The 61,482-nt window shown below is 37.5% G+C and overlaps 1 pseudogene across 1 annotated transcript; it reads left to right on the top strand.

Annotated features, from left to right (window-relative positions):
- Positions 1–22,830: 22,830 nt before the first annotated feature.
- On the top strand, positions 22,831–34,472 carry LOC147380188 (eukaryotic translation initiation factor 3 subunit E pseudogene; annotated as a pseudogene). Its single transcript, XR_015169869.1, has 3 exons — positions 22,831–22,874; positions 32,763–33,165; positions 33,560–34,472. The product of XR_015169869.1 is annotated as a eukaryotic translation initiation factor 3 subunit E pseudogene (transcript).
- Positions 34,473–61,482: the final 27,010 nt, after the last annotated feature.

Raw genomic sequence — 61,482 nt, forward strand, 5'->3', positions numbered from 1 at the left:
GCCAAGATCCTGTGACACACTTCTCAGTGTTAATATCTTTGAAGCACCTTACTCAGTAGGAATTCATGAAAAGATGATGATGGTAATAACTTGAGGTCCCATTTGGAATGGTACATTTAGGATGGAAAAACAGTTGAAAAACACTCATGGAGATAAATCCATCATATACTATTGTCAAGATGTCAGAGTAAAAATATGTTGAAAGGTAAAAATCCTCTGGGCTTAAGTTTCACCATTTATCATGACCCAGTAGATTTCAAGTTTGCCTTTTCATTAAGAGCAGAGCTGTTTTCCAGAAGAAAGGGTGGAATGCAATGCAGTTCTCAGCACAAGAATGAGAAAGTAGCTTAACACTTTGAAAATTAAAACAAAGGCCATTACTGGAAATGTAGGCAGAAAGAAAATTGGAACCCAAAGATGAACGAGCTTGGGGGAAGAAAAGATGTGATTGGCCTCAAATATACCGATAGTCCAGAACAACTTCTGTACTAAAGAAGCTATAACAGAAGGGGCTAAGTATGGTCGGACTTTCTCCGTGGGGTCCTTACAGGATGAGTTTGCAATGTTGTTGTCTGTTCAATATCATGGAAGTGCTTCAAGTGTCAGTCAGCCCTATGATTACTAAAATTTTTAAAAAGTAATTATTAATGTGAGTCATATCAATATATTGATTCACTGATCTATTAGCCCATCATTTATCCCTGGAAGGAAAGGAGACAGGAAACGGCAGATAATCAAATTTGCATTGTTTTAGCGCCTTTTGTCTTGACTCTGTTTTGAGGGCTTTGTGTATATTGACTGTCTTAATTATTACAATAGCTTTAAGAGGTGTTTGCTGTTATTATCCTGGTTGTTCAGAGGGAAAAAGAGAGGCACAGAGAGGTTAAACAATAGGTTCAAGCTCACACATGGCTGGTGAGTGGAAGAAATGGAATTCAAAAAAATTCAAACGGGAAGATCCATAACCATTGCACTGCTGCTGCTGCTGCTGCTAAGTTGCTTCAGTCGTGTTAGACTCTGTTCAACCCCAGAGACGGCAGCCCGACAGGCTCCCCTGTTCCTGGGATTCTCCAGGCAAGAGTACTGGAGTGGGTTGCCATTGCCTCCTCCGTAACCATTGCAAATGGTTACGTAAACCACCTCAAATGTCATTGGATATTTCAAGTAGTTTTGTGACAAGAATTGGGCAAGAATGGAACAGATTATAAGTTTATAGTTGCTAATCCGAATAGACAATTGGAATTTGAGAGAAGTTAATGAAGGCAGGCAACTAGTACATTTATTATTCAATGGTTGCTTTCCTGTCCTGAATGAGGTACCTCTGCAAGAATATCGGAGAAGGCAATGGCACCCCACTCCAGTACTCTTGCTTGGAAAATCCCATGGACGGAGGAGCCTGGTGGGCTGCAGTCCATGGGGTCACTAAGAGTCAGACATAACTGAGCAACTTCACTTTCACTTTTCACTTTCATGCATTGGAGAAGGAAATGGCAATGCACTCCAGTGTTCTTGCCTGGAGAATCCCAAGGATGGGGGAGCCTGGTGGGCTGCCGTCTATGGGGTGGCACAGAGTCGGACACACTGAAGTGACTTAGCAGTAGCAGCTGCAAGAATATATTTTAATGCATTGTTAGAGTTCTTGCTTGGTAATATGTCAGGTCCCTGGCCATCAGCAGGCTGGGTGCTGGTAGGGATGCTAGTCCAAGAACAGTCCAGGAAGCCATGGCTTCCTCCATATCTCTGGCTTTAGCACAGTTGTGATTCTGATGCTGATAGAAGGTCCTATTCTGTTGTGGCTTCCCTCTGCAAATCAGAATTACTATACATTGTCAGTAAAGATCTCCTGGAGGAGGGCATGGCAACCCACTCCAGTATTCTTTTGGGGAGAATCCCCATGGACAGGAAAGCCTGACGGGCTACAGTCTATGGCGTCACAAAGAGTTGGACATGACTGAAGGAACTGAGCATGCATGTCAGTAAAGATGCCCTGCCCTGGAGTTTACTGCAGTTAGTGCTGCTTGATGTAATAGAGCACTGAGTGCAGGTCGAGTCACACCCCCAGTCTAACAAATTTCATTCCTACATTGCTTGTAGAAACACCACACTTATGCTTATCAGATGGTGAAAATGACCACTATATTCATGCATTGCATCCTGGTATTTAACACAGAATCTGACCCATTATATAACTCAAGCCAATATACTTGATTAAAATTTGTATCCTTAAATGTTTTTTCAACATTTGAAAAGATTAAAAGCAGAAATAGTGATCATTGAATTTCCCACATTATCTCATGTTCTAAATTTATCCTCTCATTCAGGAGTTACGTTAAGAGTCTCTATTGTTTAATGTATGGTCAGACCACTCAAGATGATTGCTCTCTTATTCTCTGGATATCCACTCTGGCACCAGTGCCTGCCTCACCTTTATCCTACTCACAAGACTGCCCTTCCTGTATATTTGCCCTGGGTCCCAGCTAGTGATTGTACTTAGGAAAGGGGCAGTGAAGGGCACGTCCTTTTGGTTTCCTGCTAACTAATGAATCCACATGATGTTGGGCATGTGTGCTAAGTCACTTCAGTCGGGTTCAACTTTTGCAACCCTAGGGACTGTAGCCTGCTTGTCTTCTCTGATTGTGGTATTCTCTAGGCAAGAATACTGCAGTGGGTTGCCATGCCCTCCTCCAGGGGAACTTCCTAGCCCAGGGATGGAATCCAAGCCTCCTGTGTCTTCTGACCCAAGGATCAAACCCTTGTCTCCGGCATCTCTTGCATTGGCAGGTGAATTCTTTACCAGTAATACCGTCTCGGAAACCTCCACATAACGTCAACTCTCCTTTAACTAGAAACCTCTCCTTTCTCACTGGAGAAAAGATTGCTCCCACAACCTACCTGCCATGCACCACACATGCTGGACTGTTGCTCCCAGACTTGGCTCCAGAAGTGTAAGCTCCCCGATCCATTAAACCATTGATGTCTCTGTTGCTGACTCCGGGCTCTTTCTTTGGTCTTGAAGCTAGGCAAACACAGGCCTTGCAGCCCAACACTTAATGTGTTACTTTGTATTTATTTCTCAATCCACCATCCTTGTATAGGAGGTCAGTTTAACTTTCACCTGAAGTATAATTATTTTCTTGCAAATATTTCAGATTTCACTACATTGACTACTAGGATGCCTCTCTCACAGCTTTCTGTTGCTGCTGCATTTTGTTGACCATTCCTGCCACTCATCTGTCTTTCCATTTGCCACTGTTTTTTTCCTAGAGATGAAATGCTTTTCTTTAGGTTTTCTTATCATTTCCACATCCATCACAGAAGATCTTATACTATTTGTAAAGCAATGTTAAACTAAAATCCAGGCTTATAGAATTTCCAGTTCAAGTTATAACAGAAAACACATATATTTGTTTCACTTGCTTCCTGAAAATTCAATGAACTAACAATGCTGCTGCTGCTGCTGCTAAGTCACTTCAGTCGTGTCCGACTCTGTGTGACCCCATAGACGGCAGCCCACCAGGCTCCCCTGTCCCTGGGATTCTCCAGGCAAGAAGACTGCAGTGGGTTGCTATTTCCTTCTCCAATGCATGAAAGGGAAAAGTGAAAGTGAAGTCGCTCAGTCGTGTCCGACTCCTAGCAACCCCATGGACCGCAGCCTACCAGGCACCTCCATCCATAGGATTTTCCAGGCAAGAGTACTGGAGTGGGGTGCCATCGCCTTCTCTACAAATGACAAAAAAAAAGGAGCTGAGTAAAGTGAAGCTATCGTCAGAACAAATATTTAGTTAATTCCTAAATAATGAAATTCAGATGGAATTATTTGAAAGATAAACCATATGGAGGGCACCCAAGTTTAAAGCTGAGAAAGAAAAAAAATTCATAACAAAATAAAAATAAACTGCTATATATATTAAAAAAAATCACCAACACAAAATGTTAAAAATAGACTTGAAGGGAAAAAAATCCATGAAATTACTGGAATATACGCAAAAAAAGAAAGGAATGAAAAAGTAACAGATCAGTATGAGAGATATAGACAGTCATTCTGGGAAGGACAACATTTATGAAATAGGAATTCCAAAAATGCAGAATGAAGAAAATGGAGGGTGTGGTAGATAAAATAGTGGTTCCAAAAATGTCTATGTCTTAATTCCCAGAACTGTGAATATGTTTCCTTATAAAGCTAAAGGGAATTTGCAAACATGATTAAATTGAAGATCTTAAAATGGGAAGAGTCACCTGAATTATTCAGGTGGGCCCAATGTAGTCACAAGGGTCTTAATAAGAGGACAATGGAGACGTCAGAGTCGGAGAAAGTGATGATAGAAGCAGAAGTTTGATTTGAGGAAGGAGCCCTGAGCCAAGGAAGGCATGCAGCCTCTGGAAGCTGGGCGGGGGGGCGGGGGGAAGGAAATGGGTTCGGTTTTAGAGCATCCAGAACAAACACAGCTCTGTTGACACCCTGATTTTAGAACTTCTGATCTCCAGAACCACAGATAATACGTGTGCATTGTTTAAAGTCACTAAGTTTGTGGTAATTTGTTACAAAATTAGTGAGAAATTAAGAGAGAATTAAATGATCAAAGGGAAAGTAGAGTGAAATTTCCTAAAGGAAAAAAAAAAGAGAACAGTGCATTCAAAATTGAATGAATCTCTAGTACAAAATAACATTCAATGAAAATAAAAAACACAGCTAGATATATCACAAAATTTAGAACAAAAGAAGCTCTTAAAAGTTATTGTCAGAAGGATTTAAAAGTTAAAGCTGTGCTAAACAGCCACATGTTTTTGCTGCATAGTTGCTAAGTTGTGTCCAACTCTTTTGAGACCCCCTGGACTGTGGGCTGCCAGGCTCCTCTGTCCATGGGATTTCACAGGCAAAAATACTGAAAGGGTTGCCATTTTCTTCTCTAGGGGATCTTCCCAACCCAGGATCAAACCAACATCTCCTGCATTGGCAGGCAGATTCTTTACTGCTGAAGCACCAGAGAAGCCCAAGCAGTGACATACAAAAGATTGATTTAAAGATGGACATCATATTTCTTGCAAGCATCACTGGATAGAAGATGATGGAACATCCCTTTGAATGGATGTTTAAGGCAAATGGTTTTAAAAATTAGTATCTATCCACAGGAAAACCATTAATCAGGTAGAAACAAAGGTTTTTTTTGAAAATGTAAAACTCAGTTTTCTAGCTGTAAATTAAAGTGTTAATAACTCAGTCATCTCCAACTCTTTGCAATCCCATGGACTGTAGCCTACCAGGCTCCCCTTTCCATGGAATTCTCCAGACAAGAATACTGAAGTGGGTAGCTATTCCCTTCTCCAGGGGATCTTCCCAACCCAGGGATAGAACCTGGCTCTCCTGCATAGCAGGCAGATTCTTTACCATCTGAGCCACAGGGGAAGCCCTTACTAGCTGTAAATCCTTCCTTAAAGAAATACATAGAAGTATGCTCTGGCAAAGTAAAGCCTGAATCTGAGAGAAAGGAAAATAAGGAATTTAAGAACACATGTACTAGATTTAGGAAAATAAATGATAGAAATTTCTGGATGCATGATACAGGATGCTTGGGGCTGGTGCACTGGGATGACCCAGAGGGATGGTACGGGGAGGGAAGTGGCAGGGGGTTCAGGATGGGGAACATGTGTATACCCGTGGCAGATTCATGTTGATGTATGGCAGAACCAATACAATATTGTAAAGTAATTAGCCTCCAATTAAAATAAATAAATTTGTTAAAAAAAAAAAAGAAATTTCTGGATAACAGGTAAATAACAGTATAGAAACCAAGAAAATAAATGGGAAGTCAATGAGTTCTGAGAAACACTTGTTCAAGGAGAAAATGAATATCCTGGGACAAAGGTTGTGTTGAGGAAGCTGGATGGTCTTGGAGGCAACATAAATGCATATTAAAATATAAAATCCTGTAAAAAGTACACTGCTGCTGCTTCTGCTAAGTCACATATCCTCACAATTATACCAGTTTTCAATATTTCTTTGTTAATTGAAGCTAAATTCTATATTTGAAGAATTCATAAAAGTATGTGGTCACATCAGGAAGTATAGATTACTTAATAAATCTTTTTAAGGCAGAGATGGCTTTCAACAAAGGCTCTGATTTTTAGTGAATATTGAATCTGCTGCTCTCCTTACTGAAAATTTTTTGCCACATCAAAGCTGGATAATACATTTCAATTCATACATACATTAAAAATTACTTTAAATACAATACTATGTAAAAGGCTCTGTCATAATGTAGGCATTTATCATACATTTTTTGCCTTCTTATTCTACCCTTGGAAGCATAAATTTGAACTCTCTTACTATTCACTATCCTGCATAAGATCTTAGATTCTCCAGGTTCGATGCACGATACTGGATGCTTGGGGCTAGTGCACTGGGACGACCCAGAGGGATGGTATGGGGAGGGAGGAGGGAGGAGGGTTCAGGATAGGGAACACATGTATACCTGTGGTGGATTCATTTTGATATTTGGCAAAACGAATACAATTATGTAAAGTTTAAAAATAAAATAAAAAATAAATAAATAAATAAAAAAGAAAAAAAATAAAAAGAAAGAAAGAAAGTGAAGTCGCTCAGTCATGTCTGACTCTTTGCAACCCCATGGACTGTAGCCTACCAGGTTCCACCATCCATGGGATTTTCTAGGCAAGAATACTGGAGTGGGTTGCCATTTCCTTCTCCAGGAGATCTTCCCAACCCAGGGATTGAACCTGGTCTCCTGCACTGTAGGCAGATGCTTTACCATCTGAGCCACCAGGGAAGATTCTCACAATTTATAAGAACATCCTCACTTTAACTTAGTGCTGAGATTCTTTTTAGAATCTCTTTAGAAGTAATTCCTTTTCTAGTTGTCTACTTATAGCCAAAGTCTAAATATCAAAAGCAAGCACTGATGCGAAGATTCTTCACATTTTCAAGTAAGAATATTTCTTTTCATTATTGTAGTTCAATAAATGCTTGTTTAGGGAGTAGGGAGGAGAATCTTAAATTGTTTAACAAGCATGTTCCTTTTTATACCTACTTTTACTACTCATTGCCCAGAGAGTTTGAAAGAACATCCTGGGATGCCTGATAGTGTAGTTTCAAAATCTGTAGTGGTTGAAACGGTCCAACCATTTTTATAAACATTTTGTTTTCAGTTGAGACTTTTAATTTTTGACATTATTTGCAAATCCAGAAATTATTTTTAAGGACAAAAAGAAAGAACCTGAATTCCCACTAAACAATAATTCTTCAGTTTATTCTGGTTTTGCTATTTGTAGCCTCCCATCATCTGACTCCCTAAAAAATATACACATTCTTTTGGCATTTTCTCCATATTCAGTTCAGTTCAGTTCAGTTCAGTAGCTCAGTCATGTCTGACTCTTTGCGACCCCATGGACTGCAGCACGCCAGGCCTCCTTGTCCATCACCAACTTCTGGACTTTACCCAAACTCATTTTCATTGAGTCAGTGATACTATCCAACTGTCTCATCCTCTGTTGTCCCCTTCTCCTCTTGCCTTCAATCTTTCCTAGCATCAGGGTCTTTTCAAATGAGTCAGCTTTTTGCATCAGCTGGCCAAAGTATTAGAGATTCAGCTTCAACATCAGTCCTTCCAATGACATTGGAAGCCAATGACAGTGACTAGTTGGATCTCCTTGCAGTACAAGGGACTCTCAAGAGTCTTCTCCAACACCACAGTTCAAAAGCACCAATTCATTGGCGCTCAGCTTTCTTTATAGTCCAACTCCCACATCCAAACACAACCACTGAAAAAACCATAGCCTTGACTAGATGGACCTTTGCTGACAAAGTGATGTCTCTGCTTTTTAATATGCTGTCTAGGTTGGTCATAACTTTCTTTTCAAGGAGTAAGTGTCTTTTAATTTCATGGCTGCAGTCACCATCTGCAGTGTTTTTGGAGGCCAAAAAAATAAAGTCTGACACTGTTTCCCCATCTATTTACCATGAAGTGTTGGGACCAGATGCCATGATCTTAGTTTTCTGAATGTTGAGCTTTAAGCCAACTTTTTCACTCTCCTCTTTTACTTTCATCAAGAGGCTCTTTAGTTCCTCTTCACTTTCTGCCATAAGGGTGGTGTCATCTACATATCTGAGGTTATTGATATTTCTCCTGACAATCTTGATTCCAGCTTGTGCTTCATGCAGTCCAGTGTTTCTCATATGTACTCTGCACATAAGTTAGATAAGCAGGGTGAAAATATACAGCCTTGACATACTCCTTTTCCTATTTGGAACCAGTCTGTTGTTCCATGTCCAGTTCTAACTGTTGCTTCCTGACCTGCATACAGGTTTCTCAAGAGGCAGGTCAGGTGGTCTGGTATTCCCATCTCTTTCAGAATGTTCCACAGTTTATTGTGATCCACACAGTCAAAGGCTTTGGCATAGTCAGTAAAGCAGAAATAGATGTTTTTCTGGAACTCCCTAGCTTTTTCAATGATCCAGCAGATGTTGGCAATTTGATCTCTGGTTTCTCCATATTAAATGCCCTATATAGATTTTTGCAGTGTATTTAAACCATAGATAGTATGTTTAAAGTGGTTTGAGTCATAACCATAACAAAGAGATTTTTTTTGTGATCATATTTTATCAGCTGTTATTAGTCTAAATATTTAAAATGGACATTTCTTTCTAAACAAATCCTGGGATATCTTTTTCTCTACCCTCAGCACTTTAATTTGGTGTTAAGTCTGTGGAAGCTTCTGAGTGGCCAATGAGGACAGCATGGACTCTACTGCATGTCTCTAGGGCTCTTGCCTTGGGGTTTCTTTCTGCTTATGTTCATCGATGACCAGAGATCTGCAGCAAGGGGAGGGATTCCAAATCCTAGCAAGAGGGATCCCTTGCTATAATACATTCAAATTACCTTCTCATTTTGAAGAGCCCAAATAATGCTTTTCAGTTCTGATGCTTTTTGTTCTCCCATCCACAAACATGCATGCACAAAAATAATGACTCTTTTCCCTTTGAGGCCTGCTAGCACACTGCAAAGGTCATGAGTGGACTTCTGGTTTCCAGTTCTGCATGGCAGAAGATTGGAAGTCAATACACAGTCTTAGGGCTTTCCACGGGTGCTAGGGGTAAATCATCTGCCTGTCAATGCAGGAGGTGCAGGAGGCTTGGTTTCTGGAGGAGGGCATGGCAATCCATTCCAGTATTCTTGCCTTCAAAATCCCATGCAGGAGGAGTTTGGTGGGCTACAGTCCATAGGGTCGCAAAGAGTTGGACATGACTGAGTGACCAAGTGCCACGGGCATTCAGTCTCAAGACTAACATCAAGTAGAAAAAGTGAACTGACTGAAAAATCAACAGCTGGAGAGGAAAGTCCACAGGGCAGACTGCTGTCTCCCAAACTGGAGAGGGAGTAAGGTAGATATAGGGAGTCTTGGTTTATACGAGCAGAAACATACAAGCAGAAATCTCTGCAGGAACTACGGCTGGGGTAGAAAAGCCTAAACTGTAGTTGGTACATTTCTGGAGGCTTTGTGTGGACAATGCTAAGAATTAAAAATTCTAGGGGCCTCAGTCATGGGGTGTCCTTACAATGTTGTGAGATTTACTTCTAGAAACTTGACTAGATTCTCACAATAAATGCCTGAGAAAAATCCTCTCAGACTTCCCACAATAGGAGGGGGAAAATAACCACTAGGAAATGCCCAAGAGTACAGGTTTCCCTCACATTTTCAAGTAGAGAGTTCGTGAAACCTTTCATAAACTGAAATGGTGTAAATCAGAGATGCAATTACCTTAGAATACATTTTGACAATGGTTGCACAAGGCGGAGTGAGATAAAGCACAGATGCCCTGAAACACAGTTCAAAGCTCAGTAGTAGATGCTTGAATGCAGTTTCTGGGGAAGAAGTTTGGGAGGGCTACCCTCACTACTCTGAGTATACACGGCCTCTGTGACGTCTCACCGCAAAACAAACACTGAATGCTAATTTTGTTTTTTTGCCTTTTTTTTCATAAATGTCAAAATCCTCTTCAGATTTCTTTTGGTTAGTGAAAACAGGTACTAAGGTAGATATTTCATAAAATTGAAATGGTATAAAGTGAGCTTTCAAAAAGGAAAAGATTCCTATACTCTGTTCTCTTTTTTATTTTTAATCTCATACTGGAGCATAGATGATTAACAATATTGTATTATTAATAGTTTCAGGTATACAGCAAGGTGATTCTGTTATACATATACATCTATCCACTCTTTTTCAAATTCTTTTCCCACTTAAGTTATTATAGAATAAATTATGGCAGAAAGTGAAGAGGAACTAAAAAGCCTCTTGATGAAAGTGAAAGAGTAGAGTGAAAAAGTTGGCTTAAAGCTCAACATTCAGAAAACTAAGATCATGGCATCTGGTCCCATCACATCATGGCAAATAGATGGAGAAACAGTGGAAACAGTGGCTGACTTTATTTTTCTGGGCTCCAAAATCACTACAGATGGTGACTGCAGCCATGAAATTTAAAGACGCTTACTCCTTGGAAGGAAAGTTATGACCAACCTAGATAGCATATTCAAAAGCAGAGACATTATTTTGCCAACAAAGTTTCGTCTAGTCAAGGCTATGGTTTTTCCTGTGGTCATGTATGGATGTGAGAGTTGGACTGTGAAGAAAAATGAGCACTGAAGAATTGATGCTTTTGAACTGTGGTGTTGAAGAAGACTCTTGAGAGTCCCTTGGACTGCAAGGAGATCCAACCAGTCCATTCTAAAGGAGACCAACCCTGGGTGTTCTTTGGAAGGAACGATGCTAATGCTGAAACTCCAATACTTTGGCCACCTCACGCGAAGAGTTGACTCATTGGAAAAGACTCTGATGCTGGGAGGGATTGGGGACAGGAGGAGAAGGGGACGACAGAGGATGAGATGGCTGGATGGCATCACTGACTCGATGGACATGAGTTTGAGTGAACTCCAGGAGTTGGTGATGGACAGGGAGGCCTGGCGTGCTGCGATTCATGGGATCGCAAAGAGTTGGACATGGCTGAGCGAAAACTGAGCTGAACTGAGTAGTGTTTCTTGTGTTGTACAGTAGGCCCCTGTTTGTTTATCTATTTTAAATATAACATAGATGTCAATACATGTCATACACGTCAATCCCAAACTTACTCTGTTCTTTATAATAAGACTTATTTTTAGGGGAAACTAGATAACCAGAGCCTAAGCTTCTGGCATTTTATCAGAGTCTAAATGACATGAAGACAGCAAATATCCAACTTTAACCTACTCTAGCCTTCCATGTGATAGAAGGAAATACAACTGACTCTTGAACAGCTTGAGTTTGATTCTTGAACAACCTGGGCTCTCGTATAGATGAATTTTTTGAATGAATATTATGGTACTACACAGTCCCTCACTGGTTGAATCTGCAGATGAAGAACTGTGGATGACTGAGGACTGACTATGGGATTTGAGCATCTTCAAAGTTTGGTATCTGCAGCAGGTACTGGGACCAACCCCTAGAGACACCAAGGGGTGACTGTAATTAACTCGAGTCCACTCTAGACATCTTTTCTCAGCTAAGAGGGGAGAAAGAAACCTGTGAATCACCTGCGAAGTGTTTCACAGTCCTGAGACATAGGGCCACTGAAAGACAGATCCTATCATGAGACTATAGAAAGCTCCCCCTCCCCATATACTTCACCACCACATCATTAACGGCTTATTTACAACAGTTTGTTTTACTCAATATTGTCATTGTTCAGCTCTCAAGAAAAATTTGAAGGCATATCAAAGGCAAAAAGAAAAAACCAACACAAAACACAATTTAAAGAGCCAGAGCAAGTATCAGAACCAGACATGGTAGGGATGTTGGAATTATCAGACTGGGAATTTAAGACAATTGTGACTGATATGCCAAAGGCTCTAATGGGTAGGCAGCCTGCAAGAACAGACAACATAAACTGAGATGGAAATCCTAAGAATGAAAAGGAAATGCTAAAGATCAAAAATGCTGTAATATGAATAGAAAAGATCTTTGATGAGCTTATTAGTAGACTGAATATGACTGAGGAAAGAATTTCTAATCTAAAAGATCAATGGAATCCTCAAAAACTAAATAGGAAAGAGAAAAAGAATAAGAAAACTAGAGCGAGATATCCAAGGACTGTGAGAAAACTAAAGAAGGTGTGGCATACATATATTGGAAATACCAGAAGGAGGAAAAAAGAAAGGAACTGAAGAAATATTTGAAACAATAGTGACCAAGAATTTCCCCAAATTAATGCCAGGTATCAAGCCAGTTTCAAGAATCTCAGAAAACACCATGCAGGATAAATGCAAAAACAAACAAAATACACTTTGGGATAATGCTTTTAAATTACCAAAAAAATAAAAATAAATAAATCAAAGACAAAGAAAAAATTCTGGAAGAAGTCAGAAGTGGGAAAAATTCACCATATCTGTAGAGGTGTAAAGATAAGAATTACATCCAGCTTCTCTTTAGGGGCTTCCCTGGTGGCTCAGAAGGTAAAGCATCTGACTGCAATATGGGAGACTGGGGTTCGATCCCTGGGTTGGAAGGATTCCTCTGGAGAAAGAAATGACAACTCACTTTGGTACTCTTGCCTGGAAAATCCCATGGATGGAGAAGCCTGTAGGCTACAGTCTATGGGGTTTTAAAGAGTCGCACAGGACTGAGCGACTTCACCTTCACTTTCTCACCATTCAAGTAAGAAGAAAGTGGAATGACATATTTCAAGTTGTTGAGAGAAAAAAAAATGATAATTATGTGCCCTGTAAATTGCCCTTCAAGAGTGAAGGAGAAATAAAAACTTTTTTAGACAAAAATTGAAATTTATTGCCACTAGACTTGCTTTGCAAGAAATATTAAAACACACAATATTTTTTGAGAAAAGGAAAATTATACAGACAGATCTACACAAAGAAAGGGAATAAAAGAAGGTAAAATAAAAATTTTATTTTTCTTATTCTTCATTGTTCTAACAATTTTTTCAAATTAATAACAAAAAGTTTTATGTATGCTTATATATGTATCTTATGTATGTTTGCTATGCATGCTTGTATATAAGTGAAATGAATAGTAATACAAAGGATACAAAGGATAAGGGGAAGAAATTAGGATTATTTTGTTTTTTAAGCTACTCACACTACCCATGAAGTTAACTGTAAAGTTAACTGTAAAGTGAACTTGGATATAAGTACAACACAGGGAATATACCTTACATTTTATAAAAACTTTAAATGGAGTATAATCCATAAAATATTAAATCGCTATGTTGTATGGCAGAAACTAATATAGTACAGTAAATCAGTTATATTTCAATTTAAGATTGCAAAATTGAAAAAAAAAATGGTGTTGGAAGTAAAACTAATGTGCAAGGTACAAAGAGAGAATGGAATCATATAAAATGCTCAATTAAAGCCACAAAAGGCAGAAAAAAATTGAACACAAAAATAGGAGCAAAGAACAAGCATAGGTTTTTTTTTTTTTCTTTTACTTCACTTGCTAAGAAGTTGAATTTTCAGGACAGACTAAGGGGTATGCCATTCACGTATTTTCATGGTGACTGTTAGTTTTGCCTTATTTTGGTTTAATTTCCTGTTCATTGCACGTACGGTAGGTGATATCTTTTCCACCAGCCTTGTCCACTTTGTAGTTGGGCCTCCTATATGCCTCTGAAACTAAAGATTGAGGTTTTGAACCTAGGGGTGTGACTGTCCTTCTAGGAGTATAGCCATCTCCCACCTGGTTAATTCAGCTGACTCTCAGTGTCAGTTAGCTGCTGCTGCTGCTGCTAAGTCGCTTCAGTTGTGTCCGACTCTGTGCAACCCCATAAACGGCAGCCCACCAGGCTCCCCTGTCCCTGGGATTCTCCAGGCAAGAACATTGGAGTGGGTTGCCATTTCCTTCTCTAATGCATGAAAGTGAAAAGTGAAAGTGAAGTTGCTCAGTCATGTCCGACTCTTCGTGACCCCATGGACTGCAGCCTACCAGATTCCTCCACCCATGGGATTTTCCAGGCAAGAGTACTAGAGTGGGGTGCCACTGCCTTCTCCGGTGTCAGTTAGCAGAGACATGCAATTCTCCTCCATACATCTGCCTGGTCTTGGCCCAACATGACTCATCCCACCGCAGAAAGGATACTTACAGACCTGGTGACTTCCAGAGTGGTTCCTCTCAGTTCAGTTTAGTTCAGTCGCTGAGTCGTGTCTAACTCCTTGAGACCCCATGGTCTGAGCACACCAGGCTTCTGTGTCCATCACCAACTCCTGGAGCTTACTCAAACTCATGTCCATTGAGTCAGGACCAAGAGAGTGTCAACCATGTCTCTAACCATGCTGTTCCGCCTTCTTTATGAGACTCAGCTACCTCACCTTAGCACACTTTGTAGAGTGTCCTGGGTCCACCCAAGAGATCTCAATGGAAGGAGTGAGTCACAAAACCCTGGACATTGTATTCTTCTCACATTGTCTAATAGACTTTCCTCACCCCCAGGTCAAACCCAGAGAGAGAATTTTGAGTCACAGGGTAATCTCTCCCCTACCTCCATTTTCTGACTAATCTTCAAAGTCAAGGCAAAGTGTTATTTCACTTATCACATTGTCACCTGTCTTTCTATATTAACCTCGGGGAACATGGCTGCTTTCTCTAAATACTGGAAAAACCTAGCTTAGTCCTTCATATATTAAATACAAACTGAAGAAGTTAAGGTAATCTTTATTTTTCTCTACGATGTTGAGATTCAAGATCACAGTCTTATTGTAAAATATTAATACTCTGTCATCATTTTTTCTTTGCATGTCTTCTGAAATACAGTTTAATTTTCTCATCTCCCAATGACTGATGCCCACAGCCCTGAACCTTGGTCAATTAACATGATGATTATATACACAGAAAAGTAAAAGAATAAAGTTCATGAATACTTTTCAAATAATTACCTTCATTGCCATTTTTTATCTATCTCCTTTTGAATTTAGGTGTATATTTCAACCATCCATCTGAAAACTTCTATTACTAGGAAGTCCGATAATCAGTGCAAAGTCTTTATGCAAAATCTGAATTCCTTATATTCTACTTTACCCCTCACACTCTCCTGTAAATCTCATTTAATAGAACCATTTCTAGCTCAGTGCCTTACTCCAGAAACCAGAGTCAGACTTGACTTCATCATTTCTTTCTTCTTATCCTTCTTGCCAATTAAGATGTGGCAAATTACACTGCTTCCAGAGTTACCTTTCCAAAATCCTTAGGAGAATAATTGACCTTTCTAAACGTATGCTTCTTTTTTGTTTTTAAAGGGTGCTATTACATAAAGGAGATCATTCCTGGGTGTTCATTTGAAGGACTGATGCTAAAGCTGAAACTCCAATACTTTGGCCACCTCATGAGAAGAGTTGACTCATTGGAAAGGACCCTGATGCTGGGAGGGATTGAGAGCAGGAGGAGAAGGGGACGACAGAGGATGAGATGACCAGATGGCATCACCGACTCTATGGACATGAGTTTGAGTAAACTCTGGGAGTTAGTGATGGACAGGGAGGCCTGGAATGCTGCGATTCATGGGGTCGTGAAGAGTCACACAAGACTGAGCGACTGAACTGAGCTGATTACATAGATTATATATTGTTGAAAGCGTTAAGTGAGATAATGGATGGATATAAATTTCTTGGTAAATGGTAGACTGAGCGACTGATCTGATCTGACTCTTGTTTTTTTCCTCATAAACTTCCACAAATGTCTCCTTTCCTACTGAGTCCCTCTGTATTACATTCAAGCTTTTAGCAAAATATTCAAGATCTTTCCTATTTGCTACCATCTTTAATGACTTGAACACTCAATTCTCAAGCCACTATGAATTTTTTCTCCTTCAGCATCAATCCTTGCTTTTTTGTACTTACGAATGCTCTCCACTGTTTGTCTGACTGCTTAAAACGCATTTCTGCCCCTACTTGTAGTGAGCTCTGCCATTAACTCTCCCAGGGACCTTGGGAAAATTTCAGAATCTCTCTGGGCCTCAGATTCCTAAATTCAAGGCTAGAGAAAAACACGAAACTATTTCTCTATTTCTGTTTAAATAATTGCACTTGCTTCTTTATTTGTTTTTAGATTCTATATATAAGTGATTTCATATATCATATGATATTTGTCTTTCTCTACCTGATTTACTTCCCTTAGTATGATAATCTCTAGATCCATCATAGAAAATGAACTTATGGTTACCAGAGGGGAAGAGGGAGGGTCAATGAGCTTGAGATTAACAGATACACACTATAACATATAATATCAAAAACAAGTTCTTACTCTATAGCACAGGGAACTTTATTCAATACCTTTGGCATAATGTATAATGGAAAAGGACCTAAATAAGTATATACATGTATATATCCTTTGCTGTACACCTGGAATTAACACAACATAGTAAATTAACTAGACTTCAACAAAGAAATATAAAAAATGAAACCAAAAGCATGAGGTCTAAGCAAAATAAGGCAATCTGATGTTGCAAATTTTCTGGCTATCATGAGGACCCAGTAAATGTTACATGTTAACTGCAGACTGTGTTATTAATTACTGTTTATTATCATCATTATCATCAGCAGCAGCAACAATTACCCAGAATGCCTTTATTTAACCTTCAAGAGCTAGTTAAAATTTCATCTCATCTGAAAAGGCTGCTCCAGGAAAATATGTTCATTTATCCTATTGTTATGCCCTGTGCCACTTGTATTCATTTCTTCCCAGTTTCTTAGCATCTAGTACCTGGCCAGTGACTGCATATATTAAATGCTCCATAAACAATTGATGAAGGAAGGAAAACAAACAAACAAAAATAATAAAACTTATTGCGTTGTCAATGTGTGACAAACTGTTCTAAAATATGCTAGGTATTAAGTCACTGAGTTCTCCAAAAGCTCTATAATTAGCTACTCCTATTATCATGGTGTCACAAAGAGTCGGACACGACTGAGAGACTGAACTGAACTGAACTGATTATCATCTTATTACACAGGTAAAAAACTAAGAGATGAAAAAATTACAGTAACTTGGTCATAACCAAGACTGGAACCAAGCTTATTTGGCCCCAGATTCTGTGTTTAACCTTAATGGTACATTGCTTTTTCTGGGACAGCAGAAAGACAAGAGTACAGAACTGGAAGTTCTCTAAAGTCTTTCCTGTTTCGTATTCTGTAACCCTAGCATTTTTCTTAAAGTTCTAATCTAATATATGCAGAAATAATATATAAAATAATATTTCTTCAGGAGTTTTATAAAAGGTTCTAACTATTCATATTTATTCATTGGGCATTTCTAGTCTGATAAAATGACTATGTCTCCTATAAGTTAACCACAGCATGCCTACTCATACTCTCACCTACTTATGATTTTATTCAAGTTCATTTTTTTTTTTTTTTTTTTGCAATAAGTGGTTCTGTTTTAAATGGCATCAATTAGGAGTCACCTTGAATCTGGAATTTTATAATTCCTGAAGTTTAAGCTCTGTCTTCATCTTAAATAAAAGTTTTACCCAAATTTGACTATGCTAGATTCATACATTTAAAAATAAATTAGATTGAGTTCTGCTGGGAAGATGATGAGATATTGCAAGGCAAGCATTTTTTGTAGAGTTTTAATCAGCTTCCCTGAGCAGAAAGGACCTAGGTACACTGTATCTGTTTATATAACTCTTGTAAAGTAATGATAGTAAAAAGACTGTATTATAGAGTAAGCTGAATGAGGTGTGGAAGGACTAGATGAGTAGATTAACAATGAAGGCAGCTGGGGTTCAGTTCTTCTAGGGACCCTTAGAATTGTTTCTCTGCAGGAGAGAAAGCTGGGTTCTTCCCCAGTAGGTCTGTCCATCATTGCTGAGGCTTGTGCCCTGTGGAAATTAGTTATCTCACACTACCAAGCTACCCTATGTGCAAGGTGAGTGAGCTTCCTATAACTTTCACGAAAACTATCCAGCAGAAAAGCAGAGTAACATGCATATGAACAAGATGCTGCCAGAGTGCATGTAGCAGAGTCTGCAATTGAAGCTGGCTTTATAGGCTTGCTTAGGGAACCTTAACAGTGAACCCCTTTCGTACCCCGAAATCATCTTCTACAGCATTCTTTTTTGTTGCTCAGAAATTTCACTGCCTCAGATGAAGTTCAACTTTTTAATAACTTTTTGAAAGTGTATCTGGCTGGCACCTCTTGAGAAAAAAGGATTAAAAATAGACTGAGTGTAGCAGATTCTAGTTCCTGCTACAGCTGTGGGTCCCAAGGTTATAAATGCTATTCACTGTCTCCCTCCCCTACCACTAGAGTCTTCTCACACCTGGCCAGCTCTCCAGTTGGCATATTAGCTGCTTGTCTGAAAGCAGAACACAGACCTTCATCCCTTAGTCATCTGAGTCTTTGTTTACTTTGCCCCTTTGCAGGCAGTTATTGCTGACGCCTTTTTCTGATATTATTGAGCATGGAAGCACTGACTGATGGCACAGTGATCCACCTCAGTGTCCCAAAGACTCCTCCTCCATGCCTCCATGACATGGCAGTGACCACAGAAATTCTTGATAATCACAGTCAGCAACACTGCCAATTTACTAGCTCCTTTATTTACCTGCTGGTCCACAGGTATAAGGAGCCCAGAACAACTAGGCACAAGTTGAGACTTTTGGACTGGAGGAATTTTTAGTATTAATATATACTTTGGAAGAACATTTCTCTGCCAGGGTTAAAGAGCTCAAATCCTGCAGAATTTAAAGTTGCAAGAATAAGCACAAACCCCCTTGTGGCTTATTGAGAAGTATGGTGACCGTGGTTAACCCTTCTTTCAACATTTGATTCCCACACCTGTGCATTCTAGTACTAGGACAGACATCATATAATACCCGTCCATTGAATATGAGCATTGCATCAGAGAAGGCAGTGTCCTAACCATAGAAGGTGTCTTTCCCATGCTGGCATTTTGTCTGAGCTTTTATGAAGCCATTCTTACATTCTGTCAGATTTTCTGTGATCCTGTGATCACATGCCTCCAACTTGAATGTAGAGTTACATCTGATTCACTACCATGGGTGGGAGGAGTAGGATAACCTCAAGTTTACTCTTGATATTTTACCCTTATTATCTTGCTACCTCTGATTCTCTAATCAGAACTCTAATGTAAGGTTTTCAGCAGCTTCTAAATATTTATGATCTTTGAATAAAAACTCAGTGTTTTAGAAAATAATACAGGGTAAGTCTGCAAAACAGTTGGATCCATTGCAGGACAAGTTTAGGCCAGAAATCTATTTGCTGCATTGCAGTAATATATTAGGGATTAGGGCCACTTTAATTTTAGTACTAAGTAAGGCTCAGTTGTCAACACCTCATGATAGACCTTGGGTATTCTTCCTCCTCACTATGCAGTTACTTTAAGGCTATAGGTTCTTTCAAGGAGATATTGGTTAAATGTTTTTTAGATATGCTTTTGGTGATATGACAGAATGTTTCCTCAAGAGAATTTGTCTCCCTTTTGATTATCAGACCAAAAGGTCTAGGTGTGAAGTTAGCTCAGATCTGGAAACTGGGCAAGGAATAGTGATGTTTCATTGCAGAGGGTAATAGAAATCTTGGCCTACTATCTCTTGAGGTTTTTTTTTTTTTTTTCATATCAAAGATAACCCTTTTGGCTTTTCATTTATTTCACTCTTAGATGTGTCACTGTGTCTCACAATCATCATGGGACCCCATAAATTAAGGACCCCTTATGTATCATACCGAGCTTCCCTTGTGGCTCAGCTGGTAGAGAATCCACCTGCAATGAGTGAGACCTGGGTTCGATCCCTGAGTTGGGAAGGTCCCCTGGAGAAGGAAAGGCTACCCACTGCAGGATTCTGGCCTAAATAATGCCATGGATTATATAGTCCATGGGGTCACAAACAGCTGGACACGACTGAGCAACTTTCACTTTCACTATATATCATATTAGTATGCTGCTAAGTCACTTCAGTCGTGTCTGACTCTGTGCGACCCCATAGACAGCAGCCCATCAGGCTCCCCCGTCCCTGGGATCCTCCAGGCAAGAATACTGGAGTGGGTTGCCATGTCCTTCTCCAATGCATGAAAGTGAAAAGTGAAAGTGAAGTCACTCAGTCGTGTCCGACTCTTCCCGACCCCATGGACTGCAGCCTACCGGGCTCCTCTGTCCATGGGTATAGCTGTGCTTTATACTAGTTCAGTTGATTTTAGGGGGCTTCCCGGTGGCTCAGACAGTAAAAGCACCTGTTTGCAATGCAGGAGACCCAAGTTCAATCCCTGGGTCAGGAAGATCCCCTGGAGAAGGAAATGGCAACCCACTCCAGTATTCTTGCCTGGAAAATTCAGTGAACGGAGGAACCTCGTAGGCTACAGTCCATGGGGTCGCAAAGAGTCAGACACGACTGAGCGACTTCACTTTCATTTTCCTGATGGCTATGGACCACCATCTGGCCTTGGCTATTCTGGAACATGTCATCTTCATTGACATCAGGAGTCTCTCTCAGTGCACCAGCCCCTAGCATCCTGTATCATGCATGAAACCTGGACTGGCAATTCATTTCACATATGATAATATACATGTTTTAATGCCATTCTCCCAAATCATCCCACCCTCTCCCTCTCCCACAGAGTCCAAAAGACTGTTCTATACATCTGTGTCTCTTTTGCTATCTTGTATACAGGGTTATTGTTACCATCTTTCTAAATTCCATATAAATGCGTTAGTACACTGTATTGGTGTTTTTCATTCTGGCTTACTTCACTCTGTATAATAGGCTCCAGTTTCATCCACCTCATTAGAACTGATTCAAATGTATTCTTTTTAATGGCTGAGTAATACTCCATTGTGTAAATGTACAGGTTTGATGCATGATACAGGATGCTCGGGGCTGGTGCACTGGGATGACCCAGAGGGATGGCATGGGGAGGGGGTGGAGGGGGGTTCAGGATGGGGAACACATGTACACCCGGGGTGGATTCATGTCAATGTATGGCAAAACCAATACAATATTGTAAAGTAATTAGCCTCCAATTAAATAAATGTATATTAAGAAAAATAATAATAATAAAAAATAAAAAAAGGAGTCTGTCTCTCTCATGACATCATCTCTTCCTACTAATTCTGTCCTACAGAGGCCAGCCACACTGAGCTTCTCAAAGATACTAGTGTTCTTCATTAATGCATGTCTTCTTAAGTACTCCAAGCATCACCACTGCACACCTCAGATTCCTACTTATTCTGTATCTTCTCCATAATTTTATCATAGAAGACCTACTAAGGCTGAGCATTAAGTCTCCTTTGCACTTTTTATACATTTACTATTAAATTCCAGTGTGTGAATTTCACCAAAGTTTCCCCCTAGATGTGGCAAATGAAAGTTTTGAAAAATTTCATGAAGGCCTTTGACTTTCCCATCATTCCCTGAGTTAATAGGTGGATATCTCCATAACTGTCATTCTCTTTCTTCTTGGTTTCCAATATGAATAAATAAATAAGCAAACAAAAAGTTGGCTAATTCCATGGTTTTAAAAATTTACCATTGTCCCCACTCAGTTCAATGTCAGAATTACTCCATAAACCAGGCTTCTCTCTCCTGCTTCTCATTCCATTCTAAAACAGGTGAAACTATGAGTGATCATGGTGCCCAAAGCAAAACTTAAGAACTTATTAAAATGAATCTTGTTTGGAAGGTGATACCCGGAAGCAGAAATGAAGAGATGAGGATAAATGACACAGGAAAGGAAACTATTTGTTCTCACTGAGAGCATTGGCACTTAATCCCTCTGTGGGCTTCAGTCTCTCTAAAAATCTGTATTGAATGCACTTGTTGAATGAAAAACCAGAGGCTGGGACCTTGTCACTAACCCCTAGCTCCACTGATTAATGGATTCATTGACTCTGCATTTCTGGGCTATTTGAGGGTAGTGCCTAAATTGCTACAACAGAACAGCAGAGAAATATGGCTGGTGTTTCATATTGGATGTGATAAGTGTGATGAGCTCTATCTATGAAAAATGCAACTTAGTTTACACTGGTCTGAGGGGACGTGTCATGGGACACAAGAAGAAGCATTTCACTTATATTCATGATCGCATTTTTACTCAATATATCCATTTTATAGATGAGAACATTTAGGTTCCAATCCTGAAATAATGCACACAAGATCACACAAAAACTGACAGAATATGACTAAAGCTCATAAGAAATGAAGAATCTCCAGTCCCACCCCAGACCTACTGAATCAGAATCTGCATTTAATAGGATCGCTGCTGCTTCTGCTGCTGCTAAGTAGCCTCAGTCGTGTCCGACTCTGTGCGACCCCATAGATGGCAGCCCACCAGGCTCCCCCGTCCCTGGGATTCTCCAGGCAAGAACACTGGAGTGGGTTGCCATTACCTTCTCCAATGCGTGAAAGTGAAAAGTGAAAGTGAAGTCGTTCAGTTGTGTCTGACTTGTAGCGACCTCATGGACTGCAGCCCACCAGGCTCCTCTCTCCATGGGATTTTCCAGGCAAGAGTACTGGAGTGGGTTGCCATTGCCTTCGCTGAGCTAAAATGAGAGGAATACTTGAATTATTTCAAAAAATATGCATTGACTAAATATTTTCTAGTATTCTGGATTAAGGTTTTAGCTTTCAAGCAATAGGATGTTTCCAAGATTATTAAGTAGAAAGGTGGCTGAACAAACAGTATCAGAAATGCAGCCCAGAAATGTAGAGTTAGTGCCCATCACCTATGTTGCAGCCAGCAGGCTATGGGTTCATACTTGAAGTGGAAGAGAAACTGATGATTTCTTTCTTTTGGTAAATGCAGGTTAGTGATAGAGAGATAATGGCCTCCTTTGGAAAGCTGGCAATGGAAAGAAAAAAGAAAGGGTGAGTTTGAGGAAAGGTGCAGATAAATAATTGACGAAACTCTGTGCTTGGCATAAAAGAGATAAAATTGATGAAAGCAATGCATGATGCTTGGGAGAATTTGAAGAATGACAAAATGTTCATTATAAAACAAATAATGCAAGAAGAAAGTAATGGCCCCAAATCACTGAAATGCCATGGATGCTTGAATAGAAACACCTGGTAAGAGAACAGCAACAACAAAAATGAAAACATCATTTTTTTTCATTGTTTTTGTTTAATTGTTCTTTCCGCTTGTTGCAGGCAGGCCATGAAGACAGTCATTGCCTGTCATAATGCATGTTCTATAATCTTGACTTACCTACCAGTACATCTCAAAATAACCCAGCTCTTCAAGTTTCACAACAGCTCTGCCTATTTACAGGAACAAAGTGTAATCTTAGGAAGTGTCTTTCCAACAAATATACAGGCAGTGATTGGAATAAATCATGGGCCACATTATTCAAAAATGACTCAAATTGATCATATATTTGAGTTGTTTGAAGAGTACAAGAAAGATTCAGTTAACCCTACCACTAGGGTAAGGTTGACAATTTTAAAACAACACATATTCTGATGTTGTATCCTCTAATAAGTGACCCAGAAACATTATGAAGAAATAATGGAATAAACAGAGAGTATGACACAGATGGTGGGCATTTGCTTGAACACCTCAGGATGGGAGATTATTAAAAGAAAACTCAATAAAATCTTTAAAAAATTATTCATTCCTATTCATACTTGGTGTATATTTTATGGCTTCATTTCTCCTACTGAAAAACAGTGTTTATTTTTAGGTTAATAAACACAACAATGTTGAAGGTCATACTACAATCTAAAACTATTTCAAGTGTTTTTGGTTTGGCCTTATGAAAAATGCATTTTTCCAAACAGTTTTTCTCCTTAATTTTTAAACCCTTGTGTATTTTTAAAGAAAATGTAATCCACATGTTCCTTGTGCATTTACACTTAACTCATCAAATTCTTCTTGTGTAGGAGTGACTTGGAGACCAAAAGACGTTGGAAATTATTTTTTTGCCTCTGAAGCTCTTTATTTTTATTTGGAAAGTAGCAGCATATTCTTTAGTATAGGTCATGTTAGATAACCAGGTATTCAGCTTTTCATGTATGTAGATAACATAATTTAGGATATCTATATTTGTCCTTACATCTTACTTTCCCTAATGCACCATTATATTAATTACCATTAGTATAATGGTAATTTTTATCTTCATCATTATCATCTGTTGCACTACTATTACTTTATTAATTACTATTATCAATGTTGTTATAAATGTCATAATAACATTAATGGTATTACAGAATATCTATATGTTCACAACATCTTCGTTTTCAAAGTGCCTTTATCTCACCTTTCCTTAAAGACTTGTGTGGAAAGAAACTCCCAAGCTTTGTAGTATACTCACCCATTTCATCTCCTGATAAAATATCAGGCAGAGAGAATTTGCCAATTGCTTTACATCCTCCAAAAATCTTCTCAGTTTATCTGTCTTATTTCTACTTTCTTGACTGAGTGCGCTATTCGTCTCTCATAGCTATTTTTAACCTCTTCCAATCCTTGCATAACTGTCTTGACTTTATAATCTGAATTAAAAGTCATATCTGACATATCTTATTGTTGAGCTGGAAGATTCTATCCTACTTATTCCATTTATGTATTCTTTATATCCATGGACACTGCATTCTTCTAATTTGCTTGTTCTCTAAATTTTATCCGTCACAGATCTTTAAGTATGCTTCAATAATCTTGTGGATGTGTGCTCTGAAACTCAAGCACATTTTAAGTTCCTTTAAAAGTAAGGCCTATGTCTTTTTCTTTCTTTCATATCTTCTTCCCATGCCTAGTTCTGATTGCTACAACTTTTAATCTTAGTAATATGACTGGTGGGTTGTTAATTTTTAAAGTATTATGTGGCATGTACTACTTGTTTTCTCCGTGGAAATAATATAGTAACTTACCAAATAAAAGTAGATCCTGATTCAGTCTCTTTTTAAAATCAGATTGTAAGCTTATAACCTATTGTAAGACTTGATCCTTAATTTTTTTTTTTTAATTTAACTAGAGTCTTGAAAACATAGTATACATGGAAAGAACAAGTAGTGAACAAGATCTTCATCAAAATTGCCAGTTCATTTGAAAAACAGATGCTGATGGACCACAAGTAGTAGAGCCTTGCTTAGGCTTTGTGCTAGAGTCTGACAATGAAGAAAGACAACCTCTTCTCTCACACAACTATTCTGGGAATCATGAATGCATATAATTTTAATACTGTGTCCAGAGAGATAAGACAAAGATCAAAGAGTAGAGACAGGCATCTCTGTGTAGTTTCAGGAAAACACTTTTGGAGTAATCTCAAAGTTAAATGGAGAGGGCAAAGGCACCCCACTCAAGTACTCTTGCCTGGAAAATCCCATGGAAGGAGGAGCCTGGTAGGCTGCAGTCCATGGGATCGGGAAGAGTCGGACACCACTGAGCGACTTCACTTTCACTTTTCACTTTCATGCATTGGAGAAGGAAATGGCAACCCACTCCAATGTTCTTGCCTGGAGAATCCCAGGGACGGGGGAGCCTGGTGGGCTGCCGTCTATGGGGTCACACAGAGTCAGACATGACTGAAGCGACTTAGCAGCAGCAGAAGCAGCAAAGTTAAATAGGGCTGTGCAAGCTAAAAATTATAACAGGCAATATAAAAGCCTCAATTTAATAGATATTTTACACAACACTTGTGTGGGTTACTGTTTCAAACATCTTACAGTTATGAAGTCATTCAATCCTCGTCACTATCCCATGGGTAAGCAGTGTTACTAGACTACTTTTACAAGTGAGAAACTTGAAATACGTAACAGTTTAGTGAATGGCCCAAGGTCAACAGCAAGCACAGCCAGGACTTAAATATAGCTAGAGTGTGTCTCCAGAGTTCTTACAAGAGGCTTTTAATAGGAAATTTACAAACTCATGGAGAGCAATACACAGTCAGGGAAGAAAAAGTGGCTTGGCAATTCCTGAGGGCAAGTTATACCTGGGACAATGTCAAGAGATGGAGGAAGCTAAAGCAGTGAAAGCAAACAGTGGTACAGTGAAAAATGAGGGTTTTATCTTAAGTGGATCATTGTAATCTTTGGAATAACAGGGTTTTATCTCAATGTTAAAATGTTCTCTAGGATCATGGAGACTGGGATACAAGATGACTGGAGTGGAGGTGAAAAGACCTGGCAAAGGGAGTACCTGCAATAACACAAGTGAGAGAAACAGTGGAAATGTGGTTGGAGGGAAGCTGAAGTCATGTGAGTTATTCTAGAGGAGGACATACGAGGGATTGGTAATCCATTGATGTTGGACAAAAGAGAGAAACTTGTGTCTGGAATGGTTCCTCTGAATTTCTGATTAAGGCAACAGTGTATACAGAGGTGACTACTGAGATAGGGAAGAAAAGAAGAGAATTGAACATTAGAAAACACATCTGATAAAATGAAAAAGAAAGTAGAGCTCAAAATTGTATATTATCTATTGTCTTTTAAAAAAATATATGTAATATGCACAGAAAAGCTCTGATGAAAACAAGAACAAATATTATTGTGATTAGTCAGATCAGATCAGATCAGATCAGTCACTCAGTCGTGTCCGACTCTTTGCGACCCCATGAATCGCAGCATGCCAGGCCTTCCTGTCCATCACCAACTCCCGGAGTTCACTCAGACTCATGTCCATCGAGTCAGTGATGCCATCCAGCCATCTCATCCTCTGTCGTCCCCTTCTCCTCTTGCCCCCAATCCCTCCCAGCATCAGAGTCTTTTCCAATGAGTCAACTCTTTGCACGAGGTGACCAAAATACTGGAGTTTCAGCTTTAACATCATTCCTTCCAAAGAAATCCCAGCGCTGATCTCCTTTAGAATGGACTGGTTGGATCTCTGTGCAGTTCAAGGGACTCTCAAGAGTCTTCTCCAACACCACAGTTCAAAAGCATCAATTCTTCGGTGCTCAGCCTTCTTCACAGTCCAACTCTCACATCCATATATGACCGCTGGAAAAACCACAGCCTTGACTAGACGAACCTTTGTTGGCAAAGTAATATCTTTGCTTTTGAATATGCTATCTAGGTTGGTCATAACTTTCCTTCCAAGGAGTAAGCGTCTTTTAATTTCATGGCTGCAGTCACCATCTGCAGTGATTTTGGAGCCCCCCAAAATAAAGTCTGACACTGTTTCCACTGTTTCCCCATCTATTTCCCATGAAGTGATGGGACCAGATGCCATGATCTTCCTTTTCTGAATGTTGAGCTTTAAGCCAACTTTTTCACTCTCCACTTTCAGTTTCATCAAGAGGCTTTTTAGTTCCTCTTCACTTTCTGCCATAAGGGTGGTGTCATCTGCATATCTGAGGTTATTGATATTTCTCCCGGCAATCTTGATTCCAGCTTGTGTTTCTTCCAGTCCAGCGTTTCTCATGATGTACTCTGCATATAAGTTAAATAAACAGGGTGACAATATACAGCCTTGACATACTCCTTTTCTTATTTGGAACCAGTCTGTTGTTCCATGTCCAGTTCTAACTGTTGCTTCCTGACCTGCATACAAATTTCTCAAGAGGCAGATCAGGTGGTCTGGTATTCCGATCTCTTTCAGAATTTTCCACAGTTTATTGTGATCCACACAGTCAAAGGCTTTGGCATAGTCAATAAAGCAAAAATAGATGTTTTTCTGGAACTCTCTTGCTTTTTCCATGATCCAGCGGATGTTGGCAGTTTGATCTCTGGTTCCTCTGCCTTTTCTTAAACCAGCTTGAACATCAGGAAGTTCACGGTTCACATATTGCTGAAGCCTGACTTGGAGAATTTTGAGCATGACTTTACTAGTGTGTGAGATGAGTGCAATTGTGCAGTAGTTTGAGCACTCTTTGGCATTGCCTTTCTTTGGGATTGCAATGAAAACTGACCTTTTCCAGTCCTGTGTCCACTGCTGAGTTTTCCAAATTTGCTGGCATATTGAGTGCAGCACTTTCACAGCATCATCTTTCAGGATTTGGAATAGCTCAACTAGAGTTCTGTCACCTCCACTAGCTTTGTTCGTAGTGATGCTTTCTAAGGCCCACTTGACTTCACATTCCAGGATGTCTGGCTCTAGGTCAGTGATCACACCATCGTGATTATCTGGGTCATGAAGATCTTTTTTGTACAGTTCTTCTGTGTATTCTTGCCATCTTTTCTTAGTATCTTCTGCTTCTGTTAGGTCCATACCATTTGTGTCCTTTATGGAGCCCATCTTTGCATGAAATGTTCCTTTGGTATCTCTGATTTTCTTGAAGAGATCTCTAGTCTTTCCCATTCTGTTGTTTTCCTCTATTTCTTTGCATTGATTGCTGAAGAAGGCGTTCTTATCTCTTCTTAAATTTTTCAGTAGAACTTTTGATTTTCCCCTATATTTTCTACATTTTCTTCAATGAACGTGAACTAAGTATATTCCATTAAACTAAAAATAAGTATTACTGGAACGTCTTTAAATGGTTATCTTATTTAAAGTTAACTTCTATGATCTTCGTGAAAAGCAAAATAAAGCACTTAGTAAAAGTAGATTTATTAACTTTGGATCAAGAGTTCCCTTCTTGGAAAGCTACTTTAAAGTAATACATAAATTCTCATTGTTTATTTATAAATATATTGTTATATGGAAAAATTAGCATCAACAATGTAGTTGTTGAAAACAATTATAGCACAGACATGTGAATGAATGCTACACATTCACTAGAACAGTTACTTATAAAAATACTTAATCTTCAGGGAAAATACTACTGATATATGAAAATAGCAGGGTATGAGTTCTTTGATCTTATTCACATAGGATATCTCTGAGCAAAAGATTATACTTAATTTTTTTGACTTGCATTTTTCAAGATCTTTAAAATATACATATATATTTACTTATAAAATGTGATAATAAAACATAGAAATAAAGGCATTTAGTTCATAGTGTGAGCAGTATCACTGCTGTTTAATCATTTCAAAGGGCTTACATTGCATTGTAAGTACCCAGGCAAAGAGGAGTGGACAAGTCACCTGTATTATGAGGCTGTCTGTGTCAGGGGAAGCAGCTAGTCAAAACCATGATTATAGACAAGAATAAGTATGAAAGGCCAATGATTAGATTGGAAGTATGTTTTTCAGGAGTTTTTGAATAAGATAGGAGGGAGAATACGATAGGAGGGATAAAATTCTAGAATTTCAGATATTAAGAAGATAAAGGTATTTGTTGAGATGTTATATTCTTGGGATTTCTAAAAAACAATGTCCAGGGTCTATACATAGATAGTGGATTGATTTGTGTTTTAGGCAAGTACTACTTGTGCTGTTATATGTGTGGATACACTGACCAACTTTCGGATATGGTAGTGCTATGGAAATGCGAATCTTAAGGTAGCCATGTTTTTCCTTTGTCCCATGAAAAGGAATAGAATCTGGAAAATTTAATAATCTTTAATAACCTTTATCAGTTTTTGAAGAAAACATAAATATTTTAGGTTAATTTGACATAGCTAAAAATGCAAGGGTATTAAAATAATTGAAATGATGGTATCCACATGTAAATACATTTAACTGCATGTTAATAGGATGTTTATGCTATTTTTATACTAATTATGTATTGATATTTATTAAATGACTACTATAAGCAAGTGCTTTAAATGCATGATCTCATTTAATGGTCAGAAGAGATAAACTTATAGATAGATCAGAGACTGACTGAGACTAGTTGAATTGATTTTGTTATGCGGTCATCAAGAGACAGATTCATTAAAAAGCATAATATACATTTGGTAGATGTATATTCAGTTCAGTCGCTCAGTCATGTCTGACTCTTTGTGACCACATAAACTGCAGCATGCCAGGCCTCCCTGTCCATCACCAACTCCCGGAGTACACCTGAACCCATGTCCATTGAGTCGGTGATGCCATCTAACCATCTCATCCTCGGTCGTCCCCTTCTCCTTCTGCCTTCAAACTTTCCCAACATCAGGGTCTTTTCCAATGAGTCAGCTCTTCACATCAGGTGGCCAAAGTATTGGAGTTTCAGCTTCAACATCAGTCCTTCCAATGAACACCCAGGACTGATCTCCTTTAGGATGGACTGGTTGGATCTCCTTGCAGTCCAAGGGACTCTCAAGAGTCTTCTCCAAAACCACAGTTCAAAAGCATCAATTCTTCAGTGCTCAGCTTTCTTTATAGTCCAACACTCACAACCATACATGACTACTGGGAAAACCATAGCCTTGAGTAGATGGACCTTTGTGGACAAAATAATGTCTCCGCTTGTTAATATGCTGTCTAGGTTGGTCATAGGTTTCCTTCCAAGGAATAAACATCTTTTAATTTCATGGCTGCAATCACTATCTGCAGTGATTTTGGAGCCCCCCAAAATAAAGTCAGTGACTGTTTCCACTGTTTCCCCATCTATTTGCCATGAAGTAATGGGACCAGATGCCATGATCTTAGTTTTCTGAATGTTGAGCTTTAAGCCAACTTTTTCACTTTCCTCTTTCACTTTCATCAAGAGGCTCTTTAGTTCTTCTTCACTTTCTGCCATAAGGGTGGTGCCATCTGCATATCTGAAGTTGGTGATATTTCTCCCGGCAAGATGTATATTACATTATATCATATCAAGGCTGTGGCCCAATGTCATGTTCTTGCAGCACAGTGTTGGAATCAAGATTCAAATAAGATTTAGTTTGAGCCTCTATGTCCACACTGTTTTAGAAATTTCTAGAAAATAATATAGCACTTATCATCCTTTAGAGACACTCGAGAATCTGCGATCTTATTGACTGTTCTTTTCTTTTCTATATACCTGTTAAATACCTCTCATAGTGCTTCCATAGTTTTTTTGAAGACATTTCTTGAAGTCATACTTTTCATATATGTTGAATGATTTTATAAATATATAATCATTTTATATTCATTTTATAAATATAAAACTGCTGATTTATTTTATAAACATAAAACTGTTGATGATTTATTTCATAAATATATAATTGACATATGACGTGATATTAGTTTCAGGTGTACAACATAGTGATTTGATGTTTGTATATATTGAGAAATAATCACTACAGTAATTCTGGGAAACACCCATTACAGCTTCAGAAATTTTTCTTATGATAAGAACTTTTAAGATCTACTGTCTTAGCAACTTTCAAATATGCAATACAGTATTATTAACTAATCACCATGCTGTATGCTACATCCCCATGACTTCTTTCATAATGGAAGTTTGTACCTTTTTACTCCTTTTATCCATTTGAAACCACCACTCTGTTCTCTGTATCTGCAAGCTTTTCTCTTTACTTTTTATTTTAGATTCCACATGTAAGTGAGACCATACAGTATTTGACTTTTTTGTTTGTTTGTTTTTTGAATTACATCACTTAGTATAATGCACTTAAGGTGCACCTCAGTTTGGTTCAGATCAGTCGCTCAGTCGAGTCTGACTCTTTGCGACCTCATGAATTACAGCACTCCAGGCCTCCCTGTCCATCACCAACTCCCGGAGTTCACTCAAACTCATGTCCATCGAGTCGGTGATGCCATCCAGCCATCTCCTCCTCTGTCGTCCCCTTCTCCTCCTGCCCCCAATCCCTCCCAGCATCAGGGTCTTCCCAATGAGTCAACTCTTCGCATGAGGTGGCCAAAGTACTGGAGTTTCAGCTTTAGCATCAGTCCTTCCAAAGAAATCCCAGGCTGATCTCCTTTAGAATGGACTTGTTGGATCTCCTTGCAGTCCAAGGGACTCTCAAGGGTCTTCTCCAACACCACAGTTCAAAAGCATCAATTCTTAGCTACTCAGCTTTATGTTGTCACAAATGGCAAGGTTTTGTTCTTTTTTGGCTGAATATTCCAGTGTATACAAATGTACACCACATCTTCTTTATCCATTCATTCACCGATGCACAATTAGGTCTTAAATGTATCTTGGTTGTTGTGCATAATGCTTCAGTGAATATAGGGGTGCATATATCATTTTAAGTTAGTATTTCTGCTTTCTTTGGTAAATACTCAGAAGTGGAATTGCTAGATCATTTGGTAGTTATATGTATGCATGCTCAGTTGCATCTGACTCTTGGAAACCCCATGGACTGTAGCCCACCAGGCTCCTCAGTTCATGGAATTTTCCAGGTAAGAATATTGGAGTGGGTTTCCACTTCCCACTCCAGGAGATCTTCCTGATCCAGGGATCAAACTCATGTGTCTCCTACATTCGCAGGCAGATTCTTTACAATTATGCCACTTTTCGGGAAGCCCCTATGGAAGCTCTAGTTTTAATTTTTTTGAGAAGCTTACATGGTATAGAGTGGCTGCACGAATTTATATTCCCACCAACAATGCACAAGGGTTCATTTTTCTCCATATCCTCACTAGCATTTTTTACCTTATCTTTTTGATAATAGTATTCTAACACGTATGAGGTGATATTGTGGGTGAAAATCAGAGAGATTAATGATGCATCCAAGCCAGGTAGCATTCTGAATGTGGATTTTAACCCAGATATGCCTAGTGTCAATAGTAATGATCCTTTTCTACTCATATACTTGCTTCCTTTATTTTAAACATAGGATTACTAGACTTCAGAGATGAAAGAACAGTTGAGATTACTTGTTTCAATTAGTTCAATTCATATTTTAGGGGCCTATTGTCTAGAAGAGTTGGACTAGTTACTTAAGGTCATGTAATGAACTATTAATAGGTACCACCATGAATTGTGGTTGCTTTCTTTCCATATTTCAGGAACTAACAAGTTGGCCTAAAACCCTTACTGGGTTTAAATTGAAAAAAAAAAAATGACTCCTACAATTCCCTTTTCCTCAGCAAGACGGTGTGGTATGACTTGATTATTTACATCACACTCTTTGTGGATCGGCTTCTGGTTCTTCCACTGCTTGAGTTTCTCTCTGTTAAGAAAAATATATAATGAAAAAAAATTATAATAGAAATTGGATCTTCTTAGGGCTACCAACATGGTAGACTTTGCTATTGATGTATTCCCTTTATTCTGATGATATCCTCATGCTTTGAGAGAAAAAAAAAAAAAAAACCAGCATTGTTCAACAACTGAAACAACTTCAGGCATCAACCAATCGTGAACCAATTGTGAAGATGTTTGAAGATCCAGACACTACAAGGCAAATGCAATAAACCAGGGATGGTTGGATATAGTTTTACTACATGGTAGATAAGCCTGGCTTTAGATAGGAGTATTTAGATACATGCTGTTGCTGCTGCTGCTAAGTCACTTCAGTCATGTCCAGCTCTGTGCGACCCTATGACGGCAGCCCACCAGGCTCCCCCATCCCTGGGATTCTCCAGGCAAGAACTCTGGAGTGGGTTGCCATTTCCTTCTCCAATGCATGAAAGTGAAAAGTCAAAGTGAAGCCGCTCAGTCGTGTCCGACTCTTAGCGACCCCATGGATTGCAGCCTACCAGGCTCCTCCGTCCATGGAATTTTCCAGGCAAGAGTACTGGAGTGGGTTGCCATTTCCTTCTCCAATGCATGAAAGTGAAAAGTCAAAGTGAAGCCGCTCAGTCGTGTCCGACTCTTAGTGACCCCATGGACTGCAGCCCACCAGGCTCCTCTGTCCTTGGGATTTTCCAGGCAAGAGTACTAGACTGGGGTGCCATAAATACTAAGTATGCAAAATTCCAATATGAATGTGGAATTTACTCTGGAGCAACAGAATATCTTTACTTCTTTAGAGGGTTGGTTCCAGCAATGAATAAAAATGCTTTGAGTTCACTCTGGGGACAACTGACCTCAGAAATTTTAATACAGAATTGGAATGCAGTCATGGAAGACTGCATGGCTAAAAGATAAATAATAATTCTGTGAATTCTCCACTTCAATCTCTTCAGCAGTGAATGTGGTTCACTCACTGGTCTCTGTTTTCTTCTATCACCCCAAAGAACAATAACATTAAGGATCAATTCCTTTACCAGCCACAGTATCTTAGTGCAGTTCCAATGATGCGCCCACATATTCTCTACTATTTAACCACAGCAGTCATAACAAACAAAGATGTTCGAAAACACGGGCAAGTGCTAAAAGATCTGGTCAAATTTATTCAATAGGAACCTTGCACATATTTATATAAAGACCCAATTTTAGAATTTGTTAAATGCTTATATGTTAACTTCCATGGGGCTCACATAAAGCTGAAGAAATGTGGATCAATGCAAGTGAATGACTTCTTCTTGGTGGCTTATCTTGAGGATTTCACTGAAGATATCTATTTCCGTATTTGAGACTTGTGTCACATCCATCAGTGTATCAGCATTAACATGTTGGCAGTTAAACTAAGCATGACTCCAGAATAAGTTCAAAAGTAGATTATAAATTTGATTACAAATGCAAGACTGAGTATCAAGACTGATTCTAAATTAGGTCATGAGGTTATGAGTAACAATACCATCTCACAAGTGATGAAACCAAGCAAGTGATTGAAAAGACCAAAAGCCTTTTATTTAAGAAGCCAAATACTGACCATGAATACTGAGAAGAAATTTAATCAGAATAGTAAGTAAGTAGAGGCTCCTAATTGTAACTCAGGATCCTGCCTTCTATTGAAGAGCTATATAGAAAAAAAAATGAAAAAAAAAAACTATAAAAGAAGGTGAAATATTAAAACTATCATATAAAGGTAAAACATTTTAGAACAATTAGCATATTGACTATACATTTTGGAGAATTTGAATAAAATTGACTGTTTCATTAAAAAGTAAAATAAGAAGTAGATCCCTGTATTGGGGAGATGAATTACAAAAAGATGTACCACTTGGACAAATGATTTTGTGCAAGTAAAACTGCACCGCTGCATCACTGTCAGGTTATCAGGGTTCAAGAATTCTAAGTGGACTTTTAAATCCCCTTGTCCACTTCTACTGGACACACTTGAGCTATGTATCAATTCATGACTCTTTGTAGCCACTCTTCAAATAGAGACTTCAAAAACCTTTCTTTTGTCTCACACAGCATCTCCCTTAACTTTTGTCACATTGGTGTTGCTTTGCTGCTCATCTTCATTTGGGGTGTACTGCTGATATGTTACTACAATCATGACACTTCTTTGATTATTGCTCTTAGGAGTGTCTTGGTCTTATGCCAATATCAACAGTGCTTTCATCTTTAGAGCTCTAAGCAAGCACTGTATTCTATAGTCATATGAACTGCAGACTCCACTATAATAGATCTGTTCTCAATAGACACTTTAAGCTTATATTCAATTACTTTTTCACTCATAGGATTTTAACATTAGGTCGAAATTGTACATCTTGTTCTACTAATTATGAACAGTAAAATTTTTTACATTCTCTGAATTACTATAACTCGGAAATAAAATTAGAAACTCATATGCTTTTAAACTAGTAGTTCCAAAAGTATGCTTAAGTAATTCAGATGTATTAACATCACCTGGTCACTTATTAGAAATAAAAATTCTTGGGCCCACTCAAGAATCACTACTGAATGATTCTGATGTGCATTGATGTTGATTGAGAGCAACAGATTTAAACCATGATGTTTTACTTGCTTTACTCCTCAAATATTGTATATTACAACCAAACATGATGATCCATTATTTTCCAGGAATAGTACTGGGTTTGCCTATGTTCCTCTTTCCCAAATGGCATGTGTAAGTTAGGGAAACTCGAAAGCACACTGAAAAAAATAATGGTATGATGGCGATCATACCAAATGTCCCCATTGACTTCATGGTAAACACTATTTGCCAATTTTTTTTTTTATAGATGAAAATACTACAACACACCTTTTTGTATATTTCTTAAGATTTATTTCGTTATTCCTAATATCAGAGAACAAACTATATACTGGATTGGCCAAAAAATGTTCATTCAGTTTTTCCATAAGATGTTACATAAAAACCACAATGAATATTTTTGCTAATCCAATATATCAAAGATTTTAGAATATTTGTTCAGTACTCAGTTATCATATTTGTTCATTGCTTTGTAGTTTATTTCAAAATTAGACACTGTAAATGAAAAGCTTCTTGAGTTAAAAGTGCTGATTGAAGAAGAGGTCATTAATTTACTTTTAACTACAACTCTCCAATAGGAAAGTAACTAGGTATATTTAAAACTGAACAACAGATTGATACTAAAAACAAATTTACATTAGTTTACAAAAAATATATGTATATATTTTGCTCTAAAAAGTTTTAGACTAAGTTGCTTTCATTTTCCAGTCTCTAATTATGTTAGTTTTGGGTATCTTGACCTCTGAGCTGTCTAACACAAACAAATTTGTACCATTCCAACTTAATTAGATAACTGATTATAATACAATTGTATTGGCTGAAGCCCAGCACACTTAAATATTGTAATTCTTTTGTTTCTTAATAAAAAAAGTACCTGTCTATGTGGTGACCATAAATTAGTTTTCTGCTATTTGTATTGCTGAATTTTATTTTTATATTTCAAAAGTGAATCTACTTTTGAAACAAAAGAAATAGTAGTTAGCTACTTGAGAAGCAAAGTTATTTCTTGAACATACATTTTCTTTCTTTTTAGAAACAATAACATTCATCTAATGATATTTGCATTTCTGGTGAAGTGTTTTTACTCTAACATCAAAATAGGTTTATGGGGTTTCTGAAACTGAGATTTCATATAGAGACAAAGACAAAGTGTATGAAATTCCCCTACACTTTCTGGGGTAATTCTCAAATTCCACAGAGTATTTTGTAATGTAACAATAGATGTGTGCTGTCCATTAGGCACTGCTATACCTTTTTGTCCAATTGAGCTTAATATTGTAGCTATCACATATACTTCATTTTATTGTCATCTGATACCATCTACAAGAAGTATTATTCGTAATTTCTATATGATAACATAAAATGGTTGTCTTTTTAATACTGGCTCTTTGTACAAAGTAGTTGCTTCTTCTGTATAATGTTTTCCAACTCCTCTGTCTTGTGGAAAACATAAATCTATTTTCTCTGCATGAGAGGTTTCCTCTAAGAGATAGAGTATTGGCTTAGAATAGTTCCAACATTCAGCGAATGATTCAGAAGTTGAAATTTTTTATATTTGAAAGGATAACATATATTTATTATAAAGAAAAAATTAATTAACAAAAGCACACACAAGCTCACGTATATAATGTGAATGTACAGAAGACTACTGATGCTGGTTTGAGTACATGAGACCAAGGAAATCTGAAATGAGAGCTTTAGTGCAGTCATCTGATTTAATAGCAGGTGCTTACTTACCTTGTTCATCTCTATGATCTGTAAACGTATGAAGGAAAATTTCTGTTTGCTATTCTTGGGATCAGTTCAGTTCAGTTCAGTCGCTCAGTCATGTCTGACTCTTTGCGACCCCGTGAATCGCAGCACGCCAGGCCTCCCTGTCCATCATCAACTCCTGGAGTTTACCCAAACTCATGTCCATCGAGTCAGTGATGCCATCCAGCCATCCCATCCTCTGTTGTCCCCTTCTCCTCCTGCCCCCAATCCCTCCCAGCATCAGGGTCTTTTCCAATGAGTCAACTCTTCTCATGAGGTGGCGAAAGTATTGGAGATTCAGCTTCAGCATCAGTTCTTCCAATGAACACCCAGGACTGATCTCCTTTAGGATGGACTGGTTGGATCTCCTTGCTGTCCAAGGGACTCTTAAGAGTCTTCTCCAACACCACATTTCAAAAGCATCAATTCTTCGGCACTCAGCTTTCTTCACAGTCCAACTCTCACATCGATACATGACCACTGGAAAAAACATAGCCTTGACTAGATGGACCTTTGTTGGCAAAGTAATGTCTCTGCTTTTTAATATTCTGTCTAGGTTGGTCATAACTTTCCTTCCATGGAGTAAGTGTCTTTTAATTTCATGGCTGCAATCACCATCTGCAGTGACTTTGGAGCCCCCAAAAATAAAGTCTGACACCGTTTCCACTGTTTCCCCATCTATTTCCTATGAAATGATGGAACCAGATGCCATGATAGACATGGAAAATTATGAAGGTTTAAAAAGGAACAGGCTACTGGGGGTTAGGATTCCACCTAAACGAGGCACATTCCAGATAATTTTCGATTTTTACGTTAACAGAAAAATTATCATTAAGGCTATTTATAGTTTTTATAATGATTTTATTTTTGTGTAGTATCTTGGTATCATTTGATAGTCACTCCTAAAGTTATGAGTCAGAGAAAGTTGTGATAGTCTCCATGCGGAAATTGGGATATAAATGGCAAGAGGTCACACAATAATGCACAGTGAAACCAACCAGCATTCAGGCCACTTATTCCTAAAACAATAGTGTTCAAATTATGCCAACAAACATCAGTAATTAAAATAAGGAAAAAGTTTTCTCTGTTAGCACCTATAATATTCAAATAGGCATACATGGTCTTATTAACCACTATATCTCATTGTCTCATTGATTTGACTTTTCTCACAAAGGGCTGAGGTGGGCTTAGTCATTAATTTATTCTCTAATTTACTTCACAGATATGTAGATGAACTGAGATAGGGATTGGTTATCTGTATACACAATCAGGGAAATCCTTCCATATAAATTTATGAACTTTATTGACTTATAAATGTGACATATTGATTAAAGAAGTCAATTCATTAGTACATCTAGACAATCTAAAGCAAAAATACGGATACTAAGAGTATTATAATATTAGAGTTTTAGATTAAGCCTCTAAATTAGTTGTTACAATTCTACAATTAAAATAATAGCTTGATTTGTACAGTTATTTCTGTTGCTTTGAATATAATAATCACCCTGATGAATGTTCAGCTTTGAAAATAGAAACAACTATAAAAAATAATGAAATGTAAACATGGCAGTTCTTTGTCTCCCTTTTTAAGGAAAATACGTTATAGTGTGTCTGCTTTTGACAAGAAACAGTCTGTTCTATGGTCATGATTTGTCATGATGTGGCTCTCTGATATACAAGCAGCTAAGAGCATCCAAATGACATAATAGGAATAAAATTATGGCTGTTAAAGAGTCTGTTCCATCACAGTCATATCTGAATTGTCCCAATTGAAGAAGTAATAAGAGCACTGTTTTTGGTAATTTAAATACATGCGTTTTCTACTCATTTCTAGACCAGAATGGTTTTGATTTGTTCCTTAATTCAGTATCTCTTGTAGAATTTTTAGTTGTACGTTGACTTACATTAGTGAAAGAATAGCATGAAAGAAAAAAAAAAGAGAGAGACTTTCCTTTGCCTGAAAAACATTAGAATATCATAAACAACTAGACCTGTATCCAGGCATGACTATGTAAGCACTTTGGGGAAGCCGGAAAACAAAACAAATCAAAGCCTTAACATATGAAAAATCTGGTGCTTAAAAATGAAGACTTTTTAATTCTTCAAGCTTTTATATCTCTGACCATATACCCTTCATATATGGAAAAGGAAAATATTATAGATTTTCAAATATTAAAACAAATTATATTATTTGCATAAAATACTTTGAAAAATTTATCATTTCCAGCCTTGTACTTTTGATTCTAATTGTTGTCATTTAGTCACTAAATTGTATCTGCCTCTTTTGCGACCCTGTGGACTGTAGCCTTCAAGGCTCCTCTGTCCATAGAATTCTCCAGGCAAGAATACTGGAGTGGGTAGCCATTTTCTTTCATAGGAGAACTTCCCAACCCAGGGATTGAGCCCACGTCTCCTGAACTGTAGGTGGATTCTTAACCACTAAGTCACCCAGGAAGCCTGAGACTTCATGGAATGAATTTGCTAAAGCAAGGACTCTAAATTGATTACACACAATTTAGTAAAAAATTATTTTTTAAAAAATATTAAAGCAATGAATGTGGTACATACACATACTACCACGCCAGCAAAAATAGCCTTTTCAAAAACTGTAACATAGTATACTGGCAATAATTTTGAATCTGCTAAGGCTGGCCCTGTTAATAGTGGTATCAACTAGGGCAGATTCTTTAACTTCTCTGCGTCTAGGTTAACAGGGATGCAATTATAATACCTACATCTTAGAGTTGTGAAATTTATGTAAAATAAAATAATGGTTAAATGATACTTAATAGGCAGAATTGTTTTAAGAAAAAATTCCTCATAACTATCAGACTGAGCACACACCCACATATCAGGCATCATGCATACAAACTGTTAATGATACTTTAAAAATGGAAATTTCAACATGTAAATTAACATTTTCACAAAGGGGAACAACTTTAAGAACAAACTTAATTTCTTTGAGATTTAACCAAAGAAATCCATGGTACTGGTATTAAAAAGAGAACAGTGACTAAAGTTTTTGGCAAGCTGGGGAACTAACATACCTATCAAAAATCCTTGGAGATTTGTGAAAGGAAAATATTGTTGGCTGTTTGCAATGAGTATATTCCTCACTTTAACAGTTTTAAAAATAACCTCTAAATGCTAAGCAAGAGCAGTTTAGTACATTCAGACATTTGGTCATTTTTCCATTCAACAAGTATTTTAACTGCCTACTATGTGTCAGAGAATGTGCTAGACTCAAGATGAAAAACATATGGGTCCAGCTCAGGGACTTTCTGATGTTCTCACAAAACATTGGCAAGATGTCTTAAAAATCCCTCCTCTTTTATATCTACACCTAGCAGATGGTGACTGCAACCATGAAATTAAAAGATGCTTACTCCTTGGAAGAAAATTTATGACCAAACTGGACAGCATATTAAAAAGCAGAGACATTACTTTGCCAACAAAGGTCCCTCTAGTCAAGGCTATGGTTTTTCCAGTAGCCGTGTATGGATGTGAGAGTTAAACTATCAAGAAAGCTGAGCGTGGATGAATTGATGCTTTTGCACTGTGGTGTAGGAGAAGACTCTTGAGAGTCCTTGGGCAGCAAGGAGATCCTAAAGGAGATCATTCTGGAGTGTTCAATACTTTGGCCACCTGATGCGAAGAACTGACTCATTTGAAAAGACCCTGATGCTGGGAAAGATTGAAGGCAGGAGGAGAAGGGGATGACAGAGGATGAGATGATTGGATGGCATCACCGACTCAATGGATATGAGTTTGGGTAAACTCTGGGAGTTGGTGATGGACAGGGAGGCCTGGGGTGCTGCAGTCCATGGGGTCGCAAAGAGTCAGACACAACTGAGCAACTGAACTGAACTGAGCATTAAATCTTTTATGATATCCATAGAAGCTGTAATTTCTATATTTATCAATTCATTAACCATATGCTAAAGCTAAAAATATCTGGGGGAAAAAAACACTGTTCACTTCAGAAGAGATCATAAGGATGACCTATTTGAGGACATAGTTATTATATTTACAAATCAAAAGTTTTGAATTTATATTTTAATAAGTCCAAACCTTACCCATCAGAGCAGAAAAATCACACCATGTAATAACAATTTAAGTTAAATGTGCTAGTCATTTCACTCATGCTAGAAATTATCTAGTATTTTTGTTCATGTGCTAATTTTTTTTAATTCCACAAGAAAGTCTCCATTACAACAAGTTATAAGAAACAACCGATATGAAAAATGTTGTCTTGCTATTTATGTCATTGTATTTAAGAAATATCTTCATAGTCTGTTTAAGTATTAAGTTTTAAGCAATTTTTAATATCATTTTGGAAGTTTTTTAAAGTAAATTTTGTCATATAGCTAATGCTATATATCTACAAGATCAAAATTCATTTAAGTCCTATGATCAGTTGTAAATATAAGAAAAGCAATTACTGCTTTGACATCAGGTTTTTTACTTTTTCTTAGAAATACTTCAATCACTTAAACAGTCCTTGTTGTTGAACACCAAAAACATGAAATACTTCTAACTTTTAAAGATTTCCCCTCCCCCACCATGCCCCAGCCTTTCTGGAATATCTTCATGAAGTCACCGAGAGTAGAACACTAATTTAGGAAAAAGAAATTCTCAGATGTAATTTGACTCATCTTTTTTTTTTTCTTTTTAGAAACCCCTCAGAACAAGGAAAGTTAAAGGAAAATTATATTGTAAAATATAGCAACAAAATAGTATTCCCTATTATGTACAACACATGTATACATACATACACACACACACATATACTTCTGTCCAAATGGTTATCATATATTGCACATGGGAAATTATGAATAGGACTGTCCTTTGCCAAAAGAGGTTATGGTTAGATATTCCCACATGCTGTAAAGTGTTGAGTTTAGTATAAACAAAGTTCATAGACCTGAAACTTTGACTACTACATAATGCAATTCTGGATATGTTGGTTCTGTTATGACTGATCTTAAGGCCACTGAAACGTTACACATAGTTTCTTCCTGATTCAGGGCTTCCCTGGTGACTCAGATGGTAAAGAATCACTGATTCAGTCCCTGGTCAGGAAGATCCCAAGAGAAAGGAATGGCTACTCACTCCAGTATTCTTGCCTGGAGAATTCTATGGGCAGAGGAGCCTGGTAGACTACAGTTCATGGGGTTGCAAAGAGTCAGACATGACTGAGTGACTAACACTTTCACTTTTTTACTTTTCCTTCTAAATCTAATATAGAGAGGAAGAAAGTGTTGCAGATAAGAATAGCCTGACTTCAAACCCTGATTCTACCATTTGTTAGCTTTATGACCTTCCCTGGGTCAGAATCCTCGTCTGTATTTGGGAATGACTCTTTTATTCACCTTCAAAATGTCTTTTTCTTATAGGGGTATCATGAAGATTAAATGAGGTAATATACAAAGAAACACTTAGAGTAACCCCTCAGTAAGAGTTAACTTTTATTTTTTAATGCTCATAGATTCATGACTATAAAAATTACCTTTGGCTTCTAGAAAATAAAATTGGTAAATCCAATGGAACACTCAGTGCTATGAATTTGTCCTATGAGTTGATCAAGGCTCTGACTGCTTCCTATAAAAATCATTTGTTATCAAATCATCTCTCAATAGACTTATCTAATGCTAAAGCCCAGAAAAAAAAGAACAAACTTGAAAAAAAACAAAAAGTTTACTTAGGCTTTCGAATATTCCCAAATATCTAGGCCCAGATATCCCTGTAACTGTGAAACTAAGCCAGGCAGATATTTTCATCTCCAGGTGATTGTTTGACATTAAATGCTAGAAATGTAAAGGCTGGGATATGATGTTTTTATATGCTTTTCAAGAAAGTAATTAAAGTAGGTATTAATTAATTGGGGGACTAATTTGAGTCTGGGAATGCCAGAAGAGAAGTTGGCCAGCAGACCCACCCAATTCACAGAGAACAGACTGTGATTATGTTCTTACAACTTCCTGCACAAGGTCAAATTTAGAGACATATTTTAAAGAGTAAATGAGAATGTTCCATGAGAACAAGGAGAAGAGAAAGTTGTTCCCTCTTTAATCTGTTTCAACTGGCACGTGTTTTGGGTCAGTTTCTGAATAATTTTTGTATGTTAAATGAGCAAAAATGCAAGTGGAATTATTGTTTTCCAACTCATGCAGGCATGTGTCTTCCAGGTTATTTACCTTAAAAATTAGCTATAAGAAGTTAGACCTTGAAAGATCCAATGAAATTAATATAGGCTCTCGTCACACCTAGTGTCACAGTGATTTCAAATGCAAAAAATAAAAATAAAAGGAAAGGTCTTAGTGTTTTGCTTCTGGAATAGTGCACCTAGCTATCTTCAAAATTTCCTGAATATAAAGAAATAGGAATCCTCATTAAATCTCAAGTGATTTCATGAAAACTGTAGGTCTTTCTGTCCAAACAGGCTGGACTTTAGATAACAAGAGAACTGTTATAGTGGAGCCAATACTGTTCAAGAATTTTCAGTTCAGTTCAGTCACTCAGTCATGTCCGACTCTGTGACCCCATGAACCGCAGCACGCCAGGCCTCCCTGTCCATCACCAACTCCCGGAGTTTACCCAAACTCATGTCCATGGAGTCGGTGATGCCATCCATCCATCTCATCCTCTGTCGTCCCCTTCTCCTCCTTCCCTCAATCTTTCCCAGTATCAGGGTCTTTTCAAATGAGTCAGCTCTTCGCATCAGGTGGCCAAAGTATTGGAATTTCAGCTTCAACATCAGTCCTTCCAATGAACACCCAGGACTGATCTGCTTTACGATGGACTGGTTGGATCTCTTTGAAGTCCAAGGGACTCTCAAGAGTCTTCTCCAACATCACAGTTCAAAAGCATCAATTCTTCTGCACTCAGCTTTCTTTACAGTCCAACTCTCACATCCATACACGACTACTGGAAAAACCATAGCTTTGATTATACAGACCTTTGTTGGTAAAGCAGTATCTCTGCTTTTTAATATGCTGTCTAGGTTGGTCATAACTTTCCTTCCAAGGAGTAAGTGTCTTTTAATTTCATGGCTGCAATCACCTTCTGCAGTGATTTTGGAGCCCCAAAGTCAGCCACTGTTTCCACTGTTTCCCCAATCTATTTGCCATGAAGTAATGGGACCAGATCCCATGATCTTAGTTTTCTCAGTGTTGAGTTTTAAGCCAACTTTTTCACTCTTCTCTTTCACTTTCATTAGAGGCTCTTTAGTTCTTCTTTGCTTTCTGCCATAAGGCTGGTATCATCTGCACATTTGAGGTTATTGATATTTCTCCCAGCAATCTTGATTCCAGCTTGTGCTTCATGCAGTCCAGCGTTTCTCATGATGTACACTGCATATAAGTTAAATAAGCAGGGTGACAATATACAGCCCTGACGTACTCCTTTTCCTATTTGGAACCAGTCTGTTATTACATGTTCAGTTCTAACTGTTGCTTCCTGACCTGCGTACAGGTTTCTCAAGAGGCAGGTCTGGTGGTATGGTGGTCTGGTATTCCCATCTCTTTCAGAATGTTCCACAGTTTATTGTGATCCACACAGTCAAAGGCTTTGGCTTAGTCAATACTGCAGAAAGAATTAGATGTTTTTCTGTAACTCTCTTGCTTTTTTTGATGACCCAGTGAATGTTGGCCATTTGGTCTCTGGTTCCTCTGACTTTTTTTAAACCAGCTTGAACATCTGAAATTTCATGGTTCACGTATTGCTGAAGCCTGGCTTGGAGAATTTTGAGCATTACTTTACTAGTGTGTGAGATGAGGGCATTTGTGCAGTAGTTTGAGTGTTCTTTAGTATTGACTTTCTTTTGGATTGGAATGAAAACTGACCTTTTCCCATCCTGTGGACACTGCTGAGTTTTCCAAATTTGCTGGCATATTGAGTGCAGCACTTTCACAGCACCATCTTTTAAGATTTGAAATAGCTCACCTGGAATTCCATCACCTCCACTAGCTTTGTTCGTAGTGATGCTTCCTAACTTGTGATGCCCTAAATGATGCCCAGTTAACTTCACATTCCAGGATGTCTGGCTCTAGGTGAGTGATCACACCATCGTGATTATCTGGGTCATGAAGATCTTTTTTATACAGAATTTTACATGTTGTTATTTAAGATATCTTTTGAGAGCTTAACTAAGCTATTCCATGGTATTGTTTACTCCTCATTCATTTTGTTTGGTTAAGTGGCCTGTGGTGGGGTGGAGGGGGTGGTAGAAATTAAAGTGAAAGTCTCTCAGTTGGTTTCCGACTCTTTGTGACTCCATGCTCTATACAGTCCATGAAATTCTCCAGGCCAGAATACTGGAGTGGCTAGGCTTTCCCTTCTCCAGGGATTTTCCCAATCCAGGGATCAAACCCAGGTCTCACGCATTGCAGGTGGATTCTTTACCAGCTGAGCCACAAGGGAAGCCCAAGAATACTGCAGTGGGTAGGCTTTCCCTTCTCCAGTGGATCTTCCCAATCCAGGAATCAAACCAGGGTCACCTGCATTGCAGGCAGAATCTTTACCAACTGAGCTATCAGCGAAGCCTGCATATGTGTGTGTGTGTGTGTGTGTGTGTGTGTATAAAACTTTTCTCTATGGATTATTATAGGATATTGAGTACAGTTTCCTGTGCTATGCGGTGGGACGTTGTTTATCTATTTCTATATATAGTAGTATTTATATGATAATCCCAATCTCCTGATTTATCATTCCTACTCCCTACTTTCCACTTTGTGTTTGTATGCTAGTCACTCAATCATGTCTGACTCTTGGCGACCCCATGGACTGTAGCTAGCCAGGCTCCTCTGTCCATGGGATTTTCCAGGCAAGAATACTGGAGTGGACTGCCATTCCATTCTCCAGGGGATCTTTCTGACCCAGAGATCAAACCCAAGTTTCCAACATTGCCAGCAGATTCTTTACCATCTGAGCCACAAGAAAACCCTTTCTTTCCCCTTTAGTAACTGTAAGTTTGTTTTCTATGCCTGTTGGTCTATTTCTGTTTTGCGTATAAATTCATTTGTATCATTTTTTTTTAGATTTCACATATAAATGATATTATAGAATATTTGTTTTTCTCTGATTTACTTCATTTTATATGATAATCTTTAGGTTGATCCATGTTATTGGCATTATAGCACTAGTGGTAAAGAATTCACCTCCAAGGCAGGAGACATAAGAGATATGGATTCGATTCCAGGGTTGGGAAAATCCCCTGGAGGTGAGCACGGCAACCCATTCCAGTATTCTTGCCTGGAGAATCCCATGGACAGATGAGCCTGGCAGGCTGCTGTCCATAGCTTCACAAAGAGTTGGATGTGACTGAAGCAATTTAGTATGCATGCCATATTCCAGTGTATATATGTACCACATCTTCCTTATTCATTCAGCTGTCAATGGACATTTAGGTTGCTTCCATGTCTTGGCTATTGTACATAGGGTTGCAATATCTGAGCATCCTACAATCCCACTCCTGAGCATATATCTGAAGAAATCCATGTAACTTCTTGAGAGTGTAATATATTTCCCCCAAGACCTGTGAGTAATAACCTTCTCTAGTTCAATTTTCTTGAGGTCTGCAGTTGAACCTAACTCAGTATTTTTTGCTCCACTTAATAAATGTTAATTTGACAAAGTTATAACAATATCTTAGTAAAAGTTTGGCAGTTTAAAGATAAAGCACTTTTACAGAGAAAAGTTGTTTAAAAATATTAACTCGCAGCTACATTAGATCCCAATTATTATAAGTCCTTAACAGTTACCCAAATTAAGGATTTCCATTGCTATAGCAGATATTCTTGGTGATCTTATCTGTCCTGTTAAAGTAGACCTAGTGAATGAAAGGGAATGAAAAATGTGCCATAGTTAGGGAAAATTCTTGGATGATTTTATTGCTCCTGTAGGTGAATTTTCTTAAGTAATTTGCCTGGAATTTAGAATTATCTATCAAAGAAGACATCAGAAACTGAGACCATACTAATTAGATTGACATCTCAGGGCTACCAAAAGAGTGGTTTGCAAATTAATTCTCAAGCAGATAAAACACAGCCTTTAAGTCAAATAGAAGCAAAATCATAGTTATAATTTTTTTCAGTGGGAATTTAAAAATAAAGATCATTATATCATTAGTGGTCATTGTATCTTTATGTAAGAGTTAAAAGATCCTAAAATCTGCATTGAGGTGAAAATAAACCATCTATAAATCCCCTTTTATAAGACAAATACCAATAGTGAATTGATATTTGCCGCATTTCGTAGATCCATATCACCACACTCAATATAAGATTAAGCAATGTTTCTCCGGCTGGATTTTAATTTATGAGTTCTAGAGTATACAACTGGGAAAATTTCATATTCTTATGGTACCAATGTCATTTCAGGTTTGGTTCAAACACTATACACACAAACATGCACACATACCAAATGCAACAAATCCTAAAGAGCTATCCAATCGCTTTAGGTGAGTTTGTTTATGATCATTGTTTTCGAGTAAATTTTGTAATTTTCCAAATGGATTGTATGGCAGATTAAAGGCAGCCACAAACTCTTTTGACTCTACTCCCATGAGGAATTGGAGCCTATGTGTTTGTGTGAGTACTGTGACCACTCTTATCCCTAACACAGCCACCATGATGCTGTGGGCAAGTTCTGGGTCTGGATCTTAAGAGGCTAGAAACATCTACTTACTGCTTCTTGAAACATTCTTTCAAGTAGACCTGAGCCACTACACAAGAATTCTGTGTGCCCTGAGCCCAGTAGGCTGACTGGCACATATGGGCACCTTCCTAGGCAACCCCTGGCCTAGTTCAGCCTTTTGGTCATCCCCACCAAGGCTCCAGACTTGGGAGTGAAGACACCTTGAGCCATTCAGATGAGCCTATCTGCTGCCGAGTACCAAGGTGGCCTTGGTCAAAACCAACAGAATAACATAACCAAGTTGTCGTTGTTCAGTCACTCAGTTGTGTCTGACTGACTCTTTTCGACTCCCTGAACTGCAGCATACCAGGCTTCCCTGTCCTTCACTATCTCCCAGTTTGCTCAAACTCATGTCCATTGAATCAGTGATGCCATACAACCATCTCATCCTGTCATCCCCTCTCCTCCTATCTTCAATCTTTCCCAGCATCAGGGTCTTTTCCAGCCCAGCTGAGCTCTGCCTGAATTCTCAATCCACAACATCATAAGATATAATAAATTAAAAATTGGTTCTAAATATCCCCCACTGCTCCATTTGTAAACATATTTTCTGTATAGGTGAAGTTAATAAAAGCATTCTGTGAAACTCAGCTATATATATATATATCCAAGGGATCTGACTTGGTTTCCTGTGATAAATAGAACAGAATTCCTCCATTTATATCTTATGATTTTTTGGGGAGCTTTGGCTTCTCCTTCATTTCAGAATAATAAAAATATTAAATAATTCTCCAAGAAAAACCACACCAGAATCAAACATGGTACCCTGGTTAAATGTCAACTCTTCAGAGAGGTCTTCCCTGACCAACCTGTTTATACATGATTTACTGATCTCCTTACTCTGCTTAATTTTTCTTGGTACATTTATCACTACTGACATTACAAAGGGCTTCTCTCGTAGCTCAGTTGGTAAAAAAAATCTGTTTGCAATGCAGAAATCCACTTGCAATGCAGGAGACCTGGGTTCAATTCCTGGGTCTGGAAGATCCCCTGGAGAAGGAAATGGCAACCCACTCCAGTATTCTTGCCTGGAAAATCCCTGGAAGGCTATAGCCCATGGTGTCACAAGAGTTGGACACAACTTAGCATTACAAATTTCTACCTTCCTCTTGCATATCACCTCCATGAGGGTACTGTATTTGTCTATTGCATGGAACAGAGATTGGCACATAATGCCTAGATAAATATTCCCTGAAGAATTAAAGCTTTTTATTGAGATATTTTACCTGAAAATAGAAACTTTGTTTTTACAAATAAAACTATGAATCACCCCAAAACTTTAAAAGAGAAATGTATTCTGCCTTTCAACGAATAATTAATAATATACATTTATTAATGTTTTGATTTTAGGGATAGTTATTGCAAATGTTTACTTGATATTTGTTTGTAATCAAAAGCCAATTAAAAGTCAATTTCTTTCAAATGTTGTATTAAGTCTGAGCTCTCTCTGGAGTTAATAATCAGCTAAATTTTGCTTTGTCTTCCTTTGATTTATGTTTAATTTACATGACAGTAAATTATATATGAAATACTAGTCCCCTTATTTCATGTAGTCATGTGTATAATTCATGATCCTGAGGGTGTCAAGTCATTTATTTTAGCACATGTAAGTTTATAATGCACTGAAAGCCTATGATGATAAAATTAATTGTCCTGCTTGACAAAGGGTGGAAAAAATGTAGAAGGCCTTTAAGTAAAAATGAAATTGACTTAAAAATGGCAAAACATACAGCGGCTCCCCATTTGGTTTAAATGAACATGCCATTATCAATCTATTCATAAAATCTCAGTGTGGTACCATTTCCCTATTAAAGCTTTATGCAGAGGGAGTGGAGCTATTTTGTATGCTTATCCTTTGTTCTTCTACCACTTTCTCTTTCCCATGTTTACATTACAAGAGGGAAGTTAAGAGAATAAAAGAAGAAGCCAACTGAGCAAGGCCACATTGAAGATTTCAAGCTTCAGAAGTGGGAGCAAGGAGCACAAATCCTTCAGGCATGTTGCTTGCATGGCTAACAATACATTTCTTTTTAAAATTCAGTTAAACTGCATGAGAAGCTACATCATTATTTTCCTGAATTAATTTCTCTTTCCCATGCAACAATGACTGTTCTTCTTATCAACCACTCTCATAATGGGGAGTAAACAGCCAACCACCTCAGCAACATATATTATTAAGATTCTTCCTTTTTCAGGCCAGCTGTCCCTACAATTATATTTTACAAATACAATTCTACACAGCTCGTCTCAGTTGAACACAATAATGTAATTTTACTGAATGACTCTGCAGAAGGCCTAATTATTTCTTGAAGCAGGGCTCCTGATGTTATTTTGCATTTAATTCATGACCACATGCTGAAGGTTATTATCTGTGTAGCAGCCAATTGAAATGTTTCCTGAAGTATTTCATATACTTTTTAACCAGTGACTTTAAAAACAATTATGTTACAGGAAATGATGGCTCCTTCCAGAGCCCCAGAGTGGATTCTTGTCTAACACTCAGAAATGAATTGTTCTAAGAGATACCTGTGCTGACAAGGCAAGAGACTTTGTTGGGAAGGCATTCTAAAGGCAGAAAGCAGCAGAGCAAAGGAACCCAAGAGAACTGGTCTGCCTCATGGTTCACAGTTTGGGGCTTTATGGTAGCTGGATTAGTTTCAGAGTTGTCTCTGGCCAATCATTCACACATTGCTCAGCCAAGATGGATTCCAGCAAGAAGGATTCTGGGAGGCTGGTAGGATATATGGTCTGAGTCTCCTCTCTCCTTTTGATCTTTCTCAAATTCTTCCAGTTGGTGGTAGCTTACTGGCTCTTCATTCTGTACCAGGATGTTCTGTTTAAGATAACTCAGGCAAGTGGTTACTATGGTGCCTGGCCAAGGTGGGTGGTTTCAGTTAGTGGTTTCTGTAACAGTTGTACTTTGTACTTGACTCAAATATAATAGAGAATTAAATTATAAAGATTTTATGTGCATGCATGCCAAGTCCCTTTAATTGTGTCCGACTCTGGCACCCTATGGACACTAGCCTGCCAAGATCCTCTGTCCCTGGATTCTCCAGGTAAGAATCTAGAGTGGGTTGCCATGCCCTCCTCCAGAGGATCTTCCCAACCCAGGGATCAAACCGGAGTCTCTTATGTCTCCTGCATTGGCAGGTGGATTGTTTACTAGTGAGTCACCTGGGAAGCCCAAGAAGCTTATATACATTTAATTAAATTCATTCTTTATTTAGAAATATGTACTAATCCTAGTGTTATTGCTAGTACTCCTTTGTCATCTAATTATTCATGTATTTTATTTTAATATAAAAATAAGCTCATAAATCTGTTTATGCCTGGGAAAGATGTTATTCATTCATAGAATCTTTTCAGGATGCATTGATTAAAAATGATCTCTTCTTGAAATACCTAAGGCGTGTTTAGATTTCCTTATGACATTCATCTTTTATACTGTCTTAAATTGTGGTATTCTTTCCCCAAAGACATGTATTTATATGCATATCCTTACCTTCCATTTAAAAGTATATTGATATTAACAAATACCACAATAAAGTGATAATTAATGTGAAACAAGTGCTTACATAGTACTAGTACATTACCTTTTTTGTGTGTTATCTCCCTAAATCTTCACAATGGCCCTGGATAAAAGTTATATTGAACAGATAAGAATTTCAAACCTTGGAAAGATTTAGTAGCTTGCAAAGAATGAATAGGTAGTAAATGGAGAACACAGGATTCTAGTCAAGAGATGTGCTATCACAAATCTAGCTCATGACATTCTGACATATATTTAGATTAACTTTTCATTACAGAGACATTAAAAGTGTGTGTATGTTTGTCTAATTATCAAGATGAGTAGATTTTTTTGGAAGGAATATAAGGTTAGCATTAAAATTTCCCATATGTATATAGGATCTTTAAAAACAGATGAAAACTATGGCAATACCATTAACAAAGTACTAATATTCTAAATTCTAAAGTAGAGGATATAATAAAATGTGTCTTTGGTATGTGTCTTTACCTGGGGAAATTAAATGTAGTGCTTTATTTCCCACAGATGACAATAAAATTGATTCATTCTCTGATAAAGTACATAGTTATGTTTGAGAGGGAAAAGTACCCTGCTGAAGACTGAAGATGAAAATAATATTTATAACTAGAATAAAAGAAAGAAATGAACTTACAAATAACAATGCAGTAGTAAGCTTAAAATATAAACATGCTTTGTAGAAAGAAAAAACAAAAAAACAGAGTCTGTTCCACTTTTACAATAGTTCTGGAAGCCCAGCAAACCATCCCCAACATTTAGACTTATTTTGGGTTACAGGGGTAACATTTATTGAAATGACATTAAAGTATATCTACAAATCTCACAAATTCTACTATGGAGGCTTGTGTATAAGAATAATTAGCTATTAGTGAACCCTGCCTGCAATAATATATTTATATTACCTAGGAAGCATTTAATTCACACTGAAATTGCATTGTGACAAAGCATAATTCCAAACCAAGAAGACAGAAAAGTATCTATGTTAATGAAATTCACAGAGAAAGTGTTCTTCTGTTCCATAGAAATATCATGAGTCATTTTCTTAGTTTACAAATGATGAAAGTCCAATAGTTGTGACTTTGCTAATAATTCATATAGATATGTCATTAATTTTTTAATATCAATAAGAAAATTAGGAATCATAATTATTTAATTAGCAGTTGCTGTGCTATAATACTAATTGAAATAAGTAATAGTCTTCTAATGAAAATTGTAATAACATTGTAAAAATAAATCCTAAGGTCTATTCTGCAAAATGAGAGTCAGAAAGACAGGATATGGGGTTTTAATAAACATGCTAAGACTGCAATGCTATTAATGATATGATTAATATAGTTATTTTTATGCTTTATATCCAGGTGGATAAAATGATTTGTACAATTGATGAAGTCATAAAAATATAAATATTTAAGATGTGTTTTATCAAAAGGATATTATAGCATTAAACATTAGCTGCTGCACGTATAGGAAGAGGCTTTCTATGAGTAAAATAAAAACTGTCACTTAATCTTAGTACATTCAGAGTCTTAGTACGTTCAAAGAATATTCCTTAAGTATTTTTTAATATTAGTGGGAGACAAACCAAATTCAGACATAAAATATTTTTGCAACCAGGAGCAATATATAATTTAGGATTGAGGCACAGAGTGATTCTAGATGTAAGAGACTGATGAGATCTTGACTATTCTATAGTAATAAAGAAATCATAAAATGATCTTTCATTTGTATGGATTTACAGTGAATGGATTTTTTCAGATTATATTTTGCCAGATACTAATTGAGCATTAATTTGAATTAAAATATTGCATTTTGCAAAAGAGATGTTGCTTTATATCAGTTCTCAACCATGAGTCTGCTGTAACAATTGTTATATATTAAAAACTTGAGTCAATCAAGTAATTGATATAATACACAGAATAAAAGAACATATTTGAGTAACAATGTTAAATTAAAGGGGAAGTGTTGATGATAGCTCAGTAGGTAAAGAATCCACCTACAATCCAGAAGTCCATGGTTCAATTCCTGGATAGGGAAGATCCCCTGGAGAAGGGGATAGGCTACCCACTCCAGTATTCTTGGGCTTCCCTTGCGGCTCAGCTGGTAAAGAATCCGCCTGCAATGGGTGAGACCTGGGTTTGATCTCTGGATTGGGAAGATCCCCTGGAGAAGGGAAAGCCTACACACTCCAGTATTCTGACCTGGAGAATTCCATGGGCTGTATAGCCCATGGAGTCACAAAGAATCGGACACTACTGAACGACTTTCACCTCACTTCATTGAGCCTAGCAACTAAACACTGAGAATATAACTTTTATAAATAGCTCGTGAAAAATCCTTCAAAAAAGTGCATTTTGATCACATCATAAATGAAACCTTGATGCATTTCTCAAAGAAGAAACTGTATAGTTCCCATTGTTAAATTTAAATAATCAAAATTAGATGTTAAAAGAATACCTCAATAAATTGAAAATAAATACAGAAAAGGAACAAGGCAGGATATCTCTGCTAGAGTACTGTATAAAATAGGAAGCAAATTATGATGACTGATTATTTAGCAGCTAACATCCTTGTAAAATGTATATGTCCAAAACTCTAGATACATGAACCTCAATTATCATTGCAGCTCTATTTACAATAGTCGTGACATGGAAGTAACCTAAAAGTCCATCAACAGAGGAATGGATTAAGAAGATGTGAACAATGGAAGCTTACTCAACCGTGAAAAGGAACAAAACTGTGCCATTTGCTGAGACATGGATGGACCTAGAGACTGTCATACAGAGTGAAGTAAGTCAGAGAAAGAAAAGCAAATATCGTATGTGTGTTAAGTTGCTTCAGTTGTGTCTGACTCTTTGCGACCCTGTGGACTGTTGCCTGCCTGGCTCCTCTGTCTATGAGATTCTCCAGGCAAGAAATATTGAAGTGAGTTGCCATTTTCTCCTCCAGGGGATCTTCCCGACCCAGGGATCAAACCCGCGTCTCCTATGTCTCTTGCATTGGCAGGCAGGTTCTTTACCAGTAGTTCCACCTGGGAAGGCAAATATCATATAACATTACTTATACGTAGAATCTAGAAAAGTGGTATAGATGAATTTATTTGCAAAGCAGGAATTGGCATACAGATGTAGAGAACAAAGATGGATACCAAGGTGGTGGGTGGGAAGGAGGGTGTGGGATGGACTGGGAGATTGGGATTTGCATATATGCAAGACTATATATAAAATAGATAACAAATGAGAGCTGACTGTATAGTACAGGAAAATCTACTCAGTACTTTGTAGTAACTGAAATGGGAAAGAAATCCAAGGAAGAGGGGGTATATGTATGTTTTGGCTAATTCACTTTACTGTACAGCAGAAACTAACAACATTGTAAAGCAAATAGACTGCAAAAAGAAAAAAGAAAACTCAAGCATAATTTTGACTATTTTCTATATTTAAAAATAGAGAATAAAAAGTTAAATAACATTCACATTAATAGGCTATATGTGCATGTGTGTGTGCTCAGTCATTTCAGTCATGTCTGACTCTGTAACTCTATGAACTATAGCCCACCAGGCTCCTCAGTCCATGGCATTCTGCAGGCAAGAATACTGGAGTGGATTGTCATGATCTCCTTCAAGGTATCTTCCTATCCCAGGGATTGAACCCATGTATCCTACTTTATAGGTGGATTCTTTACCACTGAGCCACTGGGGAAGCCCCAATAAGCCTTACAAAGAACAGCAAAATATACCAGAAAGAGATAGGAGAGAGATTCAACACAACTGAGGAAAAAATAGTTATCAAAAAAAAGTAGAATTAATAAGTTTTTTAAAGATTTTTTTTTGCAAACATGGAATATATAAAAACTCTTCCAGTCTAATCTTAATTTATATTAATTATAAAATATTGATTTATAGGATATAATCTTTCGAATATCCTCAGCTCTGCTTCTAGCCAACAGCCAGCAACAACAGCCAAGTAGATGTTGCCACTTTGGAAGTGATTTTTCCAGTTAAGTTTCTTCATATGATGCATATCGAAACAGAGAAAACTATTCCCAGCAAGCACTACCTAAATTGTAGAAGTGTGAGTAAAAAAAATAGCTGCTGAATTGAAGCCACTGAAATTTGAAGAATCAATTATTTTACAGCAATAGATATTCACTAAAATAATTTATTCCTTTGGTGGTGGTTGTTCAGTTGCATCCGACTCTTTGCAAACCCACGGACTACACCATACCAGGTTTCCCTGTCCTTCACCATCTCCTGGAAATTGCTCAAACTCATGTCCAGTGAGTCGGTGATGCCATCCAACCATCTCATCCTCTGTCATCACTTACTCCTGCTGCCTTCAATCTTTCCCAGCATCAGGGTTTTTCCTAGGAGTCAGCTCTTTGCATCAAGTGGCCAATGTATTGGAGTTTCAGTTTCTGTATCAGTCCTTCCAATGAATATTCAGGGTTGATTTCCTTTAGGATTGACTGGTTTGATCTCTTGAGGGACTCTCAAGAATCTTCTCCAACACCACAGTTCAAAAGCATCAATTCTTCGGCGCTCAGCTTTTTTTTATGGTCCAACTCTTACATTCAAACATGACTACTGGAAAGATCATAGCTTTGACTAGATGGAACTTTGTCAGCAAAGAAATGTTTCTGCTTTTTAATATGCTCTCTACGTTTGTCATAGCTTTTCTTCCAAGGAGGAAGCATCCCTTTGCAATTTACTTTTTGCTTTTAGATACCTTTTTTCCTTTCAATTGGTTCTCAACTTTTAAACAACTATTGAAATACTATACATAATATGTGAAAACATTTTTAAAATTCCAGCAATAGGGGCATATTTAAAACTATTGTTCATATATTTGTTTATGGATGGTGAGGCCATTCAAGATGGCTGTTCTCTTGCTCTCTGTACATTCTCTGCTCAACTAGTCCATACTTCACCTACACCCTACTCACATGACTATCCAATCCACTTAATCATTTGACTTAATCAGTAACTGCCTATGTGTTGCCCCCTCCCATAGCTGTTGATTTCCCTGGTAAGTGATGAGCCAACCTAACATCAATTCTCCCTATAATGGTGGCCTCCTTCTCCTTTGAATAGAGGAGTGGGGAGATTGCTGTTAAGTGGTGTTCTGCCTACCGGCCGTCTGCCATACATGATGGGGTGTTGCTCTAGGACCTTTTGCTTCAGACAGATGGGATTCCCTATCCAATAAACCATTCATGTCTCTCTTGCTGTCTCCTATCTCAAGACTCGGCAGTTATAAGACTTACAGTTCTCTGTGGGTGTATCCCAACAATTTACAAATATCAACATGTTTAAAAAGATGTTTCATAACACATAAAAAAGGCATATGACTTAATGTCTGTCATTGGTCAAATCACTTGCCAGATAAACCTTTCAAAGTGTCATTTTTTTTTCATAGTGTCTTTAATTTTTGTTTGCTTTTAAATCATTTTCATTGTTCAAGCTGTTTTATCAGTTTGTAAATAGATATAACCTTGTAGAATTTCATTTTTGTTTTTTGGGAGTGATTGCCTTTATAATTTTTAATTTATCAATGATTATCAAAATAAGAATCAATTGACCTTTCTTACAACTTTTGCCATTTCTTCACTAGACCCACTGGAGCCAGGATTGGGCCATTTTTGCCTATGTGGCCAATTTGGATGATGGAAAAATGAGATTAAGATTGTCAGAAATTCCTGGAAAATGAGAATAACTCATGCAGGTTTATTGAAGACAAAGCTAACAAGGCAGAGTTTGGGGTTCCTTTGCCCTATCTTAATTATGGCTGTCTTCTATTTGTCAACATCCTTAAAATAGAATAATAAATTCAATAGTTTGGTTTTTAAAATAAAGTATCTGTTTTGGGGATAAAAATAGGACTAAGAAATTAAACCAATTTTTTTGGGGGGGATGCATGTGGGATCTTATTTCCCTGACCAGGAATTGAACCTATGCCCCCTGCATTGTGAGCATGAAGTTTGCATTGCAAGCTTAATCACTAGACTGCCAGGGACGTCCCTGAAAGTGAAAGTGAAAGTCACTCAGTCATGTCCAACTCTTTGTGACCCCATGGACTATACAGTCCATGGAATTCTCCAGGCCACAATACTGGAGTGGGTAGCCTTTCCCTTCTCCATGGGCCCTTTCCCACCCAGGGATCGAACCTGGTCTCCCATGTTGCAGGCAGATTCTTTACCAGCTGAGCCACAAAGCAAGCCCAGGGAAGTCCCTAGACCAGTTTTTGGTTTTTTTTTTTTGTTTCCTTATTGGATTATAAAAGTCTCACTGATTTTCAAAAACACATTCATTTCAATAAATAAATGTCATCTCAATTGACTCATTTGGTTGGAAGTGGTTTTGCATGCCAATCTGGCCTGATCTAAATGAATGCTCTTATAAAAGAACAGATTTTGAAATTTTCTTTTCATGCTATTAAGCCTTCTTCTTCCCCTGTGATACGATGCACTGAGCTCAGCGAAAAACATGGTTTTTCATAATAAAAGTATTTTTGAAAAAGGAAGCACAAAAGTTTTTTTACTTCCTTAGTATATTTATTTTTTATTTTTTTGCTAATATTCCCTCTACAGAGACCCTTTTTAACAAATGAATTTCAATTATACCACTTTACCAGCAAGTTGGTTCAAGTTTCTAAAACCTATGGCAATTTGTGATTTTGATAATATATGACTTTACATTTTGCAACCATGACATAAATATTACCCAAAACATTGAGAAAGAGTCCCTCTGACTACTTAGGATAAATATTTTAGTAAATAGTATTTTCATTTAAATTTTATCATTTATGACTTGTTTGCTGCTGCTGCTGCTGCTGCTAAGTCGCCTCAGTCGTGTCCGACTCTGTGCCACCCCATGGACTGTAGCCCACCAGGCTCCTCTGTCCATGGGATTTTTCAGGCAAGAGTACTGGAGTGGGGTGCCATTGCCTTCTCCGATGACTTGTTTAGTTATTATTAATTTATTATTATTGATATTAGTTACTATTATTTTGATTGACGTGAGAAGGTAATGTTGTCCATTGTGATCCCTGTGTGGATCCATTGCTTTGTAAAGGAATCATTTATTTGTCAGAGGAAAATAAACATAAACCTCTTCTATATTTAGATTCAAAAATAATTTTTAATTATTTTTGTAGTAGGGTAGTATTTTTGTAGAAGGGTATAATATAGTTTATTATTTATGAATTTTATATTTTAAAAATATAACTGAATCCAAATATTATTTGAAGAAATAAACACATCATTTTCTTAATTTTAAATAGTTTTATATTTTTATATTCAATTTGAATCATGAGAAATTTTACATATAAGAATAAGAAAATATGTTAATCCTTCATACAATTAAAATACTAAAATGTGACTTTAAAAATTATGGTTGAATTCCATTTATTAGGTTCAACACTGAATTTGAGGTTGTTTAAAATTAGATTCTTCAAAGCCAAATTTTCTATAAGAGAAGTTATTTTTGAAAAAATACAAAGGAATTTTAATAACAGTGACATGAATTAACTTTTTTTGGTAAAATATACATTTCAATATTAGTAATAACACTGATTATTGAAATTAAAAGTATCAAAGCATTTCCTAATATTCTATTCTTTCTATCACCATCACTGTTAAAATATTTTAAAGACAGTCTTTCATTCTTTAGAGCATTCTTCTTCAGAAACAAAACAAAAATAGGTCAATTTTTGAAAATGTATTGGAAACGTACGTGTAGTGAATCGAGCTTTGCATTTTACATTTTGTTGCATCATGTAGTTTTTAATTAGATGTGTTTTATAAAATAATAATACTTTTTGATTGTAATGATGAAATATGATCATCCAAGCAAATGCAATAACATTTTAAATTTATCAATTTGAGTTCTCAAAGCAAACTAGTAAAAAGCCTTCCAAGTAAAAAATTATCTAAAGAACATACAGGACCTCAATTCTCTTAATTTTCCCTCGATTGAATGTAAAGGGTGATTTATTGAAATGCTGTTTATAAATGATTTTCAGGGTACACAAGTAGATTCAGTCAGCTATTTAAATTCCATAAGTACTTTTCCCATATAAAGCTGCATGGGTACAAATTGTCCCCTGAAACCAAGGCAATTAATTTCCACTTTGATAGATTAATATGTTTGAGGGGGACAACTTACTAGTACTAAATGATTCCTATTTCCAGAAATTCACGCTAAATTTATAGCTAGTATCAAAAGTTTACCACACATACACTCATCACCATCTTCTCCTATTTACACTTATTGAGCAGTATGTATAGAATATTGTATGCTAGACCTTTGTCGTCTGTGGCATTAACGTTTCTCAGATTGAAGCCAATTTCAGAAATCTGAATTAATACTAGAATTTTGTATGTTTATTATAAAAGTTACCTTGTGGTCAAAAGACACAAAAAGCTTCCAGGTAGATATTCAAACTGTTACGTATTCAGAGAAAAAAACAGACTTTCTAACTGTGTATGAAAATGCTTTCTAGTTCTATCGTACACAATTTTTTTTTGGACTAAAATTCTATTGAGTGAGTGTAGTTAAAATGAAATTGGCTTTGTAGTAGAGCCTGAAGTCAGGCAGGTTGATTCCTCCAGTTCCATTCTTCTTTCTCAAGATAGCTTTGGCTATTTGAGGTTTTTTGTATTTCCATACAAATTGTGAAATTATTTGTTCTAGCTCTGTGAAGAATACCGTTGGTAGCTTGATAGGGATTGCATTGAATCTATAAATTGCTTTGGGTAGTATACTCATTTTCACTATATTGATTCTTCCAATCCATGAACATGGTATATTTCTCCATCTATTAGTGTCTTCTTTGATTTCTTTCACCAGTGTTTTATAGTTTTCTATATATAGGTCTTTAGTTTCTTTAGGTAGATATATTCCTAAGTATTTTATTCTTTTCATTGCAATGGTGAATGGAATTGTTTCCTTAATTTCGCTTTCTATTTTCTCATTATTAGTGTGTAGGAATGCAAGGGATTTCTGTGTGTTGATTTTATATCCTGCAACTTTACTATATTCAAAGCCACACTCATCAAGACAGTATGGTACTGGCACAAAGACAGAAATATAGATCAATGGAACAAAATAGAAACCCCAGAGATAAATCCACGCACATATGGACCTTCAGAATGGGAGAAAATAATAGCAAATGAAGCAACAGACAAACAACTAATCTCAAAAATATACAAGCAACTCCTACAGCTCAGTTTCAGAAAAATAAATGACCCAATCAAAAAATGGGCCAAAGAACTAAATAGACATTTCTCCAAAGAAGACATATAGATGGCTAACAAACACATGAAAAGATGCTCAACATCACTCATTATCAGAGAAATGCAAATCAAAACCACTCTGAGGTAGCATTTCACGCCAGTCAGAATGGCTGTGATCCAAAAGTCTACAAGCAATAAATGCTGGAGAGGGTGTGGAGAAAAGGGAACCCTCTTACACTGTTGGTGGGAATGCAAACTAGTACAGCCACTATGGAGAACAGTGTGGAGATTCCTTAAAAAACTGGAAATAGAACTGCCTTATGATCCAGCAATCCCACTGCTGGGCATACACACTGAGGAAACCAGAATTGAAAGAGACACATGTACCCCAGTGTTCATCGCAGCACTGTTTATAATAGCCAGGACATGGAAGCAACTTAAATGTCCATCAGCAGATGAATGGATAAGAAAGCAGTGGTACATATACACAATGGAGTATTACTCAGCCATTAAAAAGAATACATTTGAATCAGTTCTAATGAGGTGGATGAAACTGGAGCCTATTATACAGAGTGAAGTAAGCCAGAAAGAAAAACACCAATACAGTATACTAACGCATATATATGGAATTTAGAAAGATGGTAACAATAACCCTGTATACGAGACAGCAAAAGAGACACTGATGTATAGAACGGTCTTTTGGACTCTGTGGGAGAGGGAGAGGGTGGGATGATTTGGGAGAATGGCATTGAAATATGTATAATATCATATATGAAACAAGTCACCAGTCCAGGTTCGATGCACGATACTGGAT

This window comes from Bos grunniens, chromosome 1 (genome assembly GCF_055505025.1).
Source record: "Bos grunniens cultivar Pamir isolate PY7600 chromosome 1, Bosgru_T2T1.0, whole genome shotgun sequence".
Classification (NCBI taxonomy): domain Eukaryota; kingdom Metazoa; phylum Chordata; class Mammalia; order Artiodactyla; family Bovidae; genus Bos; species Bos grunniens.